This window comes from Morus notabilis, unplaced genomic scaffold, assembly GCF_000414095.1.
Source record: "Morus notabilis unplaced genomic scaffold, ASM41409v2 Scaffold269, whole genome shotgun sequence".
Classification (NCBI taxonomy): Eukaryota; Viridiplantae; Streptophyta; class Magnoliopsida; order Rosales; family Moraceae; genus Morus; species Morus notabilis.
Window position 1 is genome coordinate 5,588 of NW_010363284.1, and position 66,133 is coordinate 71,720.

The 66,133-nt window shown below is 32.2% G+C and overlaps 7 protein-coding genes across 9 annotated transcripts; 3 read left to right on the forward strand and 4 right to left on the reverse strand.

Moving 5' to 3' along the window:
- Nucleotides 1-3,284: 3,284 nt before the first annotated feature.
- LOC21404207 (putative pentatricopeptide repeat-containing protein At4g17915) lies at nt 3,285-7,812 on the reverse strand. 2 transcript variants are annotated; one of them, XR_002902689.1, is made up of 3 exons: nt 7,531-7,812; nt 4,246-4,382; nt 3,285-3,709 (listed from the first exon to the last, which is right to left on the reverse strand). XR_002902689.1 is itself a non-coding variant. In XM_010103812.2 (2 exons), exon 2 carries the CDS (start codon nt 7,234-7,236, stop codon nt 5,857-5,859), a length of 1,380 nt encoding a protein of 459 aa, XP_010102114.2. In that variant the 5' UTR covers nt 7,237-7,271; nt 7,531-7,812; the 3' UTR covers nt 5,057-5,856. The 2 variants fall into 2 exon arrangements, 1 of the variants encoding a protein (XP_010102114.2); XM_010103812.2 differs by lacking the exons at nt 3,285-3,709; nt 4,246-4,382 and adding an exon at nt 5,057-7,271.
- A 6,912-nt stretch (nt 7,813-14,724) lies between these two features.
- LOC21404210 (60S ribosomal protein L11-1) lies at nt 14,725-16,728 on the forward strand. 2 transcript variants are annotated; one of them, XM_024169342.1, is made up of 5 exons: nt 14,725-14,825; nt 14,934-15,041; nt 15,165-15,207; nt 15,857-16,052; nt 16,345-16,728. In XM_024169342.1, the coding sequence occupies exons 1-5, from the start codon at nt 14,823-14,825 to the stop codon at nt 16,541-16,543; spliced, it is 549 nt and encodes a 182-aa protein (XP_024025110.1). In that variant the 5' UTR covers nt 14,725-14,822; the 3' UTR covers nt 16,544-16,728. The 2 variants fall into 2 exon arrangements, with proteins under 2 accessions (XP_024025110.1, XP_024025109.1); XM_024169341.1 differs by lacking the exon at nt 14,725-14,825 and having other exon boundaries at nt 14,928-15,041.
- Nucleotides 16,729-18,645: 1,917 nt separating this feature from the next.
- LOC21404211 lies at nt 18,646-19,323 on the reverse strand. Its single transcript, XM_024169351.1, has 2 exons — nt 19,054-19,323; nt 18,646-18,831 (listed from the first exon to the last, which is right to left on the reverse strand). The coding sequence occupies exons 1-2, from the start codon at nt 19,252-19,254 to the stop codon at nt 18,646-18,648; spliced, it is 387 nt and encodes a 128-aa protein (XP_024025119.1). The 5' UTR covers nt 19,255-19,323.
- Nucleotides 19,324-32,714: 13,391 nt separating this feature from the next.
- On the forward strand, nt 32,715-37,073 carry LOC21404212 (chaperone protein dnaJ C76, chloroplastic). Its single transcript, XM_024169358.1, has 9 exons — nt 32,715-33,008; nt 34,552-34,680; nt 34,790-34,919; nt 35,007-35,127; nt 35,546-35,627; nt 35,865-35,918; nt 36,184-36,222; nt 36,453-36,552; nt 36,700-37,073. The coding sequence occupies exons 1-9, from the start codon at nt 32,769-32,771 to the stop codon at nt 36,834-36,836; spliced, it is 1,032 nt and encodes a 343-aa protein (XP_024025126.1). The 5' UTR covers nt 32,715-32,768; the 3' UTR covers nt 36,837-37,073.
- A 2,756-nt stretch (nt 37,074-39,829) lies between these two features.
- On the reverse strand, nt 39,830-40,672 carry LOC21404213. Its single transcript, XM_010103818.1, has one exon. The coding sequence runs from the start codon at nt 40,670-40,672 to the stop codon at nt 39,830-39,832; it is 843 nt and encodes a 280-aa protein (XP_010102120.1).
- A 12,747-nt stretch (nt 40,673-53,419) lies between these two features.
- LOC21404214 (probable WRKY transcription factor 69) lies at nt 53,420-55,869 on the forward strand. Its single transcript, XM_010103819.2, has 3 exons — nt 53,420-53,749; nt 53,862-54,008; nt 55,254-55,869. Exons 1-3 carry the CDS (start codon nt 53,625-53,627, stop codon nt 55,756-55,758), a joined length of 777 nt encoding a protein of 258 aa, XP_010102121.1. The 5' UTR covers nt 53,420-53,624; the 3' UTR covers nt 55,759-55,869.
- A 407-nt stretch (nt 55,870-56,276) lies between these two features.
- Nucleotides 56,277-60,559, reverse strand: LOC21404215 (ras-related protein Rab11D). The gene is made up of 2 exons (XM_010103820.2): nt 60,164-60,559; nt 56,277-56,983 (listed from the first exon to the last, which is right to left on the reverse strand). Exons 1-2 carry the CDS (start codon nt 60,382-60,384, stop codon nt 56,548-56,550), a joined length of 657 nt encoding a protein of 218 aa, XP_010102122.1. The 5' UTR covers nt 60,385-60,559; the 3' UTR covers nt 56,277-56,547.
- Between the last annotated feature and the right edge of the window lie 5,574 nt (nt 60,560-66,133).

A 66,133-nucleotide genomic window follows, 5' to 3' on the forward strand; every position in this document is an offset into this window, starting at 1 on the left:
ATTCCGCCGTAGTGATTTCTTACTAAAATTTAACATCAATTTTTGATAAATTTAAATTTTAAGTTATAAAATTAAAAACACTCTTTTTTAGACAAAACTAAATAAAATTAAAAACAACTCTTTTTAGATAAAATTTTATATATGTCCATTTTACAATGGATGGAAAAAAATAAAATCAGTTATACAAATTTATACCTATATAGAATAAAAGAGTGTATTTAGAATCATTATTATATCAATAACAAAAAAAAAAATGTACATATTGATAACATTGTTCAATTAAAGATATATCATAAATATGGAGTTTAAAAAACTGATCATTTCGTCTAAATGATAAAATTATATATATGTCCATTTTACAATGGATGAAAAAAAAATAAAATCAGTTATACAAATTTATACCTATATAGAATAAAATAGTGTATTTAGAATCATTATTATATCAATAACAAAAAAAAAATGTACATATTGATAACATTGTTCAATTAAAGATATATCATAAATATGGAGTTTAAAAAACTGATCATTTCGTCTAAATACTTACGTTTTTTTTAATTATTCACGGTTTTTTTTTTTTTGCTCATTATTATTCAGGCATTTTGCTGAGAAGGGGCTGACGCTTTATTGTTGGCGAAATTGTGGTAAAATGACTATTATGCCCCTGAGGTTGTTCAGTTATGAGTTTTATTTGTTTTGTCTGCTTTTGGGGGGTTGTTGCTCTCTCGGGAGGTGTGACGCGTTTAAATCCGTTTGGTAAAAGGATTTTTTTCTTGATTCGAATCATTATTCGTGGTTTGTTATAATATTTTTTATCATAAAAAATATAAATAAATTAAAAATAATTTTAATTACATAATTTTAATTTATAAACTAAACGGACTCTTGTGATCTTTTCTCGTTTCTTCGAACTTGTTCAGAGTCAGTTCCCAAGAAGGTAATGAGGCAAGTTTTTGCGAAAAACTAGGGTGTAATCCTAGTCAGCTGATGTAAGAGGATGAAGTTACCTTCCAAAACTAGATAAAAAAAAATCTTTACGTGGAGCCAAGCTTTTTCTAAGACAAGTACAAATGTTGTACATGCATTGCTCTAGAGTTGGCCAATAAAAGTCCATTTCATTTCAATCTAAAAAATAAAAAATAAAAGTCCATTTCATTGGTCAATTTTATAGTATATATACGAGTGGCAATCCAAAATTGTTAAGTCTTCCAATTAAAGAAATTTTATTATTTAAAACCCAATCAAAAGACGATTAGTGCTCTAGACAACAGTTAAATATTGTTGGGTCAATAATCAAAATTCCTCTCAATCAATAGTAGCTTGTCACGTGTCCCTTTGTTACATAACAAAGAAATTAAAGCATGAGAGGGTTGAGCCTGGCCTATGCTCAAGGTAAGCTCACTGCCACATTACGCTCGATGCGGATGTGGTGCCACCTTACGCACAACAACCTACACGTCGATGCCACCTTAAGCCTCAGGTGGACACCGACGTATAGACCAATACGTTTATCCCTTGTGATTAAGCGGTCAAGCTACGTGCATTTATCTGATCGTTTCGCTTTTCTTTTTAAGAAAGGATTATGCAAACAGAAAACGCCAATCTATACTAGTATGATCATTTAGCTTTTCTTTTTCTTTTTAAGAAACCATTATGCAAACGGAAAGCATTGTCGTAGAAAGCCTAATGACGTAATCGTCCGCATAACAATAATGATATTTGTGAGTATGCCATTGTTTGTTTACTAGATTATACAGATATGTTTTCTATCTCTAGCAATTCGGAATGTGTAAAGTTATACCTACCTTACAACTAGATTTAAGAAGTTTTATCGAGTAGAATTGTCATTCGTCTTCCATAGTTGATGTAGGCGTTAAGCCAAAGCATCAACAATCTAGTTATAGATATAAGCTTTCCTGGCAAGCTATTGCTTACCCTCCAAAGCTTCGAATTATGTTGCAATACCTTATTTGGGACAATCAGTTATCAGGGGATGGAATTTATTGAGGACTTGTTCATTTTACAACTCAAGTCATAACTCTAATTTTGTTGTTATAGTGTTTTCTCTCACAAAGATCTAAATTCAACTTTTTTATTATAGTATTTTTATCTCAGATACACAATTAAAATCATAACTCAAGTTATAACTTGAGTTGTGAAATGAACACACCCTGAATCTGGCATCATTGCCAACTATTTGCTAGCAGATAGTCCAAACTCATTTCCCTCTGTTTGCATGTGTATAAAAAGTGGACAATTAACAACGAGCCAACGACATGTCGTTTCTGAAGGAGTTGTAACCCAAAATTGTTATTTTGTGATGCTTGCAGGTGGAACTGTTAATTATCAAGATAAGGTTTTTAGTAACACACATTATCGCTGAAATTTTCATTTTTTCAATGACTTGTTGTCACTAAAAAGAAATTTTTATAAGTGAGCCTTGCATAGTTGTTGTCACTAAAAAGAATTTTTTAAAAGTGAGTCTTGCGTAGTAGCCACTTAAGGATTCATGTGAATTGAACCACATTGAGACAGAAAAACAGTTGGCATTAAAAAGTGTGAAAAGTGTCTATTTGCTACATTATTTTGGTTTGTGTCTTACAACATAATGTTATTACAAATGTTATATTTAGTATCCACTTTTAGTAATAATCATAAAATTTTAGAAGTTTGTAAAAATAAACTTTAAATTTTGAAATAATTTGAAAATGTCAATATTATAATATGACCCAAACTAAAAAATAATATAATAATCAATAGCAATTAAATACAATTTGAATATGCTAAATTTGTCACAAAAGCAGCATACGCTAAATAGTTTGTGAATTTCCAACTCAAATGTTAAAGTTTGACAAACATATTAATTTAGCATTGCATTAAAGATGGTTTAGATCCTGCCAATTTTCCATTTTTCGGGAGGCCAAATTGCGGTTTGTAAATGAGGGTGTCAGCTTCGATGCCTCTTTAACGAACCGAAAACCAGTTCAACTGAACATCTTGTTATATATTATGCTAAAAACTTTTGGCAAATCGTTGAGGTTTCTTCTCATGTTATAATAAAGAAAAACTACGCCTTTTCAGATCACTTGAGTGCGCAATCTAAGCCATTTGAAACTTTATTTGTAATATTTTATGGAGAAATTGAGATTGGAAAGCTTGTTAATGCTCAGTAGGAGAATGCACCAACAACTAACGAGTCGACTTTGTCAAAAACAGTAGAGCTTATGTCTTCAAGTAAACAACAAAACAAAGTGGATTTTATGTATGATTCCTTTATAGAGGTCTAAGGAAATTTAAGCACTATTCTGAAAGTAGAACAATGGAGAGGAACAATTTATAAGTGGAGAACCATGCTTGCACGGTTTGATGTTTTAAAAGCACGCAATTGTACAGAGTGATGAAGGGTGACAATTCTAGTTCAGAAAATATCTACAGAATATGTCATGTAAGCTCTGAAAATCTATCTACAACTTCCGAGTTAATCCAGCTTGGTTGTGGCTGCAAAGATGGACGAGGTACTTCGCATCGTCACTGTGCTGAGACTTTGGTTTAAGAGTAAAGGGAATAGGTAAATTCTTTGTTCTTTGCTCTATGAGTTATTGTTTCCATTTCTCTCTGCATCTTGGACATCAAAATATCGAACGTCAATGTCGAACTTACTGGTCATTGGCAAACTTACTCCTTTAGTTGCCAGCTCTCTAGGATCAAGACACTATAACATGCAGACATTTGTAGGAGAGAGAATCTAATAAGACCTTTGTAGGAGAGAGAACAAAGTAAAATAAGCTACTGAACTCTGAATCACAAAAGAAAAGAGGTAAACATCTAATCCCTAAATAACATTCAACTTAGGTCCAGTTTGGGATTGCTTTTGACTAAATCCCAAGTGGGTACTTCATTCCTGCAAACAGTAATGGGGGATAGGTATCAAATTTTACATTTAGCTTTGTTTTGAAGACACTTGGGCCTTAGCTAGTAGATATCCATTTCCAATTCCTGAGTCAAGATGGTATTCCAGCAGTTTCTTTTGCTCTTCCCCAAGTTTACAAATCGAAAAATATCGACATTTTTGCAACTTGGATGACTTTTTAAATTCATATATTACCTACGGCTACACAGTACCCACTCAAAAATTGATTCACATCAAATTTTTCTTCAGAATTCTGAACAAATTCATTCTCTTCTATGCAGGATATGTGAGATTTGTGGCAAGACAGATAAAAAAAAAAAGAAAGGTAATGAAGATACCAGATTAGTGGTAAGCTGGAGTGAGGTAACAATGATGCCTAGCAGCACAGACTCCTCCAAAAGCGAGAATTCATGTTGGTCCAAGCACCGCTGTTGTAGTTTCCTGTTAGCATGCTTGCTGCTAGTCTTTTAGTTGCCTGGGCCATTCAACTAGCTTTATTCAGATAAATGCGTTTTGAAGCACCTAATGTTTGATTCTTCATCCCCTAGAAATGAGAGTTCTATTGTATGATACCGTGCCCAAATATACAATCTAGTACGTTATGGCAAGGCAGCAAAATTGTTCCTGACCTCTGTATTAATCTAATTGAAACAAAACAAACCAAGTTGTACTACATAACGTTGCTCATATCAAACACGAGAGATTTGTTATCTGCCATGTTAGAGCCTGTGATCCATAGAAAGAGAAAACAATAACTAAATGGAAACCTTTTGGAATGTCAAAACATCAGTACTTCTCCATACTGGGGGCAAACAAATCGATATGAGATGCACACAAGCACAAAACCAATAAACCCTCGTGACAAGAAATGGTTGAAATTGCAGCAACATCAAATTAAAGCAAAGGAACTAAATCTCCTCCTTCCGCACATTTGAAAACTTTAAGAAAAGACAATGCAAGGAAGAGTACAAAACCAAGCAGATAAATATGAACTAGTCACTCCAATTAAAGTTTATCAGAAACCATAGTATTTTCAAAGTTCTAGAATTCCATACATAAACATAAAGAATACCAGATTAGTTATAAGCTAGAATGAGGCAACAAGAATTCTAGGCTATGCTCTTGATGAATGGTAAAAAGGACCGGTTAAGAGTGGCGAAGGAAAATACCACACATAAAAGATAAAGAATACCAAATTTCTATAGAACGGTTAGAATAATGTGCGCATAAATGTTGAGTCCTCTACTATAGGACCATAAGATGTATATGATCATTTTATTAAATAAATCCCTTTGTCAAAACCATGCTAATTCAGAACTAGGCCACAATTGCCAATCTTCCCTGTCAGATGGGATTAGAGTTCCTGGCGCTAGACATTCTCAATTACTACTTTTCCTGATAAAATATAACAAAGGCTCTATCAGTAGAACTTCTCAGTATCACAGGTTAAATGAAATATGTTCCTGGAAAGGAAGAAGGGAACAAATAATATATATGCATGTTTGTGTGACAAAATTTTCAAGATCTCTCGTCCATTTGAACTTGAATAAAGCCTATCAGCCATCATCAGGCAAGGTATAGATGCTCCTCTCACGCCCATCGATTTGACCTTGTAATTAAAGTTCCATGAATTTCTTTACAGCCTGACCTACAAATGTGTCAAATTTTTTGATTAACTTTTAGCCTATGAACCAGACACCCGCTTCCAGATCAACAATGCACGCGCCAGAGCAATAAATTACGCACACTTCACCAATTTAGTTTCAGCACCAGTAGTTACTATTGCTCACATGTATCTTATCTTGGTGCAATAATATTAGCCCAACACTACTGACACTTGGAACAGAATTCCTTATAATGTAACCATGTGGTCAGTTAAGGCCAAATTCCAGCATATCTTTGAAAAAATTATGTCCAAGTCGTCAGCGTAATATCTTAGCCAGACAGAATTAGTGTAATATCTGAGCCATTCTTAATTCCAACTTAAGCTTATTTGCCTCGTGTATAAGCCCCGATCCACGAAGACCATCAAGAACAGCCCGTCGAGCAGACCTGAGTACTTTCATGCCATCTTTTAAACAAGATAGCAGGAGCTTGGCTGCACACTTATACCTTTTCACCTTGCAAAGATTGCACACTAATGAGGTATAAGCAAAGGAATCCCTGACCTCCATTGATTCAAACAACTTTATTGCACGATCAATCTGACCAGATTTACACAATCCATCAATCAAGCAGTTGAACGCTACCACGTTTGAATCAAAGCCCATTGTACACATATATTCTAAATGTCGTAGAGCACACTCAATATTACCAGCCTTGCACAATCCATTTATTATAATTGTGTGGGTATACTTATCACATTCCAAACCTCCTTTCTCTATTTCGTGCAACAGCTTATAAGCAGTTTCCAAATCACCTTCTTTACAATACCAGTTAATTAAAGTGTTGTAAGACACGAGATCAAGCTCAATGCCATTCGTCATCATCTCTTCGATGTAGCTATTTGCCTCTTCCATCCTACCCGTTTTGACTAAAGCAGAAATAATCGTGCAATATGAAAAGCCATCAAAGGCATATCCTTTGTTCTTCATTAGCGACATGATCTCAAGCCCTTGTTGATATTGCTTTGACATTAAACAACATTTCATAACCGTAGTGTAGGTGATGGAATTGGGTTCAATACCGGATTCCCCAAGCTCTCGGAGAATTTTCCTAGCCGCCCTCAATCTCCGCGCCTTGCAAAGGCCATTGATAAGGATATTGCATGTCACTAACTGTGGAACGAATCCATGATGCTCTAAATTCCTAAATAGCATAAGGGCATTGTTGATGTAGCCATTTTTACAGAGACCATTTAGCATAATGTTGAACGTAGTTGCACAGGGAAGAAAATCGCTAAGTATGATATCCCGAAAAATCGCATTGGCTTCATCTGGCTTTCCTACTTTAAAGAAACAATGCATTAGAGTATTGTAGCTCCATACATCCGGACGAATGCCTGCTCGAAGCATTTCATCGAAAAAATCCAAAACTCGTGATAAAAGGCACCTCCTAGCAGCCCCAGCAATCAAAGAATTGTAAGTAACAACATCTGGGGTTATCCCAGCTTCTCTCATTCTTTGAAGAATCGAATAAGCTGCATCCAGTCCAACAATCCGACAGTATGCATCGACCAAAGCATTGTAAGTTACCACATCTGGAAGTATGTCTAATCTTATACCATCAACAATAACTGCTTCAGCTTTTGCCAAATCCCGTGACTTACAAAAGGAGGTAATGCATATGTTCAGCAACCTAGTTGATAACATTTTAACCGCTATATACATCAGCTACATTGGCTTCCCAGAAGAAAAAACATGGCCTGCAATGCGTCAAATCAGTAAAGAAAAACTCAAAGCATTTTTTTTCCTGCAGAAAACCCAATTCTCATTAACGTATTCAAATCTCTTATACAAACAATGTGGTCATGTTTTCATATATAGAGAGAGAGCATGAGAAAGGAAAACAAATTCCATCAGACAATAGTTCTATACCCGCAGCTAGAAAGCTAGAGAGCATATCATAAGAAATAAAATCAAAAATCGTCAAAACTAATGACGAAAAGAGCGAGAATCTGATACCATGAAAGAGAGAGGATTCTAAGCGTGCGCACGGCAGCGGCGCCGCGAATCTCGATGATGTGGTGACGGCGGCAGCGGCGCCGCGAATCTCGATGAGGTGGTGACCGCGGCAGCGTCGACTCGCGGCAAGGCGGGCACGGTGGCAGTGTCGCGGCGAGGTGACAACGCAAGCCACGGCGCGGCCAGGTGGACACGGCAGGGCATCGGCGGTGCGACAGATGAGAATGGGAGAGAAGAGAATGGGGGAGGTTTTTTTTTTTGAGGGGGCTGAATAGTCAATACAGAATGGGGGAGATTGGTATCGAACGTGTCTAATCTAATTCTAAATATAATCCAAACATACATCAAAGATTCTTTTTTTAGTCACGTGTCAATCTCTCTTTTTTTGCATGTTTTATTTTTTACTTGTTCTTTTCTTTTACTTATTGTCTTCTCCTAATATTCTTTGAGAATTCATTTTTTTTTTTTTCAATATCCTTCTTTGAAATTCTTTCTTTTTCTCACCTTCTTTCAATTAAAATAATTTTTTTTCAAATATCTCATTACTTAATTTTTTTTGTCAAAAACTCCCATACAACTTTAATTTTTTATGTGATTTTTTAAATATTTTTTTCTATTTCTCCAATTAATGGAATTAATTTCTAAAAAGGTCACGTATTTTGAAGTGAAATTAAACGTACAAAATTATTCTCTACGTGTATAGTACGTGGCTCAACTAGTTGTCGATAAAGGGCTAAGAAAGGAGTAGTTTGGTGTGTGTAGAGGAGTATAAATTTATTTTATTTTATTTTTTAAGGGTATTAAATTACTAATTGAGAGTGTGATATTGTACAGTTAGTATAGAACCTTTTTATACCAAAAAAAATTTAGACAAATCTATGGTTATTGGCAATACTTTCTCTAAACCGATAGGGTATAAATAAAGACCATTAGATGAAAATCAAACGGTAAGAAAAATAAATAATAATAATAATAATAATGACTATCAAATCTAAGTTCTTTTAGTTCCTTCTTCAATATATGTCCCAAATCCTATAATCTTCGTCCTCACCAGACCGAAACCCTCCTCAACAAAGATATCGTTAGTCCTCGTCGTCATCTTCGAACTGCTCAACCGCGATCCTCTAATCATGAATATCTAATGGAGGTTCAATTGTGAACAAGATCCATGTTGAAGTCACCCCACATCTATAAATTATTTCCTTATAACCACCTAGACCGCTTAATTATTAAAAAATAATTAATGATTTAGTTTGATCAAATTGGATTACGCGGTTGGCGAATACGTGCTATTTAAAAAGGCTTATTACACTTACAATCCTTTTATTTTATGAAAATATCATAGACACCCCTTGACCAAAACTAATTAATAAAGACCTTTAGACTTTTGAAAAAAATTACAGAGACGCCTCTTATGTTAGTTGACTGTGAATGTAAAGTTTGACTATTAAATTTTCTTAAAATGCCAAAAATATCCCTTCAGCATAAAAAAAAATTTCCCAGCTGAATACATGTAAAATGACGTTTTATCCTTATTTATCATAAAAAAAGAGCTTGATTGATTTTTGCACACTTAAAATCATAATTTTCATTCTAATGATAAAAAGATAGTTTTTTTTTTTTTTTTTCCTTTTCCGAACGTCTCTTTTCTCCTTATTTAGAACAAAAAATGAATTTGATTGTTTTTTATACCCACAATCATGATTTGCACTTTAATGAAAAAGAGAGATTATTTTCTTCTTTTTCTTTTGTTTTTCAAAAAAAATCCTTTTTATTTTATTAAGAAATACTAGTTTTTGGGCTTGCAATATTTTATCTTATTTTTTTTAGTGATCTTATTCTTTTTTTTTTAAAGTGATTTCACACCAATATAAGCCTACGTGGCAAGTAAAAAATGGTTGAAAAATCCATCCTTTTTATTTTATTAAGAAATACTAGTTTTTGGGCTTGCAATATTTTATCTTATTTTTTTTTAGTGATCTTATTCTTTTTTTTTTAAAGTGATCTCACACCAATATAAGCCTACGTGGCAAGTAAAAAATGGTTGAAAAATCCATAATCTGACTTTTATAATTTTGTAATTTGGATATATGTTTAAAATAATGAAAAAATGGAAAATTAAGGTAGATGCCTTTTTTATTCACCTGTATAAATAGTTGAGCAACATCGTTATAATTATAGTTTAACTAAATGCCAATAATTTATTAAAATGAGATTTTTTCAATTCCCTATTCTACCCACACTTTCATTGTCGAAGCCAAAGAACATAAACGACCTTCATTGCTGGAGGCATTAAGATAAACGGATTAAACAGTGGCATAAATTTTATTGGCAACCTTGTATCAAAATCAATTTAATTATTTGTTGTTGATTTTCATAATGTTTTCATTCTTATTTGATTTCAATTTGCATTAATTGTTGTCATATTTAACCCGATTTGCTTTGCAGGGAATATTGGTTGAAATTGTGCGTTGATCATTTGCTGATATTCAGATTTTTTTAATTCAGATATTTGTGTTGATTTTATGTGATAAATTTTGATTTTCAAATCATAAACTTATCACAATGAATTTCGTGAATATTGTGAAATTTGGATTATGTGGATTTGATCCTTGCACGTAATTGAGTATATATTCATTAAAGGATTAATCTACTTATTGATTAAGTTTTTTGGATGTTATCTGCAAGATTTTGTAGATAAATCTCATATTTTATTTGAACTTTAATTGATTTAAATTTAAATTAACAGATATGAGTTGTCTATTTTAAGTGTCTTAATACTACATGTTCATATACTATCTCATATCCGGGTGGTTCATTATTTAAGGAGGACTTTGTGCAATTCTCTTTGGTACCTAGGTTAAGAACTTGAGAGTCTAACGAGAGAAAATTTCAGCGTTCTCGTTTATGCTTAATTGTGAGAGAAAAACCAAAGTGAATATCCAGGGCTTCTTTTATTGCTCTCAAACCTTATTATGTGCGGACTTTTGTGAAGAATCCTGAGTAGGTCCGAGGAGGAGTCGATTGCGTAGAGTAAGTTAGGAGGATTGAAGGCAAGCATCATGTCTGGAGTAGGCCAGGAGGACTGAAGGCGAGCAAAAGACTCGGAGTAAGATAAGTAGTCTAAAGGCGAGTCACGATGAGTCATTGTGAGTTAGGAGTTAGTGTAGATTCGAGAGATTTCTTATAAGTCCAACTTTTGTAACTTCGTTTGGTGATAGTAGAATTCTCTTTAAATCTGGTGTGATTAGCACCCATGAATTTTTCCCTCAAAGGATTTTTGGCCACGTTAAATAATCATATTACGGTGTTATTTATTATTCTGCATTTTACTTCGCAGCATTTTTAATTTTGTTTTAACAGGGTGTTATTGAGGTGTTTCTGGGCATAGAACACTATTTCATAATCTGTCTGGTATAACAAGGATGCTTTTAACTATTATTGTCTTATTTTGTGTTTATCAAACACCTCAAGATTTAAAAAAAAAAAAAAAAGAATAAGGCATATATGTTAAAAGAATACCCATATTTATATAAACTCGGGCCTCATGCCCGTCCAAGACCCTTCGACCAACCTTATGTGACCTAGGTGCCCCACCGCCACGTAACCTAAGCGCCACCACACTCATCCGCGCGTGAACCCAGGCCTTGCTGCAGTGCCCTTCCAGCGTGACAAACTCTGTGAGACCACTTGTGCCATGAAGCGACCCCACGATTCCGCCTCTTGCCGAAGCTCAGATCTAACGCCAAGGCAGTGTTAATAGCGGCGACAAGGAGCGAGTTCTCAAGTGGGAGCGGAGTTTCCGATCCTTGGCGATGCTGGTTAGCCTTTGATTCCGTCGTAGCTGGTGTAGGCATTCAACATCTCGCCGAGTCTTTGTGAGCTTGCGAGACCGGGAGAGAAAGGCCTCAAGAGGAGTCGCCGTTGAGAAAGCATTGGCTGCTGGGTTCCTTTTTGTACTATTTTTGCTCTAATGTTTGCCTGATAAAGTTTATCACCATATTATAATAAATATGCCCAATAAATGGTTAAAGTAAAAGTACAACTAATGGATGGTTGAGATTATGTTGGTTATTTTCTCTTTCATTTTACATCTAAATTTAACAGAATTAAAATGATGGAGTGTTGATATTATTTTTTTGTCAAAGGGATGTCTGTTTTAGGTATAACACAGGAGGTGTCAATATAAAAAGCATTATTTGAAAACCCATTTAGGGATCGACAATTATTCTTCAATAAAACAATTCTTTATATATTTAAGGGTTTATTATACTGAAACTTTTTGTGTTTTATTAATATTATAATTACATCCCTTTCATTGAAATTAATCACGTCAATACCATTAATTTTAAAAAAAATTATATGCACCCTTCCGTTAATTGACGTGAGTTGACCGTCCAAATTGGCTATTAATTTATTTTAAAATGCCAAAAATGCCCCCGCAGTATCAGAAAACGTTTTCTAAGCTATATAAAATGCTCAAAATATTGGCCTTATCCTTATTTAACAAGGAAAAACACGTTTAATTGTTTTTTACACACTTATGAAACTAACCTTAACGAAGGCTTTATTTATTCCAATTCTTGTGTTTATTTCAGTCTTGATTTTTTGTTTTCCAGAATAAAAGCATTTCAACAACCGCCTAAAAACTTCAAGTTATTACGGGCCCGTTCACTTTGCTGATTCGAGTTTAGAATTAGAGTTGAGATGTGACTTTATGTGAGAATTTTTAACTATAGTAAAAAAATTAAATGTGATTATTTGTTAGAATTTTTTACTGTAAAAAAACTCAAATTCTAAACTCAAATCAGCGAAATGAACGAGCCCTACATTTTGGTTACTTTCAACCACAGAAAAGTCAAAACAGCAAAAGAAAAAAAAAAAACCTACTTGCAGAACAAGTCCTTGAACTTTTTAGTTCTAATTCCACTGATTCTTCTTCAAGTCCTTGAATTTTTTAGTTCTAATTCCACTGATTCTTCTTCTCCCTCTGCAACATAGATGAAGGTGTTCTTCAATCTCATCTCAAGCTTAGAATTATTCGCTCAAATCCATTAAAAAGAACAACAGCAAAAAAAAACAAAAAAACAAAAACAAAAACTAGCCTTAGTCGTGGAGCTCCTGCAATTTTTTCCATCTTCTTCCCTCAAATTTCCCTTCCGCCGGTCTAAATTCTCCCCAAAGCCAAGCCCCAATTTTCTGGGTAAGATGAAGATGCTCTTACAATTTCTGATATGTAACGTATGGGAAATGAATGAGAACTCATCATTTTACTATGGAGGTCGACGAACAGCGTCGCAGGGGTTTGGTTGCCGTCAGCGCGGCTGGCGTCGGCGATGGTTGTGTCACACGGGTGGGAGGGGTCGTGGGAGGGGGGTCGGGTAATGGAGCAATGTGATCTACGTTTTTTTTTCCTCAGATAAAAGAAGATTGAATGGACGGTTGGGATTTGGCTTTTTATTGATCAATGGTTGATATTGAAAGGGGTAGTTTTGACATTTTCTAAACAAATTTAACAGAGTTTAGGGGAGAGGGTGCTTTGTGATTAGTTTCAGTCAATGGAGTGTGACTGTAGTATTGATAAAATACAACGGGTTCTCTGTAATAAGCCTTATACTTAAATCAAGTAATTAAATTGGACTTGAACTTTAACGAGACTTAAGTATAAAATCACTAAATCGGTTTCACAAATGTCAATAAACTTATGTTGAATAGAACTATTAAGGGAGAAAGAGAGAAATAGACAAAAACTTGAGATGAATTAAAATTAATAGGCCAATAGTTTACATAAGTTAATAAATAGGCTAAATTATTATTTTCGTTCATAATTAGTCTGGTTATGAACCATAATTTGACAAGTTATTATCCATAATTGTACATAACTTGTCTGGCTATGAACCATAACTTGACAAGTTTATCCATAACTTATCTGGTTATGAACTATAACTTAACAAGTTATGGCCTATAAATTTCTATAACTAAAAATTGGCCTATATACTTTCTTAAGCTTTTCATATTGGTCTATTTTCTACTATTTCTCTAGAAATTTAAGTTAGATCAAACAAATCGGCCCGCTTAAATATTCGAGTAGGGGATTGGTCATAATGTTTAAGCTCAAAAACTTGGTCCGACCGTATTATTGTTATATTTAATTTATTTATATTCTCTAATAAAAAATGATGGGCGGCCGTTATTATTTTTCTCGGAGTTAGACCGGCCCAACATAATTTAGTGTTTTGGGCAACCCAATATTGTACCTTTAATATTGGCAAAAATGGTTAAACTTACCATGGAGCGGATATGTTTAGATTTTTATCTCTTATTCTTAATTAATAATCTTTTAACTAATATAATTATTTAATTAAAAAAGATATTAATCAAGAATAAAAAATAAATACATAATGAGTTTTCCATGTGAGTGTAAAAGAAAAAAGAAAAAAATACCCATTTTAAGAAGGGAAGTGAAGATATTTATCCTTTTAGACTCTTATATTTATAATTTCGTTTTTGAATGGATTTATAATTTCATTTTTTCCCATTCAAAAAGTAATTAAATGGGGCATAATTCTTTCAATAGCACAAATATAACATTAAAAATCACAGGAAAGAAAACACACTAACTCATATGAAGATTGATTCCAAAATCTAAAAAAAAAAATAATAATTAGACACTAATCTTAGTGTTAATTAGGCTTAAAAATTATTCATCTTGCATAATCATGTAAAAATTAGTCTTATTTTCTACAAAAATTATATTTTAAAATTGAAGCTTCAGAAGGGAAGTCCTATTCCTCAAAATTTTCCATCTTCTAATTCACCCTAATGAGATCCAGGAGGAAAGACCGGGAAAAGAGATAAATATTTTTTAAAAGTTTATGAGTTAGAATTTTATTTTGAAAGACATGGATGAGAATTTCTATTGTTTATTCTTAATTAATAACTTTTTTTAGTTAAATAATTATACTAATTTAAGAATATTAATTAAGAATGAATGGTAAAAATTGTGCGCGGTAAATTCAGGAATTTTTTCTAAGCTGAAAGAGTTCAGACGGCCCAAAATAAAAAGTTTACATAAGTAGATCCATTAAATAGGCCCAACATCTCCGAAACAAAAAGGACGACTTTGCCCACCTTTGAGACCCACCCCATAAAACAAAACGGCCCATCAAAACCCTAGCCAGCTTGGAATCCTTGAATACATATTAGGGTTTCTCCGTCCATCGCTCACTCCTTCCAAAAATCCCAGTTTCTTTTCTTCTGTTTCTCCTGCGCCTCCAACTCGAGAAACCCTAATGGTATCCTCTCCTTCTCCTTCTTTTTTTCAGATTTACTTCTTCTTTCAATCTCTCTGATTTCCATTCTTTTCTCAACTTTTTTTTTTTCTCAAAATTTATTGAATGCAGGCTTCGGAGAAGAAGTTAGCGAACCCCATGAGGGATATCAAGGTCCAGAAGCTTGTCCTCAACATCTCTGTTGGTGAGAGCGGAGATCGTCTCACCAGAGCTGCTAAGGTTTTTTTTTTCCCTTCTTCTTTTGTCATTTTTAATCACAATTGTATTTATTCATGCATGTGTGTGTGTGTGTATTGGTATAATACTTGGTTTTTAACTCTTTTTTATTGTTTAAAATTGTAGGTGTTGGAGCAACTGAGCGGCCAATCACCAGTCTTCTCCAAGGGTAACATTCATTATTCTTTCTCTGGTTAACTTGGTTTCGGTTGAAGTAGATAATAGTGTTGGAACTTGGATCTTGGTTTGCTTTTCTCTACTGAGTTTGACAATATTGTAGTTTAGATGCTACGGAACGGTATTGGGATTCGTTTAAATTTTTAATTTTTGTTTTCTAAATGGAGCACATAGCAGAAAAAATTAAATAAAAATGCCTTTTTTTGGTGCAATGTAAATTAGAAATATACTTGTTTGAGGATTTGTGATTTTGGGGAAGTCTAGATTTCGTTTTAATTCATGGAAAAATTTAAATGATCTCTTAGAATCTAGTTGAACAATAACGTTTGGCCATGTAGAGTTAGTTTATAATGATTGAATGCCTGTTTCAATGTAGTCATTACCTTAAAGCACATGTATTTTAAGGCACGTTATTAAGCAGTACAACATAGATTTTCTTGTGAGCCTTTAGACATACTTAATTGAGGAATAAAAGTAGTGTAAGGTCATTCCTGTTTTATTTTGGAGCTGAAAGTTCCAAGTCTGCTGAATTTTGGAGAGCAAGGGGAGATTTGTTGTATGTATAATTTATTGCTTTACGTTGTTATCTTAGGTTCTTTTCTGTTTCTTATGTGTGTGTGTGTTATTGTTTGATCCCTCAGCAAGGTATACCGTTAGATCCTTTGGAATCCGTCGTAATGAAAAGATTGCCTGCTATGTCACTGTCAGGGGTGACAAGGCAATGCAGCTTTTGGAAAGTGGTTTGAAGGTGAAGGAGTACGAGCTGCTAAGGAGGAACTTCAGTGACACCGGATGCTTTGGTTTTGGTATACAGGAACATATCGATCTTGGGATCAAGTGAGTTGATTATTCCTTCAATTTTAAACGTTATGGTTAGATGAGATAGGGAGTGTGAAGGGGGGGGGGGGGGGGGGGAGATACTGCATCTCATTATTATTTTGCGATTCTGACTCGATTTAATTGCATTGAGTTCCTGCTGTTCTCAAATCTCTTTGTAGATTTGATCCCTACATCCAAGTTAACAGTGATTCATTATCCATGTTTTTAGCAATTGGATACAGATTTGTTTTTTCATATTTCAGTCTAAATTTATTTCAGCTTTTTCATTAATGATATACTTTTGATTCAGGTATGATCCTTCTACTGGTATTTACGGAATGGACTTCTATGTCGTCTTGGAGCGTGCTGGTTACCGCGTGGGCCGCCGCCGTAGATGCAAGTCACGTGTTGGGATCCAACACCGTGTGACAAAGGAGGATGCCATGAAATGGTTCCAGATCAAGTATGAGGGTGTGATCCTTAACAAGTCCCAGAACATTACTGGTTGAATAGGCTAGCATGATTTGTGGAACTAGTTTCAGTATTTGAGATATTAGATAATGTTTTGTCTACCATTTTCTTTCAATTTTGAGTTTTGTCAAAACTGGAGTTGATATTTTCAAGACGGATGAATGGTTGTTTTTTCTCCCTTTTTGTTTGGAATATAATTTACTTTGACGATGTTCGAGCAAAAGTAAACCATGTTTAAACAATTTTATTTTTGTACTAGTCTTTCTTTTGTCGGCCCTGAGCCTAGACGTCGCACACGGCACAAATTAACTTTAGATTTAGGCTCTGCATGTGTTTCGAAGTTTGCAATTGAAAGTGGTTTGATTCGTAATTGTTGGGTAAACTATACATTCAAAGTTTAAGTTGAAGCTTATTCTATTTTTTGCAACAGGATAGCTAAATAGGAGGAAAAAAATGGCACGTAATCTAGGTGAAGAAAGGATCAAAATTAAGGTTTTTCAAGGTTTTAAAATTACTTACATAATCCATGCCCTCATATTTTTCTTCTAGCAAACAGTTGCAGGTCTGAAAATCCTTTCACTAATACCCTCACTCCTTTCTCTTCTCATTTCTCTCTCATACCAAATAAGCTCTTAATTTAATAGCCCATTTAATTCATGCGTTTAAACCAGTAATTCTTAATTTTAACATTTGAAATTTAAATTTTTTGTAAGAGAAAAATACTATAACGGAATTAAAAATATGAGTTTAAACACACGAAACAAACGAATCTTAAAGGTTTGTAGGTTTCGAGGTTGTTATCAGTTTCTGATTTGAGTTCACTGTAAGAGGTCAAAGATTTAGGTTACTTTCAAAGCAATGGTTTAGGTCAACGATGTGCTCATTGGCAGTGCTTAGATAATGTTTGCTTTATAGACTTGAACAAGTTCACTCTATGAGGAAACTTACAATTAAAAGATGTAGCAATGGAAGTTAAATTGGTGTTAAATGTATGCATGTAAACTGTTGCATAAAGAAAAGCAGCTCAAGTCATCTAAACTCGTTTTTCAGTACATAAAAGGAACACCTCAAGTAATCAAAAACTAGTTTTTACAAGGGCTACAACAAATTCCAGCTTAAATGTCTTCCACCATTACTTAACATTTCAATGAAGAAACGGTTACATTACATTGAAACCACTCTCTTCGACGTACTGAACACCCAAAATCCTCACAAGAGACCACCGACAGAAATACAATAATGGAATTATCAACTTCTTGCCAGCGTAGATGGTATCACCTGTAAGTCCGTTAGCCTCTTTAATCGCATCAATGGATACCTGATAAGTGACATGAGTGCAAGAAACAAAACATTATTACGTTGAAATCCAAAAGGCGAATGGTTAATGAGAATTCTAATACGTTTTTTCGGGTTTTGTCACAAGTTCAACTTATAGAAAAGACCAATCTTTGGCTTGGACAAGTACAGTATTTATAAGTTGTCAAAAATTTTACGTGAATCCCCATCCCCTATACGTTTTTTCTGGTTTTGTCACAAGTTCAACTTATAGAAAAGACCAATCTTTGGCTTGGACAGGTACAGTATTTATAAGTTGTCAAAAATTTTACGTGAATCCCCATCCCCTATTCCACTCTTTGAAAAAAGTAAAAGGCAACAACAAATAGATAACAAAATGAGTAAGTAAATCATTAACCATTTTAAATTGTTGAACTTCCTTTGGCAACAAATGATCACATGACTTTGTTGAGTAAATTGTTGAACTTCCTTTGGCAACAAATGATCACATGACTTTGTTGAGTTGATAAGTACTAAGCAGCAATGTAGCATCATTGAAAATGGCAGTCTTGTTCTTGGCAGGTCCAAATAGGCAAATAAAGCATAACCTACGTTATCCTAGAAGAATAGGGCACATTGCATTTCTCATAATCTCATATGCAATATTCATATTATAATAGTGTTTGTTTTTTTGTTAATACGAGTTATAATTGTGTTTGAAATAACGTATTAACGTCTAGAACTCCAAAAAACCTAAGCCCTTCTGTGTTACTTGTTTTTCTCACAAAAGGTATTGTTCATAATCACTATCGCAAATCAAAGTAGGCTCCTTTGTATCTTTTTTCCTTCTCTAGAATATGTAGCTTCACAAATTATCTCCACAAAATAAAGAAATGTATTTATGCAATGCACAAATAAATATGAGAAGTATGAGAAATGCCCCATATTTTCTAGAGAGTCCCCAAAGAGTGTCGCCTTTCACAATCTGTATTGTTCTATTTGAGGATTCTGGGGCCTTTGGCGCATTTTGATCTATACAGGTATTTGGTTTCTGCCAAAAAAAAAAAAACGAACAAAACAAAACCAAACAAGGTATTACAACCAATATTTTACCCCAAAATACGAAGGAAACAGATATAAATCGTCAATTTACAAAAGGACAAGTAACAACAGAAGGGTCACCCAATTTTTTTTTTTTTTAAAAAAAATCATAAACCCAAAATGAACACAAAAAAATAAAAACCGGTTTATGAAAGAAATCTGATTTTGTAACCTTCAAGAGGGGTTCTTTAGGAGGAATGTTGATCTGCTGAGTTGACTCGGCGAGTGGTTGCGGTTCTGTTGTGATCTTGGGGAGAGGGGTTAGGGCTTTGAGAATGCTCATTACGATGCCGGAGAAGACCACGAAGCCAGCGGTCTTGGCGAGGGCGTTGTCATTGGCGTCACCGGCGCTAGCGGATTGTGGGTCCGACATCGATTTTATTGGGATGTGTGAATTGAGAGAAACTTTTTTTTTTTTGTTTTTTGAAATTTGTGTTAAGGTTCAAATTCAAATAAGCCTCAAGCTAATAGAGGGTGAACAAGCTTTTGATTCAGATTCAGTCCCTCCTTTATTACAAATAGAGATATTTATTTCGTGTATTCGTTCTTGATTTTGAATCATAATTCATGATTTTTTATAGTATTTTTTGTTCATAAAAAACACACGTAAAATAAAAATAATTCTGAATTTATGAACCAAACGTCTACTTACATATATCCAACTGTTTGAGCTCTGTCTGTACTGTTTTCGATCATTTTTGAATATATATATATATATATATATATATATATATCTATGAGTGTAAATTGCAGAATTTTTGTTGACATCGCATTTTATTTTATTATATTTTTTAAAGATGAAAAATAAAAAAAATCATAAAAAATAGAATATTCATAAAAAATGGTGTCGTTTATTGCATTAATTTCTAAAAATTATATATTAATTTTAGAACACAAAACATAAATACAAATATGAAATTTTGACCCATTACGGCTTTTGGACGCCCCATTGCGCGCGCTTGGGCCTTTGGAAACATCATTTTTCTTTTTTTATTTTTTACAGGCATGCTCAAAAAAATGTAAGGATCGTGTATGTAAAATTTCAGAATTTTTTGACATCATTTTTATTTTATTTTATTTTTAAAAGATGAAAAATAGAGAAAATCATAAAAGAAATAGAATGTTTATCCAAAAATGGTGCAGCTTGTTGCATTAATACCTAAAAATCATGTATTAATTTTAGAATGCAAAATATAAATAAAATTGTGAATTTTTGACCCCTCCCGGCCTCTAGGCGCCTCACTACGCGCCATGGCTTTTTAACATCGTTTTTCTTTTTTCATTTTTGCAGTCTATTTTGGGCAGGCATGCTCGAAAAAATGTAACAATCGTGTCTGTAAACTTTCAGAATTTTTTTAAATCGCTTTTATTTTATTTTTTTTTCAAAGATGAAAAATAGAGAAAATCATAAAAAATAAAATATTCATAAAAAATAGTGCCACTTGTTACATTAATTCCTAAAAATCATGTATTAAGTTTAGAATGAAAAACATAAATAAAATTATGAATTTTTGACCCCTCCCGACCTCTGTGTGCCACACTGCGCGCGCTGACAGCTTCTAAAACTCATGTATTAATTTTAGAATGTAAAATATAAATAAAAGTGTAAATTTTTCACGCCTCCCGAACCCTCTAGGCGCCCCACTGCGCGCGTCGGGGTCCTTTTGAGATCGTGTTTCTTTTTTCAGTTTTTGATGTCATTTTTTACAGGTATGCTCATAAAAAATGTGATGATCGTGTCTGTAAAATTTCAGAATTTTTTGACATTGTTTTTACTTTATTTTATTCTTCAAAGATGAAAAACAGAAAATCATAAAAATGAATATTCATAACAAAAAGAACAAGCAACACCATTTTTTGATAAATATTCTATTTTTTATGATTTTCTCTATCTTTCGTCATTGCAAAATAAAATCAAATAAAAACAACGTCAAAAATTCTGATATTTTGGAGACACGATCCTTACATTTTTCTGATCATACCTTCAAAAAATGGCCTTAAAAAATGAAAACAGAAAAACGCTGTCGAAAAGCCCTCGACCAACGCAGTGGGGCGTCTAGGGGTCGGGATTGGTCAAAAATTCACATTTTTATTTATGCTTTGCATTCTAAAATTAATCCATAATTTTTAAGAATTAATACAACAAGCGGCACCATTTTTTTTATTAATATTCTATTTTTATCATTTTCTCTATTGTTCGTCTTTGAAAAATAAAATAAAATAAAAACAACATCAATAAATTCTAAAATTGTACAGAAATTATCTTTACATTTTTTTGAGCATCCTTACAAAAAATGACCTAAAAAAAGAAAGAAGAAATACACTGTCAAAAACCGTCTGGCCCGCATTATGGGGCGCTTAGAGGCTCGGATGAGTCAAAAATTCACATTTACATTTACGTTTTGCATTGTAAAATTAATACACAATTTTTAGGAATTAATGCAACCAGCGGCATCATTTTTTGATGAATATTCTATGTTTTATGATTTTCTTTATTTTTCATCTTTAAAATATAAAATAAAATAAAAACGACGTCAAAAAATTTTGAAATTTTACACAAACGATCCCTACATTTTTTTGCACATCCCTGCAAAAAATTGCCTAAAAATGAAAAAAGAAACGCTGACAGAAAGTCCCCAACGAGCACAGTGGGGCGCCCAAGGGCCATGATTGGTAAAAAATTCACATTTTTATTTATTTTTTACATTTTAAAATTAATACATAATTTTTAGGAATTAATGCCACAAGCGGCACCATTTTTTGATAAATATTATATTTTTATGATTTTCTCTATTTTTCATCTTTAAAAAATAAAATAAAATAAAAACGACGTCAAAAAATTCAGAAAGTTTGCAAACGCGATCCTTATACTTTTAAGAGTGTGCCTTTAAAAATTGGCCTCAAAAAATGGAAAAGAAAAATGTTATCGAAAAGTTTCCGGCCCGCGCAGTAGGGAGCCTAGGGACCGGGATGAGTCAAAAATTCACATTTTTATTTATGTTTTGCATTCTAAAATTAACAAACGATTTTTAATAATTAATGCAACAAGCGGCACCATTTTTTGATGAATATTCTATTTGTGATGATTTTCCTCTATTTTTCATTTTAGAAAAATAAAATAAAATAAAAATGAAGTTAAAAAATTCTAAAATTTTGTAGATGCGATCCTTACGTTTTTATGAGCATGCCTACAAAGAATGGCCTCAAAAAATGAAAGAAGAAATACACTGTTAAAAAGCCTTTGGCCTGCGCAGTGGGGCACTTAGAGGCTGGGATGGGTAAAAAATTTACATTTTCATTTATGTTTTGCATTCTAAAATTAATACACGATTTATAGAAACTAATGCAACAAGCAGCACCATTTTTTGATGAATATTCTATGTTTTATGATTTTCTCTATTTTTCGTCTTTAAAAAATAAAATAAAATAAAAATGACGTCAAAAATTTCTGACATTTTGCATACACGATCCTTACATTTTTCTGCACATGCCTGCAAAAGATGACCTCAAAAAATGAAAAAAGAAAAACGCTGACAAAAAGCCTCCGGCTAGCGCAGTGGGGCGCCCAGGGTCTGGGATGGGTCAAAAATTTACTTTTTTATTTAAGCTTTGCAGTCTAAAATTAATACACGATTTTTAGGAATTAATGCAATAAGTGACACCATTTTTTGATAAATATTCTATTTTTTATGATATTCTCTATTTTTCATCTTCAAAAAATAAAATAAAATAAAAACGACGTCAAAAAATTCTAAAATTTTGTAGACACAATCCTTACATTTTTTTGAGCATGTCTACTAGGGGTGTACATCAGCCGGGTTCGGTCGGGGTTCACTCATTTTTTCAGCGAAGCCGACGTAATCGGGGTGGGAAAACCATTAAACGCATCACCTAGACATGCCCACAAATTTGCAGAAAAGAGGCATGCTCGGAGTCAGCTCAGCTCGGCCGGGTGTTCTCGGATTGTGCCAACATTACATCCCTGAGTCTTAACAGGAAGTTTTCATTTTTTTCACCAAAAACAACAATATATTATGCCAAAAGGGTATGAGAATCCCCAAAATTTTACAGAACAAAGATGACAAAGTACTAAAAAAAAATGAGAGTGGGACTATTTTATGAGAGGAGATTTGAGAGTAGACTTTTGGGTAGAAGGAGAGAGCCAGAAAGCAGCTGAGCAAGAAGGTGAGAGAGAGACTTGAGAGATAGAGAATAGGAGATCAAATTCGAGAGGGAGGCAGCAAGCAAACAGAACAACTGACCTTTTGGGTTTTTCTTTAGGAAGATTTTATGTGGTCTGCAAAACGATTCTCGTTTTAAGTTTTATAGTATATTACATATATATATATATATATATATTAAACCTTAAAAGAATCATATGTGCGGCTGGATCAGGGTATTGCGGATTTTACACACTCAAGCCCGCACCCCGGCCCGCAACTTTTTGCATGGGCCCTTATAAAGCCGAAGAAGAAAAATAAAATTTTAAAACTGAGATTTTTAGCCCATTTCGGCTCGGGCCGGGCGGGTACCTCAGATTTACGGGTTTTATTTACAGCCCTAATGCCTACAAAAAATGACCTCAAAATTCACATTTTCACTATGTTTTACAGTCTAAAATTAATACACAATTTTTAAGAATTAGTGCAACAAGCGGCACCATTTTTTGATGAATATTCTATTTTTTTATGATTTTCTCTATTTTTTCTTTTTAAAAAATAAAATAAAATAAAAATGATGTCAAAAAATTTTAAAATTTTGCACACGACAATCCTTACATTTTTCTCCACATGCCTCCAAAAAATGAAAAAAAAAAAAACGCTGACAAAAAGCCCCCCAGCGAGCGCAGTGGGGCGCCCAGGGGCCGTGATGGGTCAAAAATTTGTATTTTTTTTATGTTTTAGATTGTAAAATTAATACAGATTTTTAGGAATTTATGCAACAAGCGGGATGATTTTTTATGAATATTGTATTTTTTATGATTTTCACTATTTTTTGTCATTGAAAAATAAAATATAATAGAAACGACGTCAAAAACTTTTGAAATTTTAGAGACACAATCCTGACATTTTTCTGAGTATGTTTTCAAAAAATGGCCTAAAAAATGAGAATAGAAAAACGCTGTTGAAAAACCCCCAGCCCGCGCAGTGGGGCGTCCAGGGGCCTGGATGTGTCAAAATTTCTCTTTTTATTTATGTTTTGTATTCTAAAACTAATACATGATTTTTAGGAATTAATGCAATAAGTGGCACCATTTATTGACGAATATTCTATTTTTTATGATTTTCTATATTTTTTGTGTTTAAAAAATAAAATAAAATAACAACGACGTCAAAAAATTTTGAAATTTTACAAACACAATCCTTACATATTTATGAGCATGCCTACAAAAACTGGGCTCAAAAAATGAAAGAAGAAACACACTGTTAAAAAGCATCTGTCCTGCGCAGTGTGGCACTTAGAGGCTGGGATGGGCTAAAAATTCACTCTTTTTTTTTATGTTTTGCATTCAAAATTAATACATGATTTTTAGGAATTAATGCAACAAGTGACACCATTTTTTGATAAAAATTCTATTTTTTATGATTTTCTCTATGTTTCGCCTTTGAAAAATAAAATAAAATAAAAATAACTTCAAAAAATTTGAAAATTTTATAGACACGATCCTTACATTTTTCTGCATATGTATGCAAAAAATGGGCTCAAAACATGAAAGAAGAAATATACTGTCAAAAAGCCTCAGGTCCGCGCAGTGGGACGCCTAGGTGCTAGGATGGGACAAAAATTCACATTTTCATTTATATTTTGCGTTCTAAAATTAATATATGATTTTTAGAAATTAAGGATACAAGCAACACCATTTCTTGATAAATATTATACATTTTATGATTTTTGCGATCTTTCATCTTTGAAAAATAAAATAAAATAAAAACGACGTAAAAAAATTATAAAGTTTTGTAAACACGATCCTTATATTTTTCTGCACATGACTGCAAAAATGGACTGAAAAAATCAAAAAAGAAAAACGTTGAGAAAAAGCCCCCGGCCAGCGCAGTCGACAGCCCAGGGGCCGAGATTGATCAAAAATTTAAATTTTTATTTACGTTTTGTATTTTAAAATTAATACATGATTTTTATGAATTAATGCAACAACCAGAACTATTTTTTAATGAATATTCTAATTTTATGATTGTCTCTATTTTTCGTCTTTGAAAAATAAAATAAAATAAAAATGACTTCAAAAACTTTTAAAATTTTGCAGACACGATCGTTACAATTTTCTTAATATGCTTGCAAGAAATGATCTCAATAAATGAAAAAAGAAAAACGCTGTTAAAAAGCCCTTGGTCAGTGCAGTGGGGAGCCCAAGGACTGAGATGGGTCAAAATTTTATATTTTTATCTACGTTTTGTATTCTAAAATTGATACACGATTTTATAGGAATTAATGCAACAAGTGACACTATTTTTTGATGAATATTCTATTTTTTATGATTTTCTCTATTTTCGTCTTTGAAAAGTAAAATTAAAAAAATGACATCAAAAAATTTTGAAATTTTGCACACACAATCCTTACATTTTTATGAGCATGCTTATAAAATGTGGCCTCAAAAAATGAAAAAATGTGGCCTCAAAAAATGAAAGAAGAAATACACAATAAAAAATCCTTCAGCTTGCATAGTAGGGTGCCTAGGGGCTGGGATGAGTTAAAAATTCAAATTTTCATTTATGTTTTGCCTTCTAAAATTAATACAATATTTTTATGAATTAATGCAATAAGCGGTGCCATTTTTTGATGAATATTTTATTTTTTTATGATTTTTTGTCTTTGAAAAATAAAATAAAATAAAAATGACGTCGAAAAATTCTGAAATTTTGTGCACACAATCCTTACATTTTTCTAAGCATGCCTCCAAAAGATGGCCTCAAAAAATGAAAGAAGAAATACACTGTCAAAAAGCCTCCGACCCGCGCAGTGGGGCGCCTAAGGGCCGAGATGGGTCAAAAATTTACATTCTCATTTATGTTTTGCATTCTAAAATTAATACACAACTTTTAGGAATTAATGCTACAAGTGGCACCATTTTTTCATGAATAATCTATTTTTTTTATGATTTTCTCTATCTTTCGTCTTTGAAAAATAAAATAAAATGAAAATGACGTCAAAAAATTCTAAAATTTTGCAGACACAATCCTGAAGTTTGTCTACACATGCCTCCAAAAATGGCCTGAAAAAATGAAAAAACAAAAATGCTGACAAAAAGCCATCGATAAGCGTAGTAGGGCGCCCAGGGGCCGAGATTGGTCAAAAATTCACATTTTCATCTATGTTTTACATTTTAAAATTAATACGCGATTTTTAAAATTAATGCAACAAACGTCTCTTTTTTATGAAGATTCTATTTTCTTATGATTTTCTCTATTTTGTCTTTGAAAAATAAAATAAAATAAAAAGGACGTCAAAAAATTTTGAAATTTTACAGACTCAATCCTTACATTTTTACGAGCATGCCTCCAAAAAATGCCCTCAACAAATGAAAAAAGAAAACGCAGTCAAAAAGTCCATGGCCCGCACAGTGGCGCGTCCAGGGACTTGGATGGGTCAAAAATACAAATTTTCATTTATGTTTTGCATTTTAAAATAAACACATGATTTTTAGGAATTAATGCAATAAACGGAACCATTTTTTTGATGAATATTCACTTTTTTTTATTATTTTCTCAATTTTTCATCTTTGAAGAATAACATAAAATAAAAATGACATCAAAAACTTCTGAAATTTTGTCGACACGATCCTTACAATTTTTGTAGTATGTCTGCAAAAAATGGCCTCAATAAATGAAAAAAAAATGGTGACAAAAAGCCCTTAGCCAGCGCAGTGGGGCACCCAGGGGCTGGTATTGGTTAAAAATTCAATTTTTTATTTATGTTGTGAATTCTAAAATTAATACACGATTTTAGAAATTAATGCAACAATCGCACCATTTTTTAGCGAATATTATATTTATTATTATTTTCTCTATTTTTCATCTTTAAAAAATAAAATAAAATAAAAACGACATCAAAAACTACTAAAATTTTGCAAACACGATCCTTACAATTTTCTTGATATGCCTACAAAAAATGGCCTCAAAAACTGAAGAAAGAAAAACGCTGTGAAAAAGTCCTCGACCTGCACAGAGGGGCATCCAGGGACCGAGATGTGTCAAAATTTCACATTTTTATTTATGTTTTGTATTCTAAAATTAATACATGACTTTTAAGAATTAATGCAACAAGCGGAACAATTTTTTTTTATGAATATTCTTTTTTTATGATTTTCTAAATTTTTCGTCTTTGAAAAATAAAATAAAATAAAAATGATGTCAAAAAATTTTGAAATTTTGCTGACATGATCCCTACATTTTTTTGAGAATGCATGCAAAAAATGGCCTCAAACAATGAAAGAGATAAAAATGCTGTCAAATAGCCTCCAACATGCGTAGTGTGGCGCTTAGGAACCGAGATTGGTAAAAAATTAACCTTTTTATTTATGTTTTACATTTTAAAATTAATACATGATTTTTAAAAAGTAATGCAACAAGCGACACTTTTTTATAAATATTTAATTTTTTATGATTTTCTCTATTTTTTGTCTTTGAAAAATAAAATAAAATGAAAACGGCCTGAAAATATTCTGAAATTTTGCAGCCACGATCATTACATTTTTCTGAGCGTGCCTGCGGAAAATGGGCTCAAAAAATGAATAAAGAAATACACTGCAAAAAGACCCTCGTCCGCGCAGTAGGGCGCGCAGGGGCCGCAATGGGTCAAAAATTTACATTTTTATTTTTATTTTGCATTCTAAAATTAATGCATGATTTTTAAGAATTAATGCAACAAGCGGCTCAATTTTTTGATGAATATTCTATTTTTTATGATTTTCTCTTTTTTAGTCTTTGAAAAATAAAATGAAATAAAAACGACGTCAACATATTGTGAAAATTTACAAACACGTTCTTTACATTTTTCTAAGGATGCTTGCAAAAAATGGCCTCAAAAAATTAAAAAGAAAACGTTGCAAAAAGACCCCGGGCCCACACAGTGAGGCACCTAGGGCTGAAATGGGTCAAAAACTCACATTTTCATTTATATTTTGCATTCTAAAATTAATACATGATTTTTAAGAATTAATGCAACAAGTGGCTCCATTTTTTTATGGATATTCTATTTTTATGATTTTCACTTTTTTTGCCTTTGAAAAATAAAATAAAATAAAAACGACATCAACAAATTTTAAAATTTTGTAGACACGATCCTTATATTTTTTAGAGCATGCTTGCAGAAAATGGCCTCAAAAAATGGAAAAAGAAAAACGCTGTCAAAAAGCCCCCTTTCGCGCATTGGGGCGCCCAGGGATCGGAATGGGTCAAAAATTCACATTTTTATTTATATTTTTCATTCTAAAATTAATACATGATTTTTAGGAATTAATGCAACAAGCGGCATCTTTTTTTGATTAATATTCTATTTTTTATGATTTTCTCTCTTTTTCATATTTAAAAAATAAAATAAAATAAAAACGATGTCAAAAAATTTTAAAATTTTACAGACGTGATCCTTCCATTTTTTTTAGCACACCTGAAAAAAATGAAAAAAATAAAGACCCTATCAAAAAACTCCTAACCCGTGCATTGGGGCGTCCAGGATCCGGAATAGGTCAAAAATTCACATTTTTATTTATGTTTTACATTCTAAAATTAATACATGATTTTTAGAAATTAATACAGCAAGCATCACAATTTTTTGATGAATATTCTATTTTTTATGATTTTCTCTTTTTTGGCTTTGAAAAATAAAATAAAATAAAATGACATCGAAAAATTTTAAAATTTTGCACACACGATCCTTACATTATTCTGAGCATACCAACAAAAAATGGTCTCAAAAAATGAAAAATAAATAATGTAAAAAAACTCCCGGGCCGCGTAGTGCGGCGCACAGAGGTTGGGATGGGTCAAAAATTCATATTTTTATCTATGTTTTGCATTTTAATTTTAGGAATTAATGCAAGAAGTGGCTTCATTTTTTATGAATATTCTAGGGCACCGAGGGGACGGGATATGTCAAAAATTCACATTTTTTTATATTTTGCATTCTAAAATTAATACATGATTTTTAGAAATTATTACAACAAGCGGCACCATTTTGAATATCATTTTTTTTTATAATTTTCTCTATTTTTCGTATTTGAAAAATAAAATAAAATAAAAATGACGTCAAATACTTCTGAAATTTTACAGACACGATCCTTATATTTTTCTGAACATGCCTACAAAAAAGGGCCTTACAAATGAAAAAAGAAAAACATTGTTAAAAAGCCCCCGGCCTACGCAGTGGGGCACCTAAGGGTCGAAATGGGTCAAAAATTCACATTTTTATTTATATTTTACATTCTAAAATTAATATACGATTTTTAGGAATTAATGCAATAAGCGGCACTATTTTTTGATGAATATTCTTTTTTTTTTTTTATGATTTTCCCTATTTTTTGTGTTTGAAAAACAAAACAAAATAAAAATGATGTCAAAAAGATCAGAAATTTTGCAGACACAATCCTTACATTTTTTGAGCATGCTTGCAAAAAATAACCTTAAAAAATAGAAAAAAACACTGTCAAAAAGTCATCGACCGCGCTACTGGGCGCCGAGGGCTGTGATGGGTTAAAAATTCACATTTTTATTTATGTTTTGTATTCTAAAATTAATACACAATTTTTATGAATTAATGCAACAAGTGGCACCATTTTTTGATATATTAGGATAAAAAATCATTTTGATAAAACATGCTCTTAGTACTCTTTATTTTTGATAATATTAACATAGTACCTTGATGTTTTTAAAAATATCTTATCAGTACTTTGAAGTTAATTTTTAGGACATAAAAGGTTCAAACTACCATTCATATCAATTAAATTGAAGAAAACAACAAAATAAAAAAGTTCAAGATTTTTTTTCTAAACCTATTAGTTTTTAATTAATTAAACATAAGGGTATTAAAATTATTTTACATCTCAAAAATCAACTTCAAGGTATTAAAAAAATATTTTTGAAAAAGTTAAGATACCGCTTTAATATATCAAAAAGACAGGATTTCAAGAGCATGTTTTACTATAATATAGGGTACCAAAATAATTTTCTCCCCAAATAAATCAATTAATTTGAAATCAATATTTTTTTTAAAAAAAATATGAAAATATTTTAAAACTTTATAATATTCAAAAGAAAACAACAAAATAAAAAAGTTCAAGATTTTTTTTCTAGACCTATTAGTTTTTAATTAATTAAACATAAGGGTATTAAAATTATTTTACATCTCAAAAATCAACTTCAAGGTATTAAAAAAATATTTTTGAAAAAGTTAAGATACCGCTTTAATATATCAAAAAGACAGGATTTCAAGAGCATGTTTTACTATAATATAGGGTACCAAAATAATTTTCTCCCCAAATAAATATATCATTTTGTTGTTGATTTGCTAATAGAATCGTATGTAGAACGAGAAAGTTGAAAGACTAGTAGCAAATCGATAAATGCATTTTTGGAAAAAGAAAAGAAAAGAAAGGAAAGGAAATATGCGTTTATTGCTTTTTTCTATTAGGAAAATGATATTTATTCTGATGGATAAAACTCCATACTTATAAAATGGTGGGTACTCTTATGTTGGGTTGTATTTAACGAGACCCACCTTATATAAGTAGCGGGTTTTTAACTCTATTGAGATGAACATAAATGCTTTTTTTTTTTTTCTTTTTATGTTTTTAGTTAGAGTTTTTAATGTCTTGTTGCCCTTTAATGCATGCCGCATAAGCATGTCATTAATGACATTTTACTGATTTTATTAAAATGCCATTAGTTCCGTTAAAATTTAACCGAATGAGAAATTTTGTAAGACTTCTAAAGTTCGGAAGAAACGGATGATACAAATTTAAATTTGGGAGTCATTTTGTGACAATGCCTTTAGTTCGGGGGCAGCCATGTAATTTATCCAACATAATATTTATGAGACTTTCTTCCGTAGCACTTCCTCACCGTAACCGGTAGGGTTAATTTCTGACAGTTTAATTTAATTAAAATCACATTAGATTAATAAAATATACATAACATACAATTTTTAATATGCCCATCAAACTTTTAGGGTCGCAGCAATGTTGCCTCCTAAATTTTAAAAATTCCCCATGCATTATTCTAAACTTTGCATATCTTCCACTCTACCCCTTTATTTATTTCTCTTGTCAAAACCAAAAAGAAAAACACATGTTTGCTCACGTGGATTTTCAAAGGGGTAAGTAAAATCGTAAATGTTGGGTTATTTACATCCGTACCTCTTGATTTTCGGGATCACCTTCTATATTTGGTCCATACACTTTAGGGCCTCCTCCTTTTTACCCTATGAATTTTAAAAAGTTCCTTTATCTCACTTTGCCATAACCCTTCCCTCAAAGTTGTGATGAGTTCTAACCCATTTTACATAGTAATAACCCATCCCAAAATTCCCCTCATTCACATTCCTTATAAACCTATAATTCTAATGATGTAACCAAACACTCATTCAAATTTTATTTTATGTTTAAACCTTACATTATCAAACACCAATTCAAACTATAAAAATCTCATTTATAAGTTTAAATCTTTTAGATCTCGTTTCACAAATATATTGAAACCTATGATTCTGATTTACTCTCGTAAAGACTTTAAATTTAAAATTCTCTCACTAATAATTCTTTTACAAAGTTTTTACCGATAAATCAAAATCATTGCTTTTAATGCGTGAATTAAACTAGCCATTAGTTCAAACTCAAAAATTTAAGGGCTTGTTCTTTTAGAGTTTAACTTGAGTATAATTTTTGAGTTAAATTTGAGTTATAACTTGAGTTGAACTTGTAACTTGAGTTTGTGTTTGGTTGTGTACATTTGAGTTATGATTTGAGATAAGAATCTTTTTGAGTTTGTGTTTGAGTGAGTCAAAACTCAAATTTATATTTAGATAGTATTTTAATAAAAACTCAATGCTGATGAAAAATTTTAATAGGGTATATGGGTCGGGTTTTATTCGTCTTTTCGTTGTCAACGCATAGAAAAAAAATCATCTCAATCAGAATTAAAATGAAAAAGTTATAACATTTTTAAGAATAGAAAAAATACTGTTCATTAATTTGAGTTTGAGTTTCTAAACTCGAATTCAAGGAGAAACTTGAACTCGAGTTTTAGTCATAAACTTGAGTTTGAACTCGAGTTTAAATTTAAAAAAACATGAACTCGAATAAAATTGTAACTCAAATGATCTTTTTTTAAATTTTTCACTTAAAAAAATAAGCCCTAAAACACATAATATAAATCCGTAAAATAAACAAACTATAGTATTTTTTTTTTTCACAAAATATTTATCAAGATTATCCTCACGGGAGTAGTATACTCCTTGTTTCCCCGAGCAAACTAGATGCGTGGGCGGTACACTACCCGCGGTAGGCGAGACTGTGGAAAAACGACAAAAAAAACGGTAGCTGGAAGCCTGGAAGCGAGGGGGAACAGTTATCCACGGGCGGACACGTGCCACAACTGTGCGGAGCGTACTTTTTCTTCCGTGCTAGATTCATCTTCCACTCTCTCTAGATTATTAACAAACAACATTTGGTTACGAAATTGCCATGTCAGCCTCCCTGACCCCAAAATTCCTCCCGCCTCAAAAATTCTCAATAATTCCAATTAGAATTATCCCCCACCAAAAATCTCACTCGTTTCAAAACTATTTTTATTATTAAGAATAAAAAATATTTAAAAAGAAAGAATATATTTTACCTCTTGCTTTGTTTTACCCGAAACATTTTCAGTTTTGTAGACTCCATTAATGGCTCAGTTACTGTCTCCTCTGTGCGCAGAAGCACTGAATTTCCAAAACCCATTACTGTCGAGCTCGTGTTCGAGAAGCCTATGCCGTGTTTTCGCGATGACAAGCGGTGGTTTGACTTTGACCGGGCACGGTGGGATTGGGAAGCGGAGGGGCTGTGTTGGCAGAGTCAGAGTGGCGGCTAAAGATTCGGCTTCCATGGATGCTGTTGCAGATGATTATTACGAGGTCTTGGGCTTGGTAATGCCCTTTTGAGTTTTGAATCTTTGATCTGAGTTCTGTTTGGTTGCTGAAAAAATGTATGACAGAGATAGACAGAAAGTTCTGGTTTTTATTTTTGAACAGGAAGATATTCCGTTATACTGTCCGATATAGTTGTTATTTGTTCTTTATTATTTTGCGGGTTCACGAAGACATAAGAGATAGACAGAAAGTTCTGGTTTTTATTTTTGAACAGGAAGATATTCCGTTATACTGTTCGATATAGTTGTTATTTGTTCTTTATTATTTTGCGGGTTCACGAAGACATTTTCTGTTTAGAAGACCTTTTTACGGAAAAACAAGAAAAGTTAACACTGTTTTGATGTTTTGGTTAATTTTTTAGAATTGAGTGGCTAGTTCAAAAATTGACATATTTAACACCATTTACTGGTTATAATTAGGATATTTTCGTTATTGTTTTTGAGCTGAAGGAAATTGCTATAGTGAAAAGGAGAGAGCAAGGTCTTGTGATTTTTTTTTCTTTTTTTTTTTTTTCTTCACTTTTCTGAACGGTGCATGGTAGTTTGTTTATGCAGATCTAACTAAAAGCTAGACATATGATCAGTAAATTTATGTAAATGAATGGAATACATAGAGGAGATGATCAATAGTTAAAAAACCACCTTAATAGTTTATGACGAGAGATAATCCGCAATATGTGATATGCTTTTTTTTTTTTTTTAATTGCGTTTTTGTCCATTGAATTTGATTGCATTATTGTTCTCTGATCTTCTTATTGTGGCAAATTACTTTTTCAAATTAAATAAAATGTTGTGGAGTGTTCTGAAATTGATGGATAATGTTAAGATTTGAAAGGAAACGCTCTTACATACGTGACATGATGTGCTCCGATCGACCATTCGAAATACCAGTCCTTCCTTTAAACAAGCTCACCTAACGTGTATGAGTACGATTCCTTCAGTTCTAATAACCGTCATTTGGTTGGGGCCGTTTCGTGTAATATTTTGTTAATCCAAGAGTAATTTGTTAAAATTACTCTTTAGGAGTAACTTGTCAATCGCAAAAAAATTAGTAAGAGGTTTAATGGGGCAGTGATTAACGTTTAATGATTGAATGATTAATCATTGGTTGCATTATAATTGCGTTTTTGTCCATTGAATTTGATTGCATTATTGTTCTCTGATCTTCTTATTGTGGCAAATTACTTTTTCAAATTAAATAAAATGTTGTGGAGTGTTCTGAAATTGATGGATAATGTTAAGATTTGAAAGGAAACGCTCTTACATACGTGACATGATGTGCTCCGATCGACCATTCGAAATACCAGTCCTTCCTTTAAACAAGCTCACCTAACGTGTATGAGTACGATTCCTTCAGTTCTAATAACCGTCATTTGGTTGGGGCCGTTTCGTGTAATATTTTGTTAATCCAAGAGTAATTTGTTAAAATTACTCTTTAGGAGTAACTTGTCAATCGCAAAAAAATTAGTAAGAGGTTTAATGGGGCAGTGATTAACGTTTAATGATTGAATGATTAATCATTGGTTGCATTATGTTATTAGCTTCCAGATGCCACACCAGCTCAGATAAAGAAAGGCTATTATAATTGCATGAAAGCTTGTCATCCGGATTTGAGCGGCAATGATCCAGAGACCAATAATTTCTGCATGTTCATCAACGAGGTCTACGCGGTGGGTTTCCATTTTAAATGATACAGTTTGAGCTTTAAGCGCCTATGTAAGTTATTAATTAAGATATTATTTTTCGTCCTTTTACTAGAAGTTGACAATTGCAGTGCAGGTGCTCAGTGACCCTGTTCAGCGCATGATCTATGATGAAATCCATGGCTATGCTTTGACTGCAATCAATCCGTTTGTAGACGATTTGAGCTCTAAAGATCACGCTTTTGTTGACGAGTTTAGCTGCATAGGTACGTAAAATGTAGGGGACGTGTACAACATTTTCACTAGTGGGAAGTGGAAGACTTAAATGGCTCCTCTATACTTGTTTTTCGCAGGCTGCAAAAACTGTGCCAATGTGGCTCCAGATGTCTTTGGAATTGAGGAAGACTTTGGAAGAGCTAGAGTTTACAACCAGTGTGGGAATCCAGAATTAGTTCAACAAGCAATTGATAGTTGGTGAGTCATTCATATTATTGATTCAATATTTGAGGCTTGAAAATGTTTTTCTCTTGATGATCAATCTGATTTTGCCCTTGACCTCTACCGTTCTGGATACGAGTCCTGGTAAGCAGTCTGATTAAACTTGATTTAAGTTTGAGTATTTCAGAAGCTTTTAGACATCCCAATCCAGAAATACCGGTATTAAGATAGTGAATTTCACTACCCCTAGTTCTGGGAATGTCTCTACAATAGCAGGTTTTTATCATTTATTCTTAGTAATGGTTTCTGCTGTCGTAAGAAACTTGAGTTCTTAAGACCTTTCATGTATAAAAACACGATTAAAATTTGTACACAGATCTTCTGAATGTTGGAAAAATTGTAGCTTAAATGATTTAGTTTTCAACAATTGATTGATGAATCTTTCTTCTTTCAGCCCGGTTGATTGCATTCATTGGACTTCAGCTGCACAACTATCCTTGCTTGAAGATGAAATGCGCAGGGTGGAAAGAGTAAATGTAAGCCAGATGCTCAATGCAATCTCTTTTTCTCGAGTACATATGATAAACTATATTAATGTCCTCTTCATCTAATATTCCCATGTTAAACCTCTTAACTTGCCAACAGCCCAACACTATTTTACCCCCTTCATGGCAGCAATGTAAAAGCATTTACCCCTCATAGCACGCATGCACATAATTAATTTTATTTCTTCTCATTCAATTAGCTAATGGGGTGTTCTAATCGATGGTTAGGTGGCATTGATGCTTTCAGGAATGGGCTTGTCATCAATAGATGTATTCAGAATGGTAAGAATGTTAACAGAGGCATGTATTCGTACGTACTTAATCAAGTAGTATTGTTCGTTTTTCAAAACTTGAAGATTTTCATTTTTTTGCTTCTGAAGTCGCACCTTTTGTCACCTAGCATAACGGCTCGACCATTCTTGGTTGAACTATAAATCTTTAGTTGTTTCATGACCAAAACCGGGATTTCTTTTAATTCGATCATTGACATTTGCGATATTGTTCTTTTCTCGCCAATTAAACTAGACTCATTTTTAATTATCTGCAGGCGAGTTCTCGATGGGAAAAGAGGCAAGCAAAAGTATTGGTAGGAATTCCTGATCCACTTCAGTTTTCCTATATTGTGAAATATGAACATTTTTTTATGTTCTGTTTTGTTCTATGTTAACTTGAAGCAATAGGATAATACAATTCCACGCAGTTTTGGAACAATCACTTGAACACTCTATGATTTCATGAATAGAAATAAACACATTTTCCATCTGGTTACTAGGTGCAACAAACTATGATTTTTATTTTTATTTTTATTTTTTTCAGCGACAAGCTAAAGTGAGGATGACAAAACAGAAAGATGGTGATAAAACTAATTCATACTGGAGCAATCTTTGGGGAAAGCCCAAAGAATACGTAAATTCAGGTAAGATGTTGTTTCACTTCTTTTGTAGAAACTAATTTCAATCTTACTACCATTTCACTTTTTTTTTTTCTTTCTTTTTGTTAGTGCAAAACTAAACAATACAAGTTTTATTTATTATTATTATTATTACTTTTTTTATTTTTGCAGAAGAGGAAGTCAAAGAAAGAGCAAAACGAGCTGCAGCGGCGGCTAGAAGATGGAGGGAGTACTCAAGAAGGGGTGCTGATAAGCCTCCCACGTTTAAACTTCCAGAGGAAATCTCCGACAATGAAAACTTCTATTGATTGTATTCTCAAGACCCCTCATTAGTAATTTTCTAGAATATACAAATAAATTTTCATTGGTTAGTGTATAGATTGTTATTGAGAACTCTTCTTAGCTCTATACCTCGTCAGACTCAGACATGTATAACTTATGCTGATATTGATCTCTGTAATTATGTATAGACACGAGATCAGATTTGTTAATTGCATTTATGATCAATTTTATTCAAGCATCAATGGGAAAAGGATTTAGTACTGGGTTTGACTTGTTTACATGAGTCTTACTCCAATTATTGATCTCTAAGCTGTTTATTCAAATTGGCCAAATTGTGTGTTGTTGTTGTTGGTCATACATACATGAATATATATATATATATATATATATAATATAATTCAACTTCTAAGACTTTGGAATGAGTAGAAATTTACAAAAAATAAAACTATTTATTTTGAACAACAAAAGGTGATTAATGAAGTTCAACAATGGGTTTCCACCGAACCTTACAAGGAGCTCTAGGAGCTCTTAATAGTTGTTTGAACGAATTATATTTATGCACCATCAGAACTAATATTGATATGTTTCGAACCATGAAAAAAAAAACTATATATATGTGTGTGACTTTAATTTTCCAAATTGGCTAAATTGATTTATGTCAACTAAAGATGAGATTACCATAGAGTAAATTTATTTGACTAAACTACAAGGATAATAAGTAAAATACTTAATAGACTCAAACGATGAAGAAAAAGGCCTTTAATTAGTGGTCCTAGACTAAATAGTTAATTGTGGTTGGACTTTTTTAGCAAACTGGTGCATATTATAGATTCGTTTTGGCCTTTTCTGTCGTAAAGGTGCTAAAAGAACATTTTTTTTATATGCATGTGAACCATGCGGCTGAAGGAAGAAACTGATCGGATGTTTACTCTTCCTTGAAACATTTTTAGAATTATTTATGCTTTCTTTGTGCTTAAAAATTCCTTACCCTTAGTTGTAACTCCTTATAAGAGTTGACAGATTGAGAATTGAACAGTTGACAAGAACATCTTTATTTGCAAATATTTGAGAATTGAACAGTTGACAAGAACATCTTTATTTGCAAATATTTGAGAATTGAACAGTTGACAAGAACATCTTTATTTGCAAATATTTGAGAATTGAACAGTTGACAAGAACATCTTTATTTGCAAATATTTGAGAATTGAATGGGCAGTGAGCTAATCATTGGCGTCAAACCTAAAAACAAACTCAATTGTCGTTTACTTTCTATTCTACAAGCATCCTTTTAAGCGTACTAGCAAATGCACAATGAAATTCCATAAAAGAAAAAGAAAAAAAAGTCACAAGTGTAAGATGTCAGTGAGTACTATGTAGAAAGATCTCTGTCAGTTATGTAACTTATGTTTTAGGTAAGAGATATTCAGCAGAGTTCTACGATGATGCTGGTACGATTAGATTTACCTCATATTTATAATTTAGGTAGCGACATAAAAATACGATTTGAAATTTACATAAAATTAATAAATTTATATTTATCATAAATGGATTTGGATCAAAATTAAGTTGAATCGGTAAAATACGATTAAATAACATATCATTTTCAAGTTGACTTCTCAACCCGGAATTGATCCACCATAATTCATTTATTAAACGTGTCATATTTAAGTAACACGAATATACAACGCAATTACAACCCGTTTGTTACCTGTATTGAGAAACAAGTTGAAAAACAGGTTGACAAAAAGGATGACACGACTCTATTATCACTCATTTTATAAACGAGTTATTAGAAACAGATTAACACGACACTATTATGACCTGTTTAATAAACATGTTAGTCATGTCGTGTCAACCCGTCAATATACTTGTATTTCGACACAAATAATAATTGGGTCGTGTTTATGTCAAGTCTTACCGTATCAACTAAGAGGATCAACACGATACGAACATAACACGGCAACATGAATTGTCACCCCTAGATTTACGTCACAATTACCGGTAGTTATCTACTTTTCAGCCATTAGATATGTATCAAATACTGTCTATTATGCATACTTTTTTAATGTGATGTAATTTTAAACTGTTCATATCACTATAACAAGCCTAGCTACATGGCATAGAATATGAATCCTCCACCTTTAATGCCCTGTTATTTTTACCGATTCGAATTTAGAATTCGAGTTTTGTTACAGTAAAAAACTCTCAGAAATAGTCACATCTATTTTTTTTATTACAGTAAAAAGCTCTCACATAAAATTAGATCTAAACTCAAATTAAAAAGTCAAATAAGTGAATTAAACGAGTCCTAAATTTAAATGCATTATCAACAAGATATCCTGCTATACAAAGCTTTTTAATAATAAATAAAAGAGATAATTGCAACTATATAGATCATCTCATCACTATTCTCCTTTTATCCTCAAGATATGCGATTCACGTTGGAGTTTATTGTTCTTTTCTGTGGTTATAATTATTTAATTTTTGCCGGGAAACTAAACAAACACTTTACTTGAAGTGGGAGCGTCCTTGAGTGAAATGATTAATGTTAGTGGGTATACCCTTTTTTGCTTTTCTAAAAACGGGCCATACTAGTTGTTCACTAATATCTCCATTATTGTAAGCAATAATGCACTAAAAAAATGAATGTTCATCTCGAGCCTATCTGCTATATGCACATCTTCAAATAAAACAGAAATCATGGAACCTAATTTATTTCTCAAACCGAATTAAGTATCAAAATTCACATAAAACACAGAAATAAGAACCAATAATTTACTTAGCAGAAAATTGGGCATATTATATATTCATGACTATTATTTTCATTTACAAAATTTCACCTTAACATGATCATTATTCCAAGCCAACTAGTTTTGCTGCTAATGGATTTATAAAAAATAAAAAAAAAATAAAAAAAGAAAAGAAAAAGAAAGAAAAAAAGTACATGATTTACTCTTGTTATCTGACAGAAAAAAAGGAAAAAAAAAGAAAGAAAAAAAAGTACATGATATGACTCTTGTTATCTGACAGTTGATGCAACTGTATGAGCCCAGAACCTGAGTTGATCTTTCATGTCAATATCACTAACCAAAGTTGGTATCTTCAAATTCACCACTTGCTTCATCTCCTTCTTTCTCTGATATTCCAAATCCAACACATCCCAAGCCTCCGATAGATAAGGCCTCGAAATTACTTGATCACTATTCCTTTTTATCTCATAATTATTCTTCTCCTTATCATGATCTTCCTGATCATCATCATGATCTGATCCGTCCGTACACTTTTTGCAAAACCTTTGTAACCCAGGAATCATGGAAACTAGCCTTGAATCCTTACACTCTTCTTCGGTGAAAACAAAGCCCAGATCCATAAACCCTTTTAGCTCCTCAAACTCAAGGTCAGGCAAGCTCTTACTGCTTGTTCTAGTCCTTCTTGATCTTAATTCGTTGACTTTTTTCTTCATCTTCTTCGCAGGTAAAGTTACTTCTTCAACTTTTGTTACGTCCTCTTCTTTCTTCTTCACGCTTTCTTCTTCTTCTTCTTCATGATCATCACGGCCAAACTCCTTCACTTCTTTCCTGGAGAAGATCGTTTGCAGACTCGGCGCGGCAAGGACCGAGCTCGGAGAGAGCGAATTGTCGGAGGAGAAGAAGGAGCTTGATTTGGAGGCCATGAGATGGTGGTCACTCAGTGACCTTACTCTATGATACAATAATGATGAAATAGATTCCTGTGTGGTTTCTAATTCTTTGACTAATTGGTCATCATGAGATATTGGGTTTGTTTTTGGGGTGGCAATAATTTCTTGACCAAACCAGTGTGAATCAAAGAGGTTAAGAAGAAGTACTTCATCTGCAGCCATAATATTGTTTGTTTGTTGTGTTTTTTTCTTTGGAAATGTAAACTTTGTGAAGCTTTGAGAAGAGGAGATATGTATGAGATTGAGAAGTGTAAATGTAAGCTAGATGGGCTGTTTCTGCCTTTCTGGGGTGTCTGCCACTTGTAGATAAGAAGGATATATAGATAGAGAAAAACTTGGAAGTTATCATGTGTGGGTCCAAAAAAAAAAAAAAAAAAAAAAGGGTATGAATAGTTGCTTGTCTTTATTGCCCTTGATTTAGGGTCAATATTTCACACGTGGCGCATGCGGTTAATATTATATTAGTGCACGTTTTTTTTCCAATATATAATTTAATGATATTTTAATATCAAACAGTGGTCATGTTTTCAAATTGACTGCAAAGAGTGGTTGGGAGTTCTATATTTAGACGATGATTGTTGGCTTTCACACATGTATTGGCCGTTTTTCTTTTTTTTTTTACCCTAATTTGCTGATTTGTATAATTATACACACAACTTCATATTGATTAGTTTCTTGGCTAAAAAGAAAAAAACAAGTTCTCTATGACTACATGCAGTTAAGACGTATTTATACTGTATATTAAACACAACCAAGATGATGTCCAACGCATTACAATTAATCTAGTCCACACGAGATTCAATTATATTTTAATTATATTAATGTCAGTAAAGCGCAGTGGATTGTTAGTTACCAATTAATTCTGTCTAGTTGTATGTGGATTCTTCAATTGCCAAATAAGATTATAAAAGGAAGATTAATTAAAATATTCCATTTTCTGATGGTCCAATTGCTGTGAAAAGGATGTTACTGAGAAAGAATCTTGTTTTCACTAGAGAAACCATGCATACCGAAACATTAATTAATAAATCTTGTTGAGCCTCAAGAAATATTGAAACCTCCCAATTATGAGATATAGTTGGGCAATATGCTACAAGCTTGAATTGAACTTCACAGATCATTTTATTTGACTTCATATTTCATACAGTACATCTAGTAAATGATCATGTGCACTAAACGAGTCCTAAATGAAATTAGCTCAAGTGATAAAGATCTTAATTTTAATGGTGTGCTCTCTCAAAATATAGTATTCGAATCTTCTCATATACAAATCACTTAAAGATCATGACACGGTCTAGTGTAAAAAACTACACTTACCGTGATCTATGTAGAGAACCTTCCTACCATGAGATTAGTTGAGGTGCGCGCAAACTGGCCAGACATTCATAGTTAACCAGAAAAAATTAAGGGGTTGTTCTTTTGTCTAAAAAAACTCAAAAAAAGAAAAACAACTCGAGTTCCAACTTTATTCAAGTTCATGTTCTTTTAAGTTTCAACTTTATTCAACTTTACTCAATTTTATTCAAGTTACAACTTCAGCTTAAGTTATAACTCAAATTCAACTAAAAAATTACACTCAAGTTATACTCTAAAAAAACATGCCCTTGCAACTCCTTTTATGTTAATATCTTTAATTCGTATATTTTTCTTAGGACACTATATAATATAGAGTATTGTTGCTGTTTAGTCGTTGTAATATGTGGTCCAAATAAGGGGTAATCTAGTAAGTAGGAAATTGGCACCTCGAATCTTTGGATACTGATACTTTTAAAGCTGAGTCAGGTTCTACACTACTTGTTTACATTATTGAAGTTGAAAGGAATACAATAATATATATTTTGGCTTTTTTCATAAGCACCACGCACGCGTGGGCGTGAGGTAATGGGAGTCATGGGACATTGTTCTTCAATTTATATCCCTATATTGCCCCACCACTTCCACCATAATAACATCCTCCTTGGAAGTTCTCTTCAACGATATTGGGGCTGAATCTGTTATTTATTGATGAAGATGGAAAAATGGGTCGACGGCAGATCCTGGTTGCAGATCTATAATCTAGCGTCACATCTAATTTAGTTGGTGAAAGTCCACCATTTGAGCACTAGGTAATTGTGATAACTTCTTGTATGTGACAATTGAGGCAAGTAATACTATATAACCTATCAAATTAATAGCTTTTTTTTTTTTGGCAGATCCTGGTTGCAGATCTATAATCTAGCGTCACATCTAATTTAGTTGGTGAAAGTCCACCATTTGAGCACTAGGTAATTGTGATAACTTCTTGTATGTGACAATTGAGGCAAGTAATACTATATAACCTATCAAATTAATAGCTTTTTTTTTTTTTAATATTATGCTAGATATTTAATAGGTTTATACAAAACTTTTATTATTATTATTATTATTATTTTTTGCAATTTTAATTACTTGGAAACTAAGACATCTAAAAAATAAGATATACTGCATATACTTAGTTTTTTTAATATTCGAATATAGGTTTGATCACTAGTAAAGTATAACACAACAACAATAATAATAATTATTATATTATTAATGTTATTACTATTATTATTTACCTTGAATTCATTACTTAAACGAAACACATGATTAATCATGATAACGGAATGACTAGTTTCTTCAAATGAGTAAAGACAATATTTATCGAGGTATAGCTTTGTATTTGATTGGTACGACATTTACATAAACTGAAATAGTAGTAATTAACGTGACAGATTTTAAATTTATACTATGACTATTTTAAAACGTACTTGGCAACCCTTAATGCCAACATCTTTTAGATATATGGTAACGGAATCATATTTTTGTAAATCTGATCAAATTATCAAAGGAATAAATAATTATTAATAAACATCGTGAAGGGGACTGCATAATAATGTAATGTATACAAACAAATACATACGATTACATTATTAATTTGAATGGTCATTGTTATCGTTCAGGGGAGAAAAAGAGATGAAGAATATTGGTACAACTCGTTTTTAGCCATTCGATCTGATTGGTGGGCTATTGACGATTATTCGATTGGGGGGCAGTTGGTTTCAAATAAATCAAATTGAGACCCTGTTTACTTCGCTAATTCGAGTTTAGAATTCGAGTTTTTTTACAATAAAAAGCTCTCACAAACAATCACATCTAACTTTTTTGCTACAGTAAAAAGCTCTCACATAAAATCACATCTCAACTCGAATTCTAAACTCGAATCAGCGAAGTGAACGGGCCCAAATTACAACTTAAACTCAAGTTATAACTCAAACTCAACTCAAAAACTACACTCAAATTACATAACTCAAAAACACCCAAAAGAACAAGCCCTCTGTTTGCCATTTCTCTCTCCCCGCTGCCCTTCTTTCTCTCCCCACCGCTCTCTCTCTTCCCCCTCACAATCTGAGCGATCTCCCACCTATAGATGGCGGCGCCATCGCGAGCTTTGAATCCACCGTCGCCGGCTTCATGATTCCAACATGCTGCTCGTGGTTCCAATGAGAGAAAGATGAGGAAAAATGAGGAGAGCGATGAGTAGTTCTGATGGAGGACATTTTTGGATTTTTAAAAATTGTTTTTATGAAATATGATATTTTTTTAATTTAATTTCTTTGACTAACATTTGTTTCGTATACTTTTAAAAAACTGATATTCTCTACCATTTTTGTTGAGTGGACGTTTGATTTATAGATTCAGAATCATAAGTTAAAATTATTTTTAATTTATGTGTATTTTTTATAAGAAAAAATATTATAATTCACCACAAATTATAATTCAAATTCAAATTTGACCAAAAAGATACCGAGAGTAATTCCATTTTTTTTTTTTTTTTTTTTGGAGCCCTGTTTCTAATTTCACTCGAATGCTAAAATTATTTCTTACTTGTTATTACTAAGTTATCGTTTTTTTTTTTCAAAAAAAAAAAAAAAGAAAATTGAAAGGGCATTTTCAGGTCATTTAAATATAAACTATATACATATAATCACGCCGACATGCAGCTTACTGATCATATCAAAGTTTGAAGTCTGTACACGTTTCCAGGATAAATAAACAGATAAACAAAATATTGAATTTGAACTCTATAAAAAAAAAGAAAAATTGTTTATTGTTGACGTACACACACGTGTGTATTAGATATTCTTTTTCTAAACCACGCGCACTGTTGAGGCTTCATTAGATTTATACTATTTAATTTTCTTCCTAGTCCTAGTATTTCAAACATTGATTTAGAAAAGTTAGTAAAAATCATTGTGATCAAAGCAATAATTCATTTAGAAAACGAATAAATTAATAAAATCAATAAAGGGGTGCCAACGCTTTTTCATGCAACTTTTCTACCAAGACTATAATAGGTAATGAAGGGGGAAAAGATGCGCGATAGACTTTTTTTTTTTTTTTTTTTTTTTAACAGAATATTTTTATAAGTGAATAAGGCTATTTCACTCTACCTTTTGAACCGTCTAGAGTAGGAATATTATTCGATGTTACGTGTTATATATTTTTAATACGGATATAAATATAACTATTAAAAAATTAATTAAACAGACAATAGTTCTTACGATTGAGTAAAATAACATTTTTCACCGTTAAGATTCAATAAAGTATATAAATACTTATTTTAAGAAAAACAAACACAAAGAAAGTAAAATAGGATTTCACCTGACTAATGCAGTAGAATATGCAAATTACTTGTAGGTTCACACTTGATTATTTTGCTAATGACACATTTAATAGTTTTTTTAAATAAATTATGAATTTTTAGAGTTTAAATTTCAAAAGAGATAGATTCTCAGTACTCACCGTATTGTTATCATTTAGTCTAAGAAAAGGTAAAATAGAAAGGATCTTTTCTGGTACGCTAACATAATGGTATGTCAAGTTTTCTATCTGTCAGATCTGCATAAAATCACGTAAAAATTAAAAGATACGCAGATCTAACGGTTAAAAAAACCTGGCCTATCAGTACACCAGGCGTACAAGAGAATCTCTCAAAAATAGTATGCAAATATTGGTGGATTCACGCTGATTGGATGAAACACATTTTATTTGCTATAGATGTTACTTTTCTTGATTGATTATTTGCTAGGTAATTAAAGACCTTTTCATGAACTATTGTGTTTACCTTTCTGTAAAGTTTGAAATTCAATTATCTGAGCTTTTTTCACATGTGGATCCTTCATAGTTTTCACATGAAAAACTATATCCATTGGAGAGAGGAAAAAAAAGAGATAATTATAATTTGGCTAGACTTCACGGCAAAACAAAAGTCTCCTTTGAGGACTGAAGTTCGTGCTTATGGTTGATGATGAATGTTCATGTTGCAACTTTTTTTTTTCCTAAGGTAAGTACTTTTAACTTGTTATAACAATTAACAACAAGTGTGTGTGTGTGTGTGTATATATATATATATATATGATTTAAGAATTTGTATTATATATGTACATATATATATATATATATACAACTTTTAACTTTTGACAATATTTACAACTTTATTGCTCTGCTTACTAAGTAAGGCGAAATCATGAGTTACAGAATTTTTAATATTTACAAGTAGGAAAAAGAAATATACTCACTATTAAAAATTGGTTCATGACACGTAATAAAATGAGAATTTAAACGGTTAAAAGCAAAGACATTTTTCGCACGTCGTAAAATGAAAATTTAAACTGTTAAAAGTAAACACACTTTTTTGAAGGTAAAAGTAAATGCATAAGAACAATCAATACATCCATTTCGATAATATTTATGATAAAATTCCACAAATGTTAATGTAGGTTACAAGTCCAGATCATGGTATTTAAAAAAAAAAGAAAAACTAATAATTACACTAATTTCATACCTTGAATTGAAATTTAATAAATAATTTTAAAATATTTAAAAACAATAAAAAAAAATATAGGAATCATATTTTGTAAAATATGATGAATTAATGAATTAATGATATAGTTATTATTGAAAAAATAAAAAATTTATCTTTGAGAGTGTATGAATTTGGACATTTACCTTTTATTTTTAATAAATATATTTTTATTAGTGTAATTATTTAATTAAAAAATTATGAATAAAAATAAAGAGAAAAAATCATACCCACGTACTTTAAAAATATTTATCAAGATTACCTGGCATTATTTGAATGCCATAATATTGTTGCTTTGCTGGTAGTATAGATTGAGCCCAATATAGTTTGAATGGAATGGGGCTTTATTAACGACATTGCTGGTCCAGTATAGTGCTACGCCTTCTAAGAAAGCTGTAGCCCCTCTTTCTTTTTCGTGGAAATGGAAGAGAAATGGCAGTAAAGTAACTATGTTTTAAAACTATTTAAAGTAAATAGAGTAAAATTTTTATAAAATAATATTATTAGGATTAAAAAATATTATTTTAATAAGATTATTTATTTATTAATAAATGAATAATTTATTAATTTATCAGTAAATGAATATTTATTAATTTGAGAAGAGATTTATATTTTAATAACTTTTACCATTTTAATACATGTATTATTCTTTTGATCAACATTCATATGAGTTATAAATAAAAAAAAATAGTGGATGTAGTCAAAATTAATATTTTTACATTATAGAATTTCAAAAGTTATCATACATAGAAACTCAAAACTTAATGTAAGTACATTGTACATAGAACATATTAGTCATTAGTTTTATTTTTAGTCTCAAATCATTAGAATTTTTCATATTTTGGAAAAGAGTTAAATTGAGAAATTAAAGTTGTCAAGGGAAAAAGCTCCTTAATATTATGAATTTTATATGTTATTTACAATATTTTTCCTTGTATTAAATAATTATTATCTTATGCATTTAGACTACAACAAAAAAGCCTATTTGCGACGACCGAATATCGTTGTAAAAGAGTACATTGTCATTGGTAATATTATATTTGTGACGACATGTTATCGCAAATTAGTCACCATAAAAAATTCGACATAAATAATGTATTTACAACGATAAAATTTTGAGATGTCATCGCTATTACATTAGCGACGACTGTCATCGCAAATAAGTCGTCACGAATGTTCCGTCGAACTTGTCGTTGATGATGACATGTTCAGTCATATTTGCGACGATATATGTCATCGTAAAAGGGTTAGATGTCGTCGCTAGTAATTTAGGTTATTTGCGACGACTTTTTTCAGATTTGTTGCTAATTAGCGAGATTATTAATTTAGTACATTGGCCTAAATCGTGACTGAAAGATTTTTATTATTTAATCAAGGTTATTAATTTATCGAACATTCATTTATTGAGATTTTACGGTAACAGTTTACGTGGTAAAGTAAATTATTCATGTACAACTGATAAAAAATAATTTACGTGGTAAAAAATTTTTAAATATCTTTATTTACATGAAAACAATTTAACAAGTCATAAAAAGAAAATTTACGTGAAAAAATATTTTAATTAGCCGTAAATGAACCATTTACATGATAAATAATTCATTTACCATATAAACTGCTATCTATTTTAAATCATTTTAAATATGTTATTTACTTAATTTTTTTTAAAATCTGATATTTACTACATTCTCCCTTAAATCATAATTTAGACCCTTTTAAAAAAAAAAGAAGATAATTTAGACCTTTTTAAAAATATTTTCTCTATTTTATTTTTTGAATTTATGCTCAAATCTTCCTCATCATGATGATACTTATTGTTATCATCAAGCTTTCACTTTGAAACTCTATTATTTTTAGAATATTAAAATGGTATATCTATATTTAAAAATATATATTTTTGATACTTTGAAGACGAAATATCCTTTCAAGTTCCAACCCTCATAACTAGTTGATAAAAAATTAACAACTTTAAAATATTCTAAAATATATGAGAAATACGAACTTTCTAAATAATAATAATAATAAAAAAGCTCTAAACTGAAATCTCATATCTTCAACAATATGAATCCAATTTATGAATCAGAAAAAGGAATTTGAATCAGGATGCTGGAGATAGAAAATAATTCTGTGGGTAAAAGAAAAAAAATATATTTAAATAAAAAATAAGATAAGAAAGAAAAGAGAGTTATATTGATATAGTATTTTCTCTCATAAAAATTTTAATTCAATTTTTTTATTACAGTATTTTTTTTATATACACAACTTAAATCATGACTTGTCTTCTGCAAATTAACATGTCCATACATTATCTGGTTCCTCCCCTTGTAAGAGAGACATGTCAATATTGATGGGACCAAAATCTGTTGGTATAAAATTGACATGAAGTTTGTGTTTGGTATGCGAATTCGTGTTATAATTCGAATCATAGTTAGTGAATCGCTATAGTATTTTTTCTCACAAAAAATACACATAAATCGAGAGTGATTCTGAATCCGTGAACCAGACGTCCATGAAATGATTGCTCCACATAAAACAAAAAACAAAACCATAATAAAACAAGCCAAAGGTAGACCATTGTGCACAGAATGGAAAAAATTAATTTCAATTAAATTAATGGGAGAGGCTGAAGTGAAGTTGTAAATTCCAACTACTTTTATGGATATATATATATATATATAAATATATATATCTTGCTACAAAGTTTGAACTTTCTAGTTATTTGAAAATTTATGAACTAGCTCTATCATAAATTTGTAACAATTAAAACATAGTACGCCCATAATTTTTTTGCTTATGTTTAAATAAACAATAAAACAATTGAAACCGCAATGATTGATGCTATGTTTTTGCTACTTGTAATTAATTTAGAAGCTTCATGTGATTGATGCTCTAGAATTAATAAATACGGTTTTCAATAAATATAAATTAATAAGTCATCGCAGATGAAAATATGAAATCAGAAGTTCCATATAATTTAATTAACCTGCCAAAAAATTGATTCAGAAACTCACGAGTTTAATAAAATAATTAAACATTTGAGTGAATGGAATCTTTCTTTGTTAATACAAAATACTTAAAATAAACCTCCCTAGTCATAAACATGTACATAGTATAGAGCTGGCCGCCCCACTTGCCACTTCATTTATTGGGAATTATGTGTTGTCGGGACAATGGGATTCAAGAGGAAGAGCTAAAATAATTTCATTGATGATGATCACAATATTGAGGAAAAACGACAACAAAATAAGCTAGGGTAGGTTATCGTTTACAAAGTATGTCACACTTGGTTCGTTGAGCTAATTTAACATTATACATGTACTAAAAGAAAGGACGGGATTTACTATTCATGCTACAGTGCAATGAACCGTGTCTTTCTTGTTTTACTCTTACTTATTTCTTCAGTTAAATTTTTATTCCTGCTATGTCCTTTTGAAAGTTACTATAGTACCCTTATTTCAATTTCATTTTTTTTGGTTTAATCTGACCGTTTTGGTCATTTGCACTCAAATTGAGTGTTTTACTTTTTTCCTTTGTGTTTGCTCCCTTCTACAACCTTCTACATCTTTTATTTTTTTTCTTTGTTTCTGGAGCTTTTCTTCGTTCCGTCTTCTGCCTTCTGCAACGTTCTGTCCTCTCTCTCTCTCTTTCGGTGGATTTCTTTAGAAACTCTGGTTCTCTTCTTCTTCTATTTTGTTTTGCCTTTTGTCATCTAATTTTGGTGATAATTTTGGGCTTCCATTTGTTCTTCGTTGTCGGTTATCTGGGCTTTGGTTCTTCGATTTCGTTTGGGCGTTTTCTCTGGTTTTGATGGACGCTTTTTTGGTTCAACTTGGCTTTAGTGGAGGGCTTTTCGATTCCTCTTGCCTACTTCTTCATTGGGTTGATCTGCGATTTTGGTTTGGTTTTCTATCTCCTCTTGCCGGAGTGCATGTTTTGTGCTTCCCTTTTTAATATTTTTCCCTTCGTTTTTGTTGGTTCTGTTCCTTCGTTTCTTACTTTGTTTGTTTTCGATTTGTTTTGCAAAATTTTTATCTTCTACCGTTTCTTCTCTTCATCTTGATGTTTTCCTGTTTTTTGGGTTATACTGTTCTATTCATTTAGGGTTTCGATATTTAGAGTTAATCTCCTTTAGTATAAGTATTTATTTATTAAAATCTTCTTTATACTAATTTTCTTTGGTTAATTTTTGTAATGTTGATTGTAATTAAGAGTTTTTTTACCTGATTTTTCTTTGCGTTTTTTTCTTGCAGGGGCATTTCAGAAATATTTTGTCTTTCAATTTTTTAAATACATTCAGCGTGAAAATCTACAGAGCTCATATTCAGTGTAGAAATCTGCTGATTTCGTAAGTTTTTTTTTTATCATAATAAGGTATATCAAATCTTTATAAATTTTGATGTTTTTCCTGGGGTTTCTTTTTATGTTTTTTCCCCGTTTTTTCTTTCATATTTTTGGTAGATTTTTTGGTCCTTTTTTTTCCTGTTTACTTTTTCTATATTTTTTTTTCTTGCAGGGGCATTTCAGAAATGTTTTGTCTTTCAATTTTTTAAATACATTCAGCGTGGAAATCTGCATAGCTCATATTCAGTGTAGAAATCTGCTTATTTCGTAAGTTTTTTTTATCATAACATCTTTGCTGGTCAGTTTTCAAAATTTTCTCTGTGTTCCATTTTGAATCACTTTCGTCCTTATTGCAAATGTATCGTTTTGTCTTCAGTTTTTAACTTCTTTATTTGTTCTTATTTGTGCCCTTTTAGTCGTTTATGTGCAAATAAAGGTTCTAAGCTATTTTTCTTTTTTTGGTATTTTGGATAAAACCTTTAATAATTTAGCTCACAGCCAAATAGATTACCAGGTCATATTTCAGTTACTTATGATATATATCATTAACAATAGGAGATAAATACCTGACCCAATTATTTAATATACAATTTTCTGGTTTCTTTATCTTTTGTTGGTAGTCAAATACATTGTTGAATTGTATTTTTGTTATCTATATATCAATTTCTATAAATTCTTTGTCCCACTTATTTAACTGAACAATATGAAGACAATTTTTTTCTTATATACATATGGAAATTATATATGTGATACATTTATCGAAGTAAATGTATTGTAAAAAGTGTTTGATCTTCTTTCTTTTTTAGAGCACATTTACCATAATATATATTCATTGTATGATAATATATTTTGTTGTATTTTGCTTATTTGGAGTAGATTGGGTGTGAGACATTGAACACCACATGTATTTTGGCTCTCAATCATTTACTGCTTTGCTTGATTATCAATTGTTTGTTGCTTTCTCTTGCTATCACTGTATCTTTTTTTTTCTCTGTATTCGGAATTGGTTGGCTGACATTTCAAACTTAAACGAGTGCTTATAGCATTCCAGGTATTTTTAATAAATCTTGCCCAAATTTTTTACATATCTGTTGCTGATGTTAGATATATTAGTATGATGTGATTGTATCAATATGTGTTGTTTCTGTTTCATAATATCTATCTGTTCATAGCTGATTTTAATATACTGTTAATAAACATTACTATTATATATTGCTCATAGTGATTTTTAGGTTTTTTCCTCTCTTTTTCTTAAGGATAGTTTGATCATTTTAAAGGTTAAAAAATTAATAATTGATTAAGATAAAGTATAGATTTGTATATTAAATCTAATTTAAAGGTATATATTTAATGAGATCAAGATTCAAAAGTGTAATTTTTAAATAAACCTAAAGTTCATGGTATAAAAATATGAATATTCCAGTGGTTTTTACAAATGAGCAAAGATATGTACTAAACAAAGAAATTCATGAGAAAGGTATAACAAAATTATTTTTAAAAATCTACGATTCCACGTGTGGATACACGCTTTCATATTGATAAGCAGTAGACCCTTTTCATTATTCAGCAAAATAATAATAATTTGAAACTTTTCATATCCATTCCAAAAAAAGAAAACAAAAATCACTCCTCATTACAATAAAATCGAGTATTTGTTCTCTTCTTTCCGTCTTGTTAGTTGTCCATCAATTAAGTATTTGCCGTGTCATTTAAATTTAACAGTCTTATTGTATAATAAGAATTAAATACTAAAATATACTTAAATAATTTATAAAATATTAAAATTTAATTATAAAGATAATCAACGACACACGAAAATGAGACAATAGATTTTAATTCATTAAAGTCAGGCCTTACTAGTATTCCAAACTCACGACACAATTCCAGATTTATGTGTTCCAATATTGGCTCAACCCCGTTTACTTTACCGATTCGAGTTTAGAATTTGAGTTTTGCTACAGTAAAAAGCTCTCACAAACAATCCCATTTAACTTTTTTGCTACAGTAAAAAGCTCTCACAAACAATCCCATTTAACTTTTTTGCTACAGTAAAAAGCTCTCACAAACAATCCCATTTAACTTTTTTGCTACAGTAAAAAGCTCTCACAAACAATCCCATTTAACTTTTTTGCTACAGTAAAAAGCTCTCACAAACAATCCCATTTAACTTTTTTGCTACAGTAAAAAGCTCTCACAAACAATCCCATTTAACTTTTTTGCTACAGTAAAAAACTCTTACATAAAATTACATCTCAACTCGAATTACAAACTCGAATCAGCGAAGTGAACGGGCCACAATCCAAACCCACTATTATTTTTGTTTTGATTTTCACCGAGTATTGCAAAGAAATACATTTTTTAATCGAGGGACAAAGAAATCTATTGTTGAGAGAAGGGAAAAGTTTGGAAGTCCTATAAGAACAGCCCACGGAATACCCTCATGAATTAATTAAGTGCTTCCCTCCAACTTGATTATCTCTTTTTCCTTTAATGTCTTTTTCTTCTTTCTTCATCAAATTATCATTATATAAGCCCCCCCACTTGCTTTGGACCGTAGACATATTGTCCCATCCAATAATTTCAGAGTTCCATAACTTCTTAACCTAGACTCAGCCCCACAATATCCACCCACCCCTTTAATTTAAGCTTAAACTTTAATCTACGTTATTAATTATTATTATTATATAACATAAAAAATATATATTGTATTGCGTAATTGCGTGCACGTCCCTAATAAACTAACACACATATCTATCTGTCAACATGACGGCCCATATTAAACCCCTCCGGCCTCCGTCCCCTTCCTTCACTCTCTCTCTCTCTCCCCAATTTTCTTTCTAGAGCGAGAGCTCAAAAAACATACATAACAAAAATCAAGGGTCGAGATTTGATCATTTTTTCTGATCATATTACATGGACCGTCGATTTTCTTCCGCCGACACAGAGGAGTACGCCGAGCCCGTGTCGGAAAATGGGCCGGACTCGCCCTCCTCAGGGGACGACATGACCAAGACGGCCAAACCATCACCCAAGAAAAGGTTAGCTTAATCAATCAATAAATAAGTTATACGTGTATCTTTTTTTGTGTTAATATTCGATTTTTTGTGTGTTAATTTTGAGAATCTTTTTTGGGAAATTTTACCGTTACAGCAAGAGAGGAGTTCAGAAGAGGGTGGTGTCAGTGCCGATCGGTGACGTGGAGGGATCTAAGAGCAAAGGGGAGGCATATCCGCCGTCGGATTCGTGGGCCTGGAGGAAGTACGGCCAAAAGCCCATCAAAGGATCTCCTTATCCCAGGTTTGGGAATCTCTCCAATTCTCTTTAATTTCGTCTCAAGGTTTAGTTCATATTTTTCATCTACCAAAAATCAAAATTAAGACCTTTTTTTTTTTTCTTAAACCATAGCTTATACACATATTTAAGGGAAAAAAAAGAGCAAATAATGGTTTGTGCTTAGTAGTCGTTGTATTCTCCGCCAGTTGAGACTTGAGAGATGAGTGATCTGGTTTTGGATTTTCCATTAAATTAATTTTAATTAATTAATTAGAAATTGCACAACCTGGGCCTGTCTCTGTCTGGAGGCGGCTCTACTAAAATGCGATTGTAGAGTAGTTGTTGGGGACGTGCATGTGCCCCACGCTCCCAACTCAACGTGTGAAAAATACGCTCCATTCCCAACAAAATATGTTCACGTGTGGGAATTACAAAAAGGACAAACGTCACTCACACGCCAATGTCCAACAAAAGCGTTAATTTCACTTTGGGTTCTTGCTTACGTTTGTTGTTTCATTTTGGTCCATAACTTTCAAAAGATTACCAATTGGATCCTATACTTTATGCTCTTTATCCAATGTTTGGGCCATTGATTACTGTTGTTAATATTGTTGTCAAGAAAGGACTAAATACATTGAACAACGAGCGTAGTTTAAGGTGTAATTTGTAACATTTTGAAGTTGAAGGATAAAATAAGAGAAGAAACATAATTTAAAGGCTACAAGTGAAACTAACAAACAAAAATTTGTACATTTTAATTTGGGATTTGGGGGGTAAATGACCCTTTTTTAGAATTTTTTTAATAAATAGTCGAAGTTTTATAAAATTAAAAAAATGACCCAGTTTTTATTAATTTTAGTTTATCATAATTAATTTTAGTATATTATTAATTAATTAATTATTATGTATCACTGAATAATTATAATTTATCACTGGTTAACCACTATAAAAAACCACATTTTTCTCTAAAAATTTAAAAGCTTGGCTGTTTGTTCAAAATTTAAAAATTTCGACTATTTATTTAAAAATATGAATAAAAAAGGTCATTTACCTAGTTTTCCTTTTTAGTTTTTGCCCAAATTCTTATCACTCTTTCAGGAAAATACGGAGCGTGTGAAGCACGAGCGGATATGGTTGTGGTTGTACTCATATTGTAGTCCAAAACAAAACAAATACATACTTCTTTCCTCTGTTTGGATTATCCTATCTTCCCCAATTAAAGAAATATTCTCTTTTTGGGGTTTTAATTTACGAAAATATTATATGCAGGGGATATTATCGGTGTAGTAGTTCGAAGGGGTGCCCGGCGAGAAAACAAGTGGAGAGAAGCCGCGTGGACCCCACCACGCTAATAATCACCTACGCCTGCAATCACAACCATCCCGTCCCCACCAAATCACACTCCTCCACTTCAGCACCCGCATCCGCCACGTCAGCTGCCATGATCTCCGACGAAGTCCTGGCCAAAACTCCGGCCGAGATCGTGGTCTTCTCCGGCGAATCCGACATCGAGATCGGCGACGCCTTGCTGGACGGCTACCACCACCAGTGGTTCGACGACGTGGCTTCGACGGCCGTGCTCGAGAGCCCGATCTATGGCGGCGCTTACGTGGACGCCGACGTTTCGACGGCGTTCTCGGCAGTGAGCGGAGAGGACGAGTCTCTGTTCGCGGATCTCGGGGAGTTGCCGGAGTGCTCGGTGGTTTTCCGGCGGCGGATCGTGGAACCGGAAGAGCAGAACCGGAGGTGTGGGTTGAGCGCGGTTACAGGATGAGAGACTCTGGTCTGGACCACGCATTATCCTTCTTCGCTTACTTTGTTCGAATCAAAATGTTAACCTCAATTGAGAAATCACAAATTTTATTGTAAAAAAAATGTTACCTTCCTTTTTTTTGTTCTTTTATTCGCTTAAACATTTTCGTTTTTTGTTTTGTCTCTATCAAAAATGTACAATTAATCTAGAAAGAGGAATAAAAAAAAAATAAAAAAATAAAAGAGGCTTTTTTCTTCAAACGTTGTTATTTTCGCCTTCTATCTTCCCTCTGTATTTTAATCATTTTTCTGTCTCATAATAGTTGGCATATCATATACGTAGCCGCCATTACCAAAGGATAACAGTAATATTAGCATTAAGATTAATTGAACAAAAAAGATTAATTGGATTTGGATAATCTAAAAAAATTAATAAATAGAAATATAAGGGAAGCTTGTAAGGATTGGGCCTGTGAGTTTCTACACGTAGTCTGTTATGATTGAGCCCAAAGGCAGCCCAATCGTAAAGGAAGTACCGAGTGACAGGCAATAAATTGATAATGGTAATTCAGCTAAAGAGGAGCACTTTGTAGCAAATTTGCAGAGTAAAAAGAAAGTACTTCGTAACAAGGACTAATAAAGCAAACAATCCCAAAGGACCCTCTCAGTTACAGGACCAGTCCTAGTAATGCAACTTTCCCAGAGAAATTTATCCGACAGATTAGGCTTCTTATTCTACAGAAATGATTGTTGTGTAAATCATGTACAGCCAAAATATAAAAAGCCAATGCTGCAACAGAATACACCAGAGCTAGCTTGAGCAGCATCCGATTCTCTTGAAGACTGAAGCATCATCTTTGACATTTATAGTCTCTCCCTTTGAGGGAAGGGCGGAAGAGCTTCCGGAGTCGCCTGCCTCGACCGCCCTCTTGCTCACAATTCGATATATTTGTGTCAAGACCTCAGTGAATGCGCTCTCGACGTTGGTTGCTTCCAGTGCAGAAGTTTCCATGAAGTAGAGGGACTCCCTCTCAGCGAAAGATTTCCCGTCGTCAGTGGAGACGGCCACCAGGTGGCGAAGGTCGGATTTGTTGCCGATGAGCATGACTACAATGTTGGGATCAGTGTGGTCCCTCAACTCCTTCAGCCACCTTGCTATGTTCTCAAACGTCGAGTGCCTAGTGACATCATAAACAAGTAGAGCACCAACCGCTCCTCTGTAGTAAGCGCTGGTGATAGCACGGTACCTACAAGAATAAGATGCAATAAACGGATAGTAAATATAATGGCCATCAGTGTCAATCCAAAGCAGCATCTACCAATGGGGCATTTGTCACCAGAAAGAATTTGTTTCCATTTGCATCAAAGAATGAGTGTTAAAAGATTCTCACCAAGACAAATAAAGAGGGGTGTGTGTATATATATAATTATATATTACATATATACCGCACACAATATATATATATATATATATATATATATATATACACACAAATGTAAGCTATCACTAGGAATTAGACCACCCTTTGGATGGTCGTCCCAAGTATATGTCAAATACATTCCAATAGTGTCTTCGAATCAAGTTAGGACACATCACACATGCAAAATGCTAAAAATATATAAATAAACTTCCCAATGCTAGGCAGGATCAGAGGTTAGCTAGCAAGCAAATATATCTTCCTCTCAATAGACTCCACCAAAATGAAAACGTCAAGTCAGAATCAAAATAAGTACCCGTGTGAAAGTCTTGATAGTCAAATAATATAAACTAGTGCTACAGCAAGTAAGCTTCCGCGAAAGGGTAACAAATTGTGCTTAATTTTTATTCTGTTATTCCATACGAGCTTTATAAAGCATTTGACAACATTCAGATGATGTGCATTTAGTAAATTTACTTCTTTTTTTTTCCCGGTCAATGCGCTTGTGAATTGCATTATTAGTCTCATCTTCTACCTTCTAGTTTATGTCAGGTAGTACGTTGTTATTTACATAATACGAAAGGGTAACAAATTGTGCTTAATTTTTATTCTGTGATTCCATACGAGCTTTATAAAGCATTTGACAACATTCAGATGATGTGCATATAGTAACGTTACTTCTTTTTTTCCCGGTCAATGCACTTGTGAATTGCATTATTAGTTTCATCTTCTACCTTCTAGTTTACATAATACCTAATTATATGCCGCCTTCATCACAACCCCAGAGAGAGAGAGAGAGTGTAATTAGTATAGTATCATGCTATGGCAACTAAATATGGTGCCCATCACCTATCAGAAACCTAATCAACAGCATGTCCAGTATCATGCTATGGCAACTAATTATGGTGCCCATCCACTATCAGAAACCTAACCAACAGCATGTCCACTGAAGACAAACTAGAGTGCCTTAGATCCTACGAATGCAGGATACCATTTACCCTTCCAGCTAAGTAAGAAAATCTTTTGCTTTGAAAAATGAACCGACTTTTACATAAAATAAATAATTTTTAGCTCTCTAACATCCACACAGCACTACATTGAGGGGTCTTTTATCATGAACTTCTGGAAGAGTATAAAACAGATACAACATGAGAATATCAAAAGGTATCTAAATACAAATCACAGCGTACAAAAGCATCTCCTACAACAGAAAAAGAGGGGGAAAAAATTGAGAACATAATAAATCACGAACAAGGTATTGCCAAAAACAAGTTTGTTAATGTATACTGCAGGTGGGCAAAATACTTAAGTATCATAAGAAAGCAAAATTTTCTGAGGCTTCTGGATAGTACTAGCCAATGGATTCTAAAACGTCTCTAACATGTTTCAGATTCTATAGATATCACTTTATAAATCCTAACCTTTCACACGATTTCAAATTTCCATAATAACCTCTCTTCACAAACATCTACATCTGAGCATTTCAATTAAAACAATCTTAACCTTCAAAAGTGCATATTGCCATATATTTAGAGGAAAAAAGAACTCATATTAGTCCATAAATGAATTAAAAACACCTAAGTCTAGCATATGACTCCCCATCTGTTGTCAATTAATATACATAATACGAAATGAAAGCCATTACAACTTAACTATCTATGTTTCCCCTCCAATCCCCAACACAGACAAAATCTTATCCTGGAGATTCTTGTTAATCAGTCTGGTCTTCAAACCAAATTTAATAGCTCCATACTCGTACGAGATGTAAATGAATAAGAAGAAGATAAACTGTCAATAATAAACAAATTTTTTCAAGTTTTATATAATTTTCTAGACCAACTGTCTTGATCAAATCTTGGGACTTTGGGCAGAACGGACAATATGCTGGTCTGATTTACAACAGATATCATACGAGTACAGATTACAAGGTGGCGTCAATTGCATATTGCAGAATGATTAGCTGAACACCATCATAAAACTTCAATCAAACTATGAAAAGGAAAATGCTACATATGAATAAAACAATTACTAAATTAAATCAAACCATATTGCTAAAATGCCCCATCATTCACTAGAATTCCATCCGATTGCTTCAAGTGTTAATAACTAAAGTCAAAGATGGTGCTATCCCAATCCCAGAGTGCTTGCGAGTTCTGATCCAAGTACTTAATGACCAAGGTTCTAATTGGAAAAATCAAATCATTTCATTTGGCTTTTATGCCAAACTTTCATGCCAATCCACAACTAATATGTTAGCTACCAAATTTAAAAGCCCCATGCTTGAAAAGATCTGTCTTTCATAAAAAGACACTCATTAATGGTAATATTCGTTTGATTTTTTGTTAAACATCAACTTCAATATGATATCACCAGACACCGTTTTAATCATTCTGAGTTACTAAGGCATAGCAGCTTTCACAACAGAAAAATAATACCGTCAACAAGGAATGCATACAAATGCTCCAAATAACACATTTCCTGAATTTAGTACGGTGGCTCCAGTATGTGCAACGAAAAAGTGAGTTAACAAAGTGAGAAAAGCTTCAAAGATCTGTTATATAAAGCACAACAATACAAATCTTATACCATAAAATCCAGAGAAATAGTTCCTTTTTGTTGCGAACCTCTCTTGACTTCATATATCAGATACTAAAATCCCCCGAAGCCTCCACATGAAAGGAGGCCAAAAAGAAAAAAGGAACAAAAAAAAAGTCTTGATCAATAATAGTAAGAATTTGACAAAAACTAATCATCCTTATTACCCAGAACGATTCAACAATATTTGAACATTTCACAAGCAAATTACCACATCGCAAAACAAAATTACCAAAGTAAACCTAACTCAAAAAACCATCAGATCAACAAATCAACAAAACCCATAAAGAAAAACTTTCCATGATCACAAATCAGAAAAAAAAAAAAAAAAAACCCATCAAAACCCAGATCACAAAAACCCCAAAAAAATCGAAGAAGATATCAAAGAAAAGAAAAGAATATAAAAAAAGGCACCTTTCTTGGCCAGCAGTGTCCCAAATCTGGGCCTTGATGACCTTCCCATCGATACTCAAACTCTTGGTGGCAAACTCAACCCCAATAGTGGATTTCGATTCCAGATTAAACTCGTTCCTCGTAAACCTCGAAAGCAAATTCGATTTACCCACGCCCGAATCGCCGATCAAAACCAGCTTGAACAGATAATCATACTCGTCGTCGGCTTTGTACCCAGCCATGCCCCTTACTCGAGAAAGTACCCCAAAAAAAGTATTAAAACGAAGAAAACTTGCTTCTTCCGTTGGGTTTTCTTCTCTTCCCAGCTCGAGATTAGCAAGAGAAGGGTAAAGTAGAGAGATATCGTACAGTGTGGGTTCTTTTTGTTTCTATTTTATTTATTTATTTTTTATTTTTGAAAAGAAATAAGGGAGAAAAAAACACTTTTTTGTTTTATCACTTGGTTCGGTTTGAAAGCTTCTTCTTTTTTTTTTTTTTTCTTTTTTTTTTTTTGAAAATGAGAAATGATAGGGACTGTTAAATGAGTTAGCTGGATTGTAGGCGCGTAAAAGGCGAAGGATACCACGGTTTTCACTCGCTTCTTTCTGTAACGTTATGATTTTTTTTCTAGTCGATTTGGCTTTGGGGATATTTTCTTCTTCAAGTAGTTTAAGTTATTTTTCTATAGAAAAATACATATTAAATTTAAATTATGTGCAATTGAGTCATCAAAGAATATATTATATATTATATTGTGTTTATATGATTATTAAATCTAATCAAAATCACATATTATATTATATTAAAAAAGTATATAGAACATATAATTTTTTTACAAATTTAACAGTTAAAACGTAGATAACTAATAGTAATTTATTTTTTCTAGTCATATCATAAGCTCTTTTATATTTATATTTTCTATTTTTAGCAAAATAAAACGTGTGCAATAATTTTTCCTTCACAATATTCCGAATGTCACTATAATAAGATAGTGTTTTATAATTTTTTGGACAAATTTCACTGGAGAGATTTTCCTTGAACTATATTACTTGTGTTAGCATGCCTATGAGCTTAAAAATATAATTAATGTGCTCTCCGATGTAAGAATATCTTCAATTCAACCCCTAAATTTTGAAACATGTTCTTTTTTAGATACACTAGTGTGCAATACACGTGAAGAGATTAAATTTTTCTATTTTTTAAAACTATTAATTTTTCGGATCCGTTTTCTATTTTTTTCCCCTCACATTTCCTTACTTTTTTGAACAACTATCTAGTGAAAAAATATATTATATAGGTAAGTTTTAGTCGCATAACTCCTAAATGTTAAAATTTACAGACAAATAGATCATAGAAAAAAAAAAAAAAAACATAAATGTTAAATACTGGTCTATGTTTCCCTTAAAAAATAATGGGCTATGTTGTCTTCTATAGTTAGTACCATATTATATCACAACGTGGCATGCCTAGAATGACTTTAAGAGAAAGCGTATTACATGTGCTAGAGCAGGAGTCCACACATCCACACATTGTCCGTACCAACATACAAACATCTCTTTTGTCCCTTTCATTTTACGTTTGTCTTTTCTTTTTGTTCTTGCGTTTATGTCAAAATGAAATGATTTCAATGGTTGTCCCTTTTTTTTCCTTTCTTTTTTAATTTGAGGTAGGATTTTTTTTTTGGTAAATGAGGTGGGAAATTTAAACTTAGAATCATGTGTGAAATTATGACTAAGCAATGTTTGATTTCTATAAAGAAAAAAAAAAAAAAAAAGAAAAGAAAAAGCTATGTTTGATTTCAACCATTTTGATACGAGTATAATCTAGGATGTCTCCAGACTCTCCACTATTTCACTATAATACAACTCAAAAGAAAAGAAAAAAAAAAAAAAAAAAAAGGTAAAAGAGATTTGAGAATTGTATCTGGTTCTCTCTCTTTTTTCTTTTTTCTTTTTTCTTTTTTTTTTTTAGCCGATATTTCACATTCGATTCACTGTAGTCACATACGTGTAAAAAGAAACTAGAGATACCAATGGATGTAGATCGCTTTCTTGCCCCCTAGGATCTTAAGATTGCAAAAATGCCACTAGACTTCACACTGCAACAGAGAGTTTGCAGTTAGCAAACTGAGCACCCCTGTGCATGACATGAGAACATGAAGACGTCTACCAACAAACCAATACTTTTGGCTGCTTTCTTTTGTGCTTTGGTTAATGAAAGTCCTAATTATTAAATGGAACTAATAAATAAATAAGTAAATACAAAGCGACTTTTACGATGAGACCTTAGTTAATAAAAGATGAATTACTGTTTTTAAGCCACTAATCTGTATTAAAATTGTGTGTTTTGTATATATTTTTTATTTTAATATAATTTTGATCAGATTTAATAATCAGAAATATGCACTATTAACACTGTCATAAAAGGACTAAAAAAACACATTAAAAAAATAAATAAAAATAAAAGACAAAAGCAATACTTCGTCAAAAAAAGGCGATGATACGAAGTTCAAACACCTCCCTGAGAAGATTATAAAAGCCCGTGGTACTGCAGTACTGCACAATTTGTTATACTTATATATGAGCAATAATAATAATAATAATAATAATATCAATATATAAAGACTTAACTCTATTTATTTCTTGAGAAAAACTACAAAAATGATATTTACATTTTCTCATTGTGGTGTTTGTCTGACGTTTGGTTCACGGATTCAGAATTATGATTCATAATCATTCTCAATTTATGCGTATTTTTTATGAGAGAAAATACTCTAGTTAACTATAATTCGAACTAATCTCTAATTTCCTCAACTCAACTTTAGGCCGAAACTCAACTTAGTCTATGGGCCTTCTCCTTCCTCTGCATTGCCTCGGCCCTGAGTCTATAGTCCATTTCGGTTAAGAGGATTGGGGGCTTATAACCCAATTTATGGAGAATTTGATAAGATATATTTTTGTTAATGTAATTATTTGATTAAAAAGGTTACGAATCAAGAGTAAAGGATAAAAATCTTGACCCATATACTTTCAAGAGGTATTTATCAAGATTATCCATTCTTTATACATATAGCAAAGAGAAAATGACTGAACTTACTCTTAAAAGTATATATGTCTAAATTTTTACCCTTAGTTTTAATTAGTACCATTTTATTAATATAATTATTTGACTAAAAAAATATTAATCAAGAGTAAGGGGTAAAAATCGAGATCCATGCACTTTTATGGGATATTTTGTTAAGATTTCTCTATAACAAATTGGGAGAATGAAGTAAATAACAGATTATAGTAAATAATTAAAGTAAATAGCAGATTTTATAACTATTTAAAATAAATAGTATTTACCGTGTAAATGATCATTCCTTAACTAGTAAAAAGATTTTTTTTCCCACGTGAATTTCCTTTTTACGACTAGTAAAATAAAATTTCCATGTAAATAACGATTTTTTACCACGTAAATTATTTTTACTAGTCTTAAATGAAACATTTTGCACGGTAAATTACTATTTACTTTAAATAGTTTTAAAATATACTATTTACTTAATTTAGTTTCATAAATATTATTTACCTCAATCTCTCTAGCAAATTTAAATAAATGAGAATGAGTAAATAGCATAATCTTTGAGGACAATTAAAAATAATGGCAGAAACTTTTGAAAAATGAAATAAATAGTATGTTTGAGAAAATCTGATTTCATTACTAAAAAATTTAAAGGGAAAATAAGACAAGAATGCATGATTTTAAATTTTTACCTCTTAATTAAAAGAGTATTAATTGAGAATAGAGAGTAAAAATCTTAAAATAATACATTGAATTCACTAATTTCTCAAATCCAAATACCCTCACAATGTGATACAGCTACTTAAACCCTAGCTTATAAAAATTTTCTCACTCTTTTTCTCTCTCCTCCACAATCAGCCGCATTGCTCTTTCTCTCTCCTCTTTCTCTCATCGCTCACTCACTCGCTCCTTCTCAAGATCGTTATCGGCCATAGATTCGTGATGATTTCAAGACGGAATTAGCGGCGTCATTATTGGATCTGTGAGCTTCTTTCCCTCCTGGCGTCTAGCAACACCGCCCGTAGATGACCTTTTCTCTACACACGATGGCGCCGCCATGGAGATTGTCTCCAAATTCGACGAAGAAATCTGCAACTTTGCTCTAGTTTTCTGATAAATAAATCATTTACTTGATAACTGGCTCATTTACGTAGAAAATGATTCATTTCCTGTGGCACCAAGATGAACTATCTCTCTCTCTCTCTTCCCGTTTCTCCATCATTCGTCGTAAGATCTGACGGATTTGAGAGTATCGGCTTCGACGTCTTGACGGTTTCTCTCTCCTCTTTCCCTCCCACGCATACCTATGTTTCTCTCCTCTCTCCCTCTATATATGTTTCTCCATGGATATGAGGTTCTGAGATTGCTGGCTTCAATGTCATGACAGAGTAACACAACAGCAGCCGCCATCGTCGCCGGAGAAGACGAACTTGACGAAGCTCGCGATCTCGCCATTCACATCGGGGGCATTTCGGCTATTCTGAAATTTCGTGTTAGGAAATATGTTATTTTCTTTAAATATTACTAGACATGTTGGAGATTGTTTAGTTGGGGGATTTGTACCCCGATTTGAATCATAATTCATGATTTGTTATAGTGTTTTCTCTCATAAAAAATATATGTAAATAAAAAATAGATCTAATCTTATGATTCTAATCCATGAACCTATAATGAAGATTTCAATTCTACTATTTGCTTATAATTCTCTTTAAATAACAAAGTTGAAATTTAGCAAAAGTTTTGAAATATTATAAGAATAGTAAATTTTGATATTATTAAAATAGTGACACATAATGAATATGTCATTATACAATATAAAATATGACATCACACGTATGATCATGCCATTTTACTATTTCCATATTTTTTTTTTTTAAGTTTTGCTAAATTTCACGGCCTCAAGACGTAAAATTTTTCCATGTGATGTGTAAATATCTCAAATTGTTTGATTATCACTATGTATCCTGAGAAAATTAGGAAGTGTATATTACACGGGATGAAATTTAGCAATTTTGTTGGGCTTATGACCCAATTTTGTTGGGTTCTTTACACATATAACAAAATTGAAATTTAGCAAAAGTTTGAAGTATTATAAGAATTAACAAAATTTGATATCGTTAAAATAATGACACATAATGCTATGTCATTATACAATACAACATACGACATTATTATTTTAATGATTATATCATTTTACTATTAATATAACATTAAAAAATTTTGCTAAATTTCACGGCTTCAAGGGATAAAATTTTGCCATATAATGACACTACAACAATAAAGGTTATTTGTGACGATATTTTTTACGACGACAAATGTCGTCGCAAATAATACAATATTTGTGATGACATGTCATCGCAATTACTCTCCGTTAAATAAAATAATCATGTCGTCACTAATAACTTAAATGTCGTCGCAAATAATTTTAGAGCGCAAATTTTAATGGCGCGGACTTTTACCGCCAAGGTAATCCATTTTGTCGTCGCAAATAATAAGATATTTGCGACGATAAATGTCGTCGCAAATAATTTCATGTTATCTGCGACGACATTTTCTCTTTGTCGTTGCAAATAATCTTTTTAAGATTTCATCAAAAACTAAATGCGGGAAAAATGATCATTTGCGACGACTCAAAAATTATTTGCGACGACATAATGTCATCACAAATAATTGACAGCTGTGATGTATTTGCGACGGCATTTTAAATTTATTTGCGACGACATTGTCGTCGCAAATAAGTCTGATCTAATATACCCTATCTTCTTCTTCTTCATTTTCCCCCGACGTTTTCTCTCTCTCTCTTTGCCTCCTCTTTCCATCACCGCCGCCACTGCCCCGCCGCCGGCCCTCTTCTCTCTCTTTTCCCTTCTCTCTTTCCCCTTCTATCCCTTCCCTTATTTCTCTCTCTCTTCTCTTCTCTCTCTCTCTTCC

Bases quoted from the DNA above. Each gene is read 5' to 3' on its own strand.
- LOC21404207 (XM_010103812.2), bottom strand. From the start codon at position 7,236: ATGTATATAGCGGTTAAAATGTTATCAACTAGGTTGCTGAACATATGC.
- LOC21404210 (XM_024169341.1), top strand. From the start codon at position 14,928: ATGCAGGCTTCGGAGAAGAAGTTAGCGAACCCCATGAGGGATATCAAG. The intron at 15,208-15,856 runs GTAACATTCATT...TTGATCCCTCAG, and splicing joins ATCACCAGTCTTCTCCAAGG to CAAGGTATACCGTTAGATCC. The intron at 16,053-16,344 runs GTGAGTTGATTA...CTTTTGATTCAG, and splicing joins CATATCGATCTTGGGATCAA to GTATGATCCTTCTACTGGTA.
- LOC21404211 (XM_024169351.1), bottom strand. From the start codon at position 19,254: ATGTCGGACCCACAATCCGCTAGCGCCGGTGACGCCAATGACAACGCC. The intron at 18,832-19,053 runs GTTACAAAATCA...TTTTTTTGGCAG, and splicing joins CTAAAGAACCCCTCTTGAAG to AAACCAAATACCTGTATAGA.
- LOC21404212 (XM_024169358.1), top strand. From the start codon at position 32,769: ATGGCTCAGTTACTGTCTCCTCTGTGCGCAGAAGCACTGAATTTCCAA. The intron at 36,223-36,452 runs GTAGGAATTCCT...TATTTTTTTCAG, and splicing joins AGAGGCAAGCAAAAGTATTG to CGACAAGCTAAAGTGAGGAT. The intron at 36,553-36,699 runs GTAAGATGTTGT...TTATTTTTGCAG, and splicing joins CAAAGAATACGTAAATTCAG to AAGAGGAAGTCAAAGAAAGA.
- LOC21404213 (XM_010103818.1), bottom strand. From the start codon at position 40,672: ATGGCTGCAGATGAAGTACTTCTTCTTAACCTCTTTGATTCACACTGG.
- LOC21404214 (XM_010103819.2), top strand. From the start codon at position 53,625: ATGGACCGTCGATTTTCTTCCGCCGACACAGAGGAGTACGCCGAGCCC. The intron at 53,750-53,861 runs GTTAGCTTAATC...TTACCGTTACAG, and splicing joins AAACCATCACCCAAGAAAAG to CAAGAGAGGAGTTCAGAAGA. The intron at 54,009-55,253 runs GTTTGGGAATCT...TATTATATGCAG, and splicing joins AAAGGATCTCCTTATCCCAG to GGGATATTATCGGTGTAGTA.
- LOC21404215 (XM_010103820.2), bottom strand. From the start codon at position 60,384: ATGGCTGGGTACAAAGCCGACGACGAGTATGATTATCTGTTCAAGCTG. The intron at 56,984-60,163 runs GTGCCTTTTTTT...TTATTCTTGTAG, and splicing joins GACACTGCTGGCCAAGAAAG to GTACCGTGCTATCACCAGCG.